The 72,089-nt window shown below is 28.7% G+C and overlaps 2 protein-coding genes across 2 annotated transcripts; both read left to right on the top strand.

The window, feature by feature from the left end:
• Positions 1 to 16,849: 16,849 nt before the first annotated feature.
• ChAT (Choline acetyltransferase) lies at positions 16,850 to 70,884 on the top strand. Its single transcript, XM_088181814.1, has 14 exons — positions 16,850 to 16,892; positions 18,332 to 18,482; positions 19,394 to 19,533; positions 64,716 to 64,804; positions 65,000 to 65,194; positions 65,469 to 65,641; positions 65,716 to 65,908; positions 65,983 to 66,160; positions 66,225 to 66,427; positions 66,828 to 67,051; positions 67,120 to 67,242; positions 67,305 to 67,476; positions 67,817 to 68,020; positions 68,412 to 70,884. The coding sequence occupies exons 1-14, from the start codon at positions 16,850 to 16,852 to the stop codon at positions 68,619 to 68,621; spliced, it is 2,298 nt and encodes a 765-aa protein (XP_088037940.1). The 3' UTR covers positions 68,622 to 70,884.
• VAChT (Vesicular acetylcholine transporter) lies at positions 18,389 to 50,361 on the top strand. Its single transcript, XM_088188989.1, has 3 exons — positions 18,389 to 18,482; positions 19,093 to 19,533; positions 43,793 to 50,361. The coding sequence occupies exon 3, from the start codon at positions 44,043 to 44,045 to the stop codon at positions 45,927 to 45,929; it is 1,887 nt and encodes a 628-aa protein (XP_088045115.1). The 5' UTR covers positions 18,389 to 18,482; positions 19,093 to 19,533; positions 43,793 to 44,042; the 3' UTR covers positions 45,930 to 50,361.
• Positions 70,885 to 72,089: the final 1,205 nt, after the last annotated feature.

Below are 72,089 nucleotides of genomic sequence, written 5' to 3'. Positions count from 1 at the left end.
AATATATGAGATGCGATGTCTATCCATACCTTTTCTTCAGCTTATTTTTCCTTGAAAGATCAGTTGGCTTAGTTTGTATTTCGGACTTGATTAGTTTCAGAACTTTCATTAGAATAGGTTTGGGTTTGAACAGCAAATCGACGTTTCGCAACTGTCAAATTGAGTTTCATAGACATTTTAGAGCAGCATATTAGCGCCTATCAGTTAAATTATATTTATGCTAGTAGAAATACATATCTACTAGTGGAAATATAATTTACAAAAAAATACACATTCACTGTAACATTTATACAGCGGATTTTTATAAATATATTGCTATGATTTTTTCCAGAGACGCGCCCCTCAAAAAGAACGGGCCATGGGAATTTGTCCCCTCTCCTCTTCTCTCGGCAGAGCAAAATTTCAGTTAATGAGCTTCTCTTTTAAATGATGAATTTTATTAGGATTTAGTTTTTCTTAATTTTAATAACATATATTGTAGGTTTTATGAAATAAACCAATTTGCATTCAATGTTTTTTTCCCAATCATTATTATTTTAGGTTTCCAAAACATTTTTGAAATATACATTCTCACTGAAAGAATGAGAGCACATGTATACTTCAGATGAAAGCAATCTTAACATTATCTGCTATTGAGGTTTGTGAAATACATATAGTATTTCACGAAGATTTTTGAAGTTACTATAGATATTTTTCGGGTTTAGTTGATCATAGTTTTCAATGCATTAAAGTCCTAATATTATAAAATATATTATCAATGTATAAAATAAGAGCTTTTTTTTTATATATGTGAATATAAAAAGAGAAATATAGATCTGGATATTTATATTTAAAAAAAAAGAATTATCACATTCGGTTGTAACGAGTCGAATCGTGTTTTCGTCCTGTCAGACCAGTTTTTTCCTTTGCATCGATGTGAAATATTAAATCAGTCTCCCTCTTTATTGCCATTGTCCACGTCGCTTTCGGGTGTCTCCCTGGGGTCACGTGACGGGATTGTGGTCCCGGGGGCTTACGCCCTGCTCTCGCCCCCAAAAGCGTCAAGCCGCAGGGTACACATTCGTCTTAATACAAATCCCTTATGTTACGTATGTAAAGTGAAGGACGAATCTGTTGGGGTGAAAGAAAAAAATATTATATGGAGAATAAGATAAAAATGATAGTAATAGAACTTATGTATAAAGGCCAGAGTTCGTTGGACTGATTCCCAGATTCAACTGTATTTTAAGTTATATTATTACTAGACAGTTACAGTCAGTATAAAATTAGACTTTCATCTCTTGAGAATTGATGTCTGTTTTATAGTCATTAGTCAAACAGAGAAAATCTCACAACTGAATTATATATAATAAAGACAGTTCAATTAAATTATATTTAGAATATTTAGTCGCTATACAATTAAGTTGAAATAATACTTTATAATGCTGTGAATATATTCATGAGAATGTCAATTATTGTCGCATTAACTGACATAAATTTATGTTGCCTTATTAATTTTAATAAAAATGCCACAGTTTCGCCTTTCTGAAATTCCCTTTGATTAAAAGTTCACACGTTTCTTTGAAAAACATTCCATTGAAACGCCAACAATGCCTTTAATAGTGCAGCTTCAGTTTCATCATATGCATGCGAATGTATTATATTATAAATTTTGCTTTGTGAATATGTCGAATAAATAAAAATAAAAATATGATATTTATTTATAATTAGATAGGTTATTATAATTTCATTTTTTGTCTAGAATATCTTTAATATTTCAATTTTTTTATAAAATTAAGACACAGTTAACGATCGCGAGCGTTTTTACCGTTTCATCCCATCCACAACCCCAGCAGGTATGATTCGGAAATACTTGGGGTCTGGAAACACCCCAAGCATGGATTTGGTTGCGACTCACTCCCAACTTAATTCTTCGTGAATAAACATGCAAATTTCGAACACCCCCTCAAAAGGGTCAACAAACGAGGGTGTGAGTTCATGAGTTAAATATTGTATAAAAAAATCTTTTTATATATATTTTCTGGTCTTGAGTATTAAACAGATAAAAATAACTGTGACACATACAGCCAGTTAGAAAAAAACAGTACATTTTTAAATACTCATATGTTATTAATATAAGAAAAAAAAACACACTAAAACATGTGTCCAACTTTTTCTGTACAGTATTAATGCTATTAAAAAAAGAAAAAGATTAGATTAAAGCTCATTTAAGTATATCCATTGATCATGCATTTAAAAAAACATTATTAAAAGATATAAAATAAACGAAGTTAATGAATCTTATTTTATTATTTCTTAGACGCGGTTTTTATCTTCCGTTGTTAGCTAATAGGCGTAAGCCCAATGCGTTACATATGTACTAACTAGATAAGTATTTTAAATTATTATGTTTATTACGCTTTAAAATCAATAGATGCTACTTTGCAGCTCAAGCTGGTTATTAATAGCGCATATTTATAAATAAAAGTCTGTTGTCGTGGCTCGAGCCCACTGCCTCTGAGTTATTAGTCTAGACTTTGCGGATTATGCTATCCCGACCTTATATGGGCAATTAAAATGATGGCAATTTGTATAATATGATGATAATGTTATTACAATACGTGCACTTTCAGTGTGGCCATGTGAAAATTATGTGTTCCAATGTTTTCACTGAAATGACAGCTATTGTATAATTTCACTGGTAACATATATATTATTTTTTGATATTTTTGACTGTAATTTTATTTTTATTATAAATATTTGTTAGTATCTAGTTTTTTTGATATGTCGTAGTACATATTAGAAGTAATACATAATTGTCTTTGACAGTTTTATATTTTAAAGCTTAATTGCTTATATTATAAATTACGCTGCGCTATGAAAAAAATGTGTTGATTTAAAAGTTCGAGATATAATAAGCTATGCAAATTTCATGACGCCAGAGCTCACCGCACGAGAGTTTTTGCTCTAAATATATTTGTTTTTAATTAATTAAAATTAGGACATCTAAATACTGAAAATTCATGATTCAGTTATCGGATATTTACCATTACTTAACCGGGTACCCGGTTCGGTTCCGTGTACTTTTTTACTACTATCATATATTTACACAGATATATAATTTGTATTATATACGTATATTATAAATTAAAATATTTGATTTTTATATTTTGTATTTTGCTTTATTACTATTTAATTAAAAAATGTATAATGCTAGATATAAAATGTATAAATTTAATCGAAATATCATAAGAAAAAAGCTTTATAAATTTTGCTATAATACGTACATTGCTTTATGTATATTAAATTACACAAGCATTCATTAAAACGGTATTTTATCATCGCTATTAATAATAACAATATAATTAAATACCGATTTTTTGTGTACAACCGTCCCCCGAGTATGCCGTGTGTACTTTAATCATATACTTTAATCATACTCCCATTTGTTTGAGGTTGCCTAAGCAAAACGTGTCATAAAACTTACATAGTGAAACAATACTATAAGATTAAATATAGATTTCCTGCCTCTTTTCGATAAACTGCTCTCACTACCTACTTAACCTCTAAATGGTTTTTGCAAAATAAAAATTGTGTTTCTCCATATTTCATTCGGAAAAATGAAATATTATATTGAAATTAAAATAACCGGATAACCGTAAAAAAATGGCGCTTGTAACCAGGTACCTGATTTCAGTTCTATTCGGGTCGGAAGTCTTATATCTTAAAATACTATATTAATTATTGATAACTAGTGGGATGAAGTAATGGATAATATCTTAAGACCTAGATTCAAATCATAAATTATTTCATGATTATGTTTCCGACTGCTCATCATAGATAAATATCGCGACGACTTAATTTTATCATAAATGATTATAATTTATAGTAACACGTTCAAGAGATTCTCCAGTAATTAATATAATATAATGTCAAACATCGATACTTTATGTGTATCTAGAGTCCATATCTGATTAAATTCCGAGGTATTTAAGTTACGTGTACATATCGTTAAAGTTGTTTATGAAGTTTGTTTAGGTCGGTCTTAGCACCGATCGACTCAGCTGGATACCGATCTCGCAGGTTTGAGATGAAACGAGGGGTGAAATCTGCGTAAGCCTCCTGGATTCTCGGCCTGTACGTGTCTTGTTAGCACCCTCAACCCCCACAAACAGGGCGAGGGCTGGTGGGCAAATAAATGCCGCTCGTCGCCAGAATGCAGGAGTGGCCCTGCATACAGTCACCCCCCAAATGCATGTTTTAATATTCATGAGACTTAATTTCGAAATGGATTATGTCATGCTATGCTTCGAGAATGATAACATTTGCTCTGTGTGTGGGCGAGAGAGGTAATAACAGCAAAAACTATCGCGTAGACGTGGTTACGATATTTGGAGCAATTTGTGCATTGTTGATAATTTTAGAGGAAGTGTAGCGTTCTTGGGTTATTATTATATATGCGGTTGTGCAACGATTATTTCTGAAGAGTGAAATTTTGAAAAATTCGATTCGAAGGAGAGAAAGAGAAAGGCACGATAATATTTCCTTATCTTAGTCAGCACTAAATGCGATATTAATGAATCACTGTTACAAATTTAAAAATAGAGAAATGCAGTTAGAAGTGAACGTTTATAAATTTATATATAAACGAAATCATGATTATTTTTATACTATATTTGACCATAATTGTGGCGCACCTTTTCGAATGTTGCATTTTTGTATACAAGTGCATAATCTTAGTAAATTATTTATAGAATATACTTTCAACATGTATTTTGCTGTAATTTATACAAGCAGATTTGTTGCTTTTCTATTTACTTATTTTCCATTCTGGAGAAAGTTTAGTTGCATGTTTTGTCTTTTTATTAGCTGATATTTGCATTATATATTATTAATTTATTTTGTATATCCTGTTCGTATTTCAATTAGTCGAATAACCGCGATTTAAGTGAAGATCAAAGAGCGCATATATATGTGTATTGGAATCCCAATTATTGAACACCTAAAGGAAGTTAAAGCCACCTACAGGATTATTGCACAAACAAAAATTGCGCACACGAAAATTCTGAACTTATAGATGATTGTTTGACTGTCCAACATATTTTACTTTTTATTCCAACTGCTTTATATATTTCTTTATTTTTACTTAAAAATTGTGTAAAATTAAGAAATGTATGTGACCAATGTAAATTACTAATAAAATTATAAAATAATTTTAAAACATGATATTTTTAAATTATAATCATATTGACATCTGTAATATAAACATACATTATTTTTTATATCTCGAGAATTTTTGAGAAATCTTATTATTATTGCAGATACAATATTAAATATTATTCTTAAAATAACCCTTAAAAAATACATACCTTTAAAAATAGAAGCAACCATACTCGTTCTATTTTTGTTAGAAAAAATTCGGTTTAATCGATAACAAGGCTTCAAATAGTCACTAAATTATTTGTTCTCCTGCCCGTCAATTGTTCGTGGTGTTCTTGCACTACTCTCTGAATTGATAAATTTGAGAATTGAAGTCGAGAATCCTCATTTCTCGAGAATTTTCCAGAAATTTTGATCAATTAAAAAATGTATGTGTTACAGTATTACATTTTTTTCTAAAAATAACACTTAAAAACATATATGCCATTTAACAGTAGAATCAAACATACTCGTTCTTTTTTGTTAAAAAATTTTTAGGCGTGGAAAAATTTCTTTCGTTTTCTGTTGATGTTGGTTTAATTGACAACAATGCTTCAAATAGGCACTGTCAATTATTTGTTCTCTTGCCCGTCATATAAAATATTTTGAATTCTTTCTCCATTAATCTGTAAGATGTTGGTTTTCCTACACTACTTTTTGTAAGGCTGAAAGAAATTTATTTCTCTAATTGTTGCGCCAATGATCAATTTTCGTCTTAAGAATTCGTCGAACCATTAAATAATTTGTCATGAATTTTTTCCCCAATTTTACATATTTCTGCTTTTAAAGAATGACTAAAGAAGTGCTTTTTTTGACTTGTGAAAGATTCTGTATTTTGTCTGGTTTCTTTGATTATATAATTTCTGTTTAATTGACCGTTGAAATTTCGAGCTTAGCTCAGAATTTATATTTTCCAATTGTTTTTACAAAAAATTTAAGGCCTCTCGGCTGTCAATAATAATTGTGAGGCAGTTGTTAATAACAGCTGCTTCTTTATAAAAACAATATAAAAAAACCTTTTTGGTTTATCCATAAAGAAAAATAGCAGTAAATAGATTTGCATACTGCCGATTCCAATGCGTTCTTTTCGGAGCAAGTTCTTAGATCACCAAAGTAAAATAAAGCCGCCTGCCATGCTGGTTAGAATAATAGAAATTCGCAAAAAAAATTTTTGTCATTTAAATACTTTCAATCTTCCGGTAAAGTATTAATATTTTCAAACATCTGGCACGAACACCTTTGGAATGGTTTCTTATGTGTGTCTGAGTGTCTTATTTTATTACTTAAGAAAAAATAAGGCGAGTTCAAGTGACTTTTTTTGACTGGTGAAAAATTCTGGATTTTGCAAAGATGTAATTAATGACATCAATGTCTGGTTTCTTCGATGATATAATTTTTATTTAAATTTCCGATGAAATTAAGGCAAATTTCCGATGAATATTTTAACCAAAATATTAAGGCACCTTTAACTGTCAATAATAATCGTGAAACAGTTGTAAATAACAGCTGCTACTTTACAAAAATAATACAAAAAAAAAATTTTTGGATAATCGAAAATTAAAAATTGCCCTAAATCATTTTGCATTCTGCGTAATTTCTTCTTATCGGAGCGCGTTCTTAGATTATCAAAGCAAAGAGAAAATTTTTGATTCAACATTTTCTCGAGAAATTCTCGAAACACTAATCATAAACTATAAAGTAAGACTAGAATAGACTCGGTAGCATTGAAGTTAGATACTTGGAATCCAATTTTATGTAACGTTATTGATAATTATAAATAACAGTGAAAGTATTATTCTATAAAATTTAATAGGTACAGCAGATTCCAACAAGATAACGCTTCTTGCTATTATTTGCAATAAAATCAAATCTTGGGATTGCCATAGACTGCTTATATTTAAATCAATTATAGTATTGGTAGCATATTTTAATAAATAAGTTTTTTAACACATTTTAAGTTGAGCTGATGCGAGCGAAAAATATTATGTTAAAAAACATTCTCGTATTAGTATTAATAAATAACATATTATAATGGGTTTTTGATTATAATAAACTTATTTGTATTACTTCATTATAAATGTGATTTATTAAAAAAATAACCATATTTATTTTTTACGTTTCATAGTTTTCGTCTCTTTCGGCTCTAAATATTTTTAAAATACAATAAATTAAAAGGAGGAGCGAAAACATTCGTCACTGTATACTGTATGAATTCCAAATGAAGCGAAAGCAAGAGTTTTTTACGAAATGCTTGGTGATGGTATTGTGAATGCAAAAAATCAAAAGTTATTCTAAAAATTTCGTGCTGTTAATTTTAATCTATAAGGCGAATAACGTACTGGATTTTGATAAATCAAAAGATTAGTGAATCAAATTGTCGATTAAAAAATAGTGTAGGAATTATATAGATAAGCGATTTGATAGTATTTGCACATTAAAAAAGGAGAAAAAAAATACGCAGGAGTAAGAGTCGGATGATTATCTTATGAACATCTTTATTGAATCGGTACAAATAGTATTTTTCTTGATCGGTTTCTAAGTGGGGTTTAAGTATGGGTGCTATATAAATATATATTGACATTATCAAACAAGTTTTATTATACATAATGGATGATACTCAATTTATATATTTTTTGATCGCTTTAACATATCACATTACAAAAAAATATAATTAAAAAGCATTGTTCTATAATAATTAAAATTAACAAAATAAAAAATAAAAATAGGTGAGGTTTGAATGGATATGAACGAAACGTCAACATTTAAATTATGTTCTTGAAGCTATTTAGTATTAATCCATTTCTAAAAAAATATTAATAAAATTATTAAAGATTGTTTTTCATTATATCCTTGAGTCAGCTTCAATGGATGTGTATCCAATATAGGTGTTATATTTGAAAATATATAACGAAAATAAATTTAAAGAGAAAGCTTTTGAATGTGATTAAAATATAAAAAAAGTCTCGCTAAGCTTTGCTGTACGTTTTAAACTAGGGTGTATTTCCCTTCGCGCTGTCAGTCGCAGCTTTGTGTCCCGCGGGGAAAGCTCTTCTCTTGCAACGCAACGTCAAATGCCACAAAGAATCAAATGGAAAATCTAAATAAATCGATTGCTACCTACTTAAAAAACCCCAGATGTAAACAACTTATTTTTGAAATGTATTAAATGAGAGATTATTATTTTTAAGTTGTTTGTTCATGAATATTTGTATTTATCTACTGGACATATAATAATAGTTAGATATTCGTTTATAAATACATATCGGTTATAGGTTAACGTATAAATTAGTTGCTATAACAATTTTTATTACAATATATTTCATGGGTGGCATAAAACGTATTTTCATTAACAATAATACATATTTCATGAACGGTTTATATGATTGAAAAAATAAATAAACAGTGAACATATTGAATTCAAGCATTTTTTTAACAATATATTAAAGCAGTAGTCCTTATGTATTTTTTACTCTCAGAAAATAATTACCACATACAATTGTACTAATATATTTTTTCAAGCATAAATCACATAAAAATCCATTTAATTATATATAACAATAGATCTTAATCAACATAGTTTTAAAACTAATACAGTGGAACTTCAGATTGCAAGTAGTTAGGTTAACTAGTATTTTGCAATACAAGTAAATTTTGATTTGATAAACGAGCAATGTCTTGCAAAACGAGCAGTATATATTCCGTCACTTTTCAAAGATAATTTGTCACTTAAAAGTCTCGTAAGTTATGGATAATGATCCTGCTCATCTACCAGACCTTGATGACAAATAAGTTCTAAAACTATAATTAGTTTTAGAACTTTCATTAGGTTAGGTTTGAGTTTGAATAGCAAATGGACGTTTCGCAACTGTCAAATTATTCCGATATGATTTTATTGAAATGAGATATTTAAAAAAATATTTTCGGGATTAATTCAAGAATGTTTTTTTTTATATTTTCTTTTAGTAATAAGCACATGAAACTAAATGTATTATTTATTTATTTTACTGCATTAAATCTAGTTGTCAAATTACCGATAATACAATTTATAAAAATTTGATCTAAAAATTCAGATCGAATATTTCCTTTCATGTCTAATATTTTTTAAAAAAATTATAATTTTTAACATGAAAGATTGAAAGAGGTGCTTTTTAAATCTCGCTTTCACAATGAAACATGCACTGAATAAAGTAGATTCATCTCCTTTTAAAAGGGCTTTAAAAGTTGCATATGAAGAAAAGATAAAGTACTATTAAAACAACCTATCTACGAACGAAAATATTATACTCTCCTGAACGTAAAAATGAAGTATAGAGAAGATTAAACTCTGAATACGGTTTAAAAATCGCACTGGCAAGCTAAAGTATGTTTGATGTTTAATTATTATTAAATTGCATATTTTTTCTCCCTTGTTGATTTAATATAAATAAATTTAGGGATAGTGTTTAATACGCAAAAAAAAATTGTGATAGTTATATAATTATAACATCGATCGATAATCACAGTTATGGGTTTCCTATATATACATAATCTCACGGATGAATATCGTAATGACTGAGATAGCTCGTACATATAAGGCAGATTTTTTTAATAATGAGTTTAATTCAGTTCATTGAATATCACGTACATATGTATGTATGTATGTTAAAAAAAATGGTAATTGCTTTTAAATATTATTTAATCACTGTAAATTTGTTAAATTAAATGAAAACTTGTTTTCATACATTTTTTGTATATTTTTTCATACTTTATTAATTTAAAAAGTAAAAAAATATGTACTGCTTTCGTTCATTTGTAAGTTGTTATCTCTTGCCTTTTTTTTATATTTTCCGAATTAATTTCCACCCGAAAGTTTTCGTGAACGCATTTTCTTTAAAAGTCCAATTTATTTATTTTTTGCTCAAGGCTTGCTTAAAATGAATTATTCCCACGTCATAAAGTTCGATTTTTTTCTTAACGTGTCGCCGGCTTTCCATCTATGACCCCTAGGGTCCGTGGCGTAAATCCACTTAGAGATGCAAAGTAATAAAATCCTCTACAAAGTCTCGCGAAACCTCTCTCAACTGTCTGATTTGCATTTTTTCAACTGTGAAAAATTACTACGGTAACCCGCCTTATTATAATGTTAATAACAATACGCAAATTACCATAAATACTAAATTTAGAAGTTTAATTATGTATATAAAGTTTATACAAGCTTTGTATTAGAGAAAAAAAAGATAAAAGTTTTAATTATGTACCCAAATAAAGGGTGGGTGATCCACAAAAGGATAAGTACTTTGGCACGCAAGTTGAATATTTATGAACATCGATTTGATTAACTTAATTTGTCTGAGTATGCATGCAGTGACGCGTTAAGGCATATTTTAAATTTAACGTTTTTATATCAAATTATTCTTCAATTTAATATTGTTAAAATACATAGAAAGCAAATTTTATATTTACAGCACGGCTTTAATTTTATTAATAATTAATTTTAATTAATGTGAAAATGACATTAAATTTTGATCAATCAATTCATATTGATCCATTTACATTATATGATGTATGAAAATTAATTGGGATTAAATTATTAATGTTGTGCTGAAATGGTTTCATGGTATACAATTTATGAGAGGTATATTTATAGTTATAATTATTATAAAATATTATTTTAATCAGATAGATACTTTACACAGCTAAAATATTAAAGCAGAAATAAGTAATAAGCTTTGATAGGGTTGATATAGAAATTTACTTTTGAAAACCCGGTTTTAGAATTTTTGTATTTTTAGAAACCGGTTAAAACCATGGTTTAATATTTGTATATGTTTTAAATTTATATTTATTTAAATACAAATATAAAACAAAATAATCTAAAACTTATAGAAAAATAAACAAAATAAATAAATTTTTAAAATATAGAAATAAATTAAAATTTTTAAAATATAAAAATAAAATAAATTAAAAAAAATAAACAAAATAAATAAATAAAATTTATTTTAAATACAAAATTACCTGAAACAGATAATACTTTCTCATTAACTACTGAACTTGGGCTTTAAAGTATTTAAATGTTAGTCTTCATTGTCTTCAGATTATATTTATTATTTCTATAGATTCATCAAGAAACATATTGATTGAATTTTTTATGGCTTGTTGAGTTTCTCTGATATATTCACATCGGAATCTATTTTATATATACAAGAATTTATTCATTAAAATGCTTTGTCAATTCTGCAAATATAATAAAAAAGTTGACTCACTTTTCCCAATGCGAATTTTGGATATTGAGCGTACGACTTAAATAAAGTCTCATGAAGTCTTAGTCAATAAATACTTTAGTACCCAAAGCGATTTCAAATTATAATATGTTTCAGTTAACATGTTTAATAAACACGAGGTTTTAAGACTGTTTCCTTATGTTTACCAAAAAATACTTTTTATTATTAAAAAAATAATAATATCACCCATTTTCAACAGATGCACTTACCGTAAAAATTCTGGTGGTTGTTTACATAAAAAAGTATTTCTAAGAATAAACCTGTTAATTTGTTAATTATTTTTGATCCTACTTGTTTTATATTTTTTGTATGTTGTAATTATGCAATGTATTATTTTTTGTTTACCGTGACACATTTATTTAATCTGTCAGGGAAATTTAATTTTAATAAATAAAAGTCTGAAACAGGTCTTAGCGATCTTAGAGAACGTGAGATAATTTTTTCCTAAAATTTTTTTTTAGGTAAATTATAAATATTCGACAAAAAAATAAAATAATACATTTAGAACATTTACTCGAAAAGTACGTTTTTTTATATTATAATACTACTAACATTTAACAATAGAAATAATGATTTATAATACAAAATTCAATCTTTGAATATCGATTATACCACAAATGTCCGTAACCCGTAATTAAGCGTACGCCACAGCTTCCAATTTTTACACGTTAATATTTGCGCGTGCTAGAGCCGATTCATAAGAAGTCGTATACGTCACACGAAAATACGATTGTGTGTTGTTTTTGTTTCTACCTGCGCTGCAATAACGGTTATTATCGGGAATTTTCAGCGTATCGGCATACTTTAGCGAGTTTAGCAGAGATTGCGTATGATATATTATTTAAGAAATGCAATTAAAAACATTTCAAAAATTATTAAAATATTTTTACATACATTTAAAAAATAAAAAATCTAAGTAAAAAAAATATGAGGTCGAAAACTTTGTGTAAAATAAAACAAAGAAACACTTGTGTTAGTTCAGCGTCCGTGCGTTTTGGATAAAAAGCCTTTCATGTTGTAAGTGTTAGACTTACAAGTATAATAATAATAGTTTCTGTTAAATAAACGTCTTCTACCTGAGCCAGAGTAGGGTTAAATTTAAAAGTTAAATTTGAAAGTTGCTATGTTTGGTGTGTGTGATTAAGTTAATTTTCTAGCTCGAAATTCACCCGTCCAACGGTTTCCCCATGACAGACCGCTTGCTCTCTCGCAAGAACCCCATGACTCCAATGGATGACGTAGTCTGTTATTTCCCACGGGGGCGATGGCGCTCGACTCCCCTTACTCCCATAGAACTACGATTCCGCCCTCGGCTTTCTATTATTCCATTCAGCCAACTCGCATCAATAACACATTTCGCATAATGCGACACGCGAACGTAGCATAATTTTTAATTAACAAAACGTAACTGTGACCTTCGTTGTTAGGTATGTGACGTACCTAAATACCTAACCTTGATTTTGAGTTGAAAACTTATAAGAGAAGATAGCAAAAATATTACCAAAAATACTTTTAATAACGTAAAAATGAAAAAAATATCAAAATCATGCAGATTGCTCTTAACAAATCACGCTGTTTCAATTACTCATTATTGACACAGAAACAGCAATGATTCTTTCATTTTTTTGTAATATGCAGATAATTAAACATTTTCAAGAGAGTTGCAGTCTTAAAAGAAAAGGGCTTTTTATAAGCGATTGCCATTCAGTGTCGAGAAATATAACACAATTTCATTTCCAAGCTTCTCGAAGCTAGCCGAATAATCCTACCATTTCTACGAATATGTGTAAGACAGGCTTTCCTTTACTAAGGATCTTAACGTGACTTTCGGATGCACTGGAAATTCAGCCTGCATATTGCAATGTTCTCGGTTTTATCTTGAGAATTTTTGTAATTATTATATCTTATGTTTTTGAACATCGTGATGGATTAGGTAAACCTGTCAGATGTAGACGGTTTAATTTTAATAAATAAATAAAAACAGAAATAAAAAACATCTAGTTATAAACCTGTCATGTGAGTTTTCTTACTAGCATTTACTTCTTTATAGATTATTCAATATAATTGGTTCATTGAGGACTTGAAATACTGTAGCATGCTTAGTCACTGAGCTCAGAATCAATATTTTTCATTACGGCGGTTTACGGTTATTAAGCTTTCGTTCAAAGCGAAAGTCTTCGACGTCGATTTATAATTGTCCTTTAGTAAATTATTCTATCTGTCTATTTTTTACAATTATGCGGAGAATGCCAAATTGAAATAATTGGTACACAAAAAAATTAACGAAAGAAACATAATTATAGAACGATGCTTAATGTTCGTATCTAACACAACTAACCCACATAAATATTAAAATTGAATTTTAAATTATGTAAAAGCGACTTTCAGTAATTGTTCTCTTACATTCTAATTACATTTTAAATTAACGCGTTTCATTTAATATACATCATTTTATGAGTTATCATAAAAAACATAAAAATAGCAAATATAAATTAACTGCCGATTTTTTTTGTTAATATATATAATAAATGCTTATTAAATATCAAGAGGTCACTAGCAAAATAAATGTGGACATTTCAATAGAGCGAAAATAATGAACATATTTTTCGGCTACTTCAACCATAATGGTTCACCTTTCTCGGGAAGTGCTAAAATTTTCCACAATTTAATTTGCTAGCAGATATTTTTAGAATTCTTCTTATGAGTACATATATATTTTTAAATTTCTTAGTAATCAACTAGACAAACATTATAAAGAAATATAAATATAGGTGTATGAAGGCAGATCGGTTATTAGAGTGTGAAAAATAATTGAGTAATGACAGATCGCCTGTCCCTATCTAGCAATAACATGCCACTCAGTTTTATTCATGTTTCTCTGGTCTTGTTGTTATGTGATACTGAGACACATAATTTAAACGAGTAGCGCTAGTTTTTTGCGGAAGCACCGAATAGCCAATACACACACATTGCGTTGCGCTCAAACATGTGCTTGCGAATCAAAGCTCTACTGTTGCGTCACAATTTTACTATTAATAATTAATTATTAAAAAAAAAATTTTCTTTAATTATATATATGCATATAAAGATTAAACATATTATTATTAAATCTATCTAAAAATCAATTATAAAAAAATGACTTTTTTCTTGATGAACATTTAATAACAATGAACCATTATTATTTTATTGTTAATTATGCTACCAAAAATTTACCTATTGACTTTGAATTGAAATCATGCAAAAAACAGGCTCTTCATAAATAATCAATATTTTAATTTTAAAGAACAAAGATGTAAATAAACAGTTTTGCTTATCACGCAGATTAGATCTTAATTATTATATGTAACTATTAAATACATACATTGTATATAATAACCGTTGAAAATTCAATACACGAAGGTCAAACGTATATAAGTCAAAATCGAGCTATATTAGCCTTATTTTCTTACATAAATAAAAACGCTTTCTAATACATTAAGATTAAGTGAAATACAAACAATTTCATAGTAAATATCAATAAAAAATATTTTTATTTACCAAAATTTAATACGAGACATATCCAGTAATTCCCTTGGGTATAAATATATATGAAAAGAAACGTTCAAAATAGATAAAAGTAATAATAAGCGAAGAAAGCGTTATTGTAGAAATATGTTTGTGGTTGTTTTGTATCACTTTGCTCAATCATATTATATTTATAGCGTATATATGAGTTTCACCTTAAATTTATGGCCTGGAAGCACATTATTACATATTAAGTAATATTGTAAGGCTATAACATATTGGGCTTATAGCAATTTGAGAAATATAAGCCCAATATGTTATAACGTATAAATTATTCATAGGTACATATGTAGTTTTTTATTTGTAAGAATATATATACATGATGAGGTTTTAATTAAAGTGTCTTTAGCAATACTTACTAGATATATTTATTAAAAAAATAATGATGTAGAAATATGCAATTTTTAATTTAGGTATGTAAGAAATAATAACACCCATATAATAAAATATTTTTTTTGATTAAAATTTTGATGTTCGGTATGTTTGATAATTATTTTCTATATATATTTATTCGAACATGTTCAAAACACTTTTCAACTGAGGATGGGAGATGATTTTTTATAAGCTCTCATTTGCCTCTATAAATTTAGGTTACAATAAAGAAAGAATGGCTTAATCTATACATTTATTATTATTTAACAAAAATATTTTTAAATTCATTAGCAGGATGTGGTCAATTCCGGATATGTTTTTTTGAGATATAAGTAGAATAATTGTATCAAAATTCTTATGGACACTGATACTTTTATGAATACTTTTCACTGATATTAGGACATGTTAAGTGAAATTCAGACATTTGTGGTGATGGTATTTGGTTACCTCTTAAAGAACACAAACAGATTGTGTTTGTTTTTGTTAAGAGTTTATCGGTTTTCCATTTATTTTGTATACATATGTACACGTGGAAGCATCTGCATCAAATATTTTAATTCTATTTGAGATTGATGTAAAAATATAGAAACCAAAAACACAAATTTTTGAGAGAATTTAATGCCAGAAAAGTATATAAATTTATCTTTATATATAAAATATTAAAATACCACGTGATTCTATCGCAGTAGTATTTTCTATTCTCTTATTGCTGATTTTTAAGGGTAAATCTATGCTAAATTTTAGTTTAAAAAGTAGATTGTTTAGAAAAAATAGAATACACCTCTGACACCTCTAAGCGCGAAATTCGTATTTTTTCCAAATTATATATATATATATATATTTTTAGTGCTGAATTATTTTTTATAAATCAATTATAGAGTAAAAAAAAATTAAAGATTTAATCTTGAAGGTGAATATATGCAGCATAGAATGAATATTAAAATATAAATAAATCGTAATTAAATCCTTAAATTATTTTTTTACTTTATAATTTACTTTTTATGCATATTAATTCGGCACTTAAAGGGTTAAATCATTAAAAAAATGATAATTTAAACTTAGATCTTTCAGAATCAGGCACCACTATATCGTGCCGGTGCTAAAACATTACATAGCTATTTTAATTATGGCTTTTATTGAGCCATTAAAATTTCAACGTATTAGAATTCAATCAATTTCATTGTAATTAGCGCATTTTTAAATTGCCATTACATTTTTTTTCATAGTATTCCATCTTGTTAATTGAATAAAAAATCTGCATAACTTATTTTGTACATGTTTATGTAATAAAACAATTATTACCTGGAGGCATTAATGTTATTTTTTATTGTTTTTAGCACAGTTATCAATGACCATAACTGTTTAGTTTTAAAAGGGGCGGGGGAGTTTGTTTTTATATAAAAAATAATAATTATAATTATAAAATCTTATTTACTACTTTTGGAATCACAGGGGTAGATCGATTTACATTTATTATGCACATATTCATGGTCTTGGATTTGAGGGTTTTAGGATCAAGTAAATTAAAATTAATCACTTTAGGTTATTCAAAATTGCTAAAAAAAATTGTAAAACTTGCCTTTCAATGCTTACATGAAAACTAAAATTTTGCCAAAATATGAACTAATAATAGTAACCAAAAAATTGATTATAAATACTAAATTTAAATTTAGAAATCAGCTACAAAATAATGGGATTTGATCTGCCGATGATTTACATATCCCTCGAGTATTTTCTTAAAAGTTTTGGACAAATTCTGTAAATTATATTACATTTAAAATCTTTAATGATTTACCAAAATCAGGTAGGAATAATTGCTATAAAATATTTTTTTATAATGAATTCATGCAACTTTAATCAAATAAAATTAAGTCAATAAATAATACACATAACATATCGCCATACAATTGTTATTTTTGGCTTTTCATTTTTTTTATATGCTATTTTAAAATTTAATTATAAATTTTTCAAGTATACTTATTATATTTTATAAATGTATACGTATTAAATTTATATTGTTAATGTATCAAGTTGTAACCGCAGAATGTGTTATGTGTTAAAAAAAAAAAAAAAAAAATTGAGCTTCATTGACATTTTAAAGCAGCATATAATTTCACTAGTTAAATTATATTTACACACATATATCTACTGGTGAAAATGTATTTGTGCTTCACTAGTGGAAATTTACTAAATGAATATATTACTCCATATGGAGAAGTTGAAATCATAGAATTTTACTAGCACCTGCCAGATAAATTATATTTTCACTGGTAAATACATATATTAACCGGTGAAAATGTATTTTGATATGATTTTATTGAAACGATATATTTAAAAAAATATTTTCTTTGAGTGCCCGTGAATTTCTGGTATAGATTTAGGGACGTTATTTCAGATTTTTTTCTAATACTTCAATTGCATTAGTAATCATAGTATTCAATTAAATTACATCCACTTTGTCCCCTCCAAATGATCCAGGTGCGGATTTTTTTATTACAACGCGTTTAATAGATACTTTTTATATACTTGCAAGAATATTTAAAATAATCTATATTATAACTTTTCCGGGAATTTTGCGAAGGAACATTAAATTCGTTAAATTATGTATATGTACATATATTTAAGCACTCGAATGACTTAACATAGCGTATAGTTATAGTCATTTTGCAGGTTAAATTTTGATCAATACTGGTGCGCTACGTTGTGTAATGACGTCACTCTGGAAAATATCCGATAAAATAATGAAAGCCTCGTTAGAAGGAGTTTTTATTGCATTTCACCCGATGCATTCGCTCGGTGTAGCTTCATTGTTGCGTGGCAGATAAATCATGCGATCGCGAGGGGTCTCCGAGGCCTTAAACTTTTCGAATAGCATTAATAAAGAGGCCTGCCATTGGCGTACGGGGCCGTGACGTAACGAGCGACCGGGTCCAATTGGGGCGCGCTCTGGGGCGCAGGCGCCTTCGACGCCCGTGAACGGCGTCGGCGGCGAGAGGCGCCAGTTCACTCCGGAGGAGCAGGTGGCTTTCGCCTCCCGACGTGGGAAGCTTCGGCGACAGGAAACGGAAGTGACCTGGTCGCCGCGCCCTCATCCGACCGCCGCACAACGTAAGTCGCACATTTTCTAAAAAAATAATTAAAAAAATCATTAAAAATATCGATCCGCACTCAAAACCGCATCAAAATCGCTCCTTCCTCTAAAAAACTACGCGGAATCAAAGTTCACATGGAAAACTAACTGTCAAGTTTGAATTGAATTATAATAATAATAATAATAAATATTGATTTAAATTTAAAAACGCATCAAACTGTAAAGTTTGAAATGTAATAATAATAATAAATGTACATATTAATAAAATAAAAGTGATTAAACAAATGCAGTGACCTACATTTAAATTTGCGTATATTTGGCAATTCAAATTATTTAATTTTTTATTTAAATAATAAATTTAGCTCTAGTTTTTATTTATTTATTTCATTCATGAACGTAATAATATTAATAATTTTAATAATAATAATGAATCGCACACCTGAGCGTTACATAACACTAGCGTTACATAAGTGGGTGAAGTGCGAGAGCGAGAGAGGCTTATACTCATAGATCGATTTTTGTATTACATTTGCGCGTTAGAGCGAGAAGCGCGATACAGTGGCGGCGAATTAATTTTTATTTATTTACAATTCAATAAAATTAATCAGAATTATTATTGATTTGCAGATCTATTGCGGAATGGATATCAATTAATAACAACACTCAAATATTAAATCACTATACATATCATTTAATAATAAAATTAAAATTGAAATCGAGTGTGATATTGGAAAAAAATATATTTTTAAAATCGGTCGGATTAATTAAAATTTATATGAAAAAAAATATGTAAAATTATTATTATTATTATAAAATTTTATCGCGTCGAATGTGAATATCGTTTCGGAGGGGAGAGGCTTATATAAATAAAAATAAAATTTGATTGGAATATTAAAAATAAAATAGTAAGAAAAAGAGTGCGTTAAAGAGATCCGAAGCTGGAGGGGGCGCAGGGCTCAGGGCTGGGGAGGCTGCAGGGAGCCCTTTTGGGGGCTTCCCCTCAAAGGCTTGCCGCGGGGGTCCGGGGGCTAGCGACGCGCCTGGGGTCAGCACTACCCACAGACACAGGTGAGAAAATCCAATTTGTATTATATAAAGCTCTACGACTTACTTGTGCTTTTCAACGAAATTTTCCGATAAACGTTTTTATTGAAGGCACGTTTCAACGCAAATCGCCAAATATCACGAATAGCGATTATGGTGAAAAATTGCTCCCAAAAATTGAGCGTTTTATAAAACGGAAAAATTATAATCCTAAATTTATTTATTAAGCAACCACAGTTAAATATATTAATTCATAAAATAATTACATTTAAAATAGCAAGTCCATTTTTGATAGTTGCAACAAACTCTTTGAATGACATGGAAATTATTTTAGGCCAAAGAAAGTAGTGCTTCAAAACTACTAGTGTTTTTTTATTTGCATCTGTTAGTTTTTAAAATCTGTTTTTTATACATTTGTATAATTAAGGCTTTCAATTTTATTAGACATCAATTATTAGGATTAAAAAATAATGGATAAACATATTTTTTTTTTAAATAAATGTACGTTTTTATACATTTTATTTCATTCTACTTGATATGATGTGATTTAAATTAAATAAATTTATATAAACACACCTGATTCTCTTTTTTATACTACCGTATAAAAAACCGTTACAGTGGTTATAAAAATATGGTGATAGGTTCCATTAATTAAAATCACCTCACAATTTAAAAATATTTGCTATATTTAACCTTTTAATTATTTAAAAAAATATTTTTTGAGTTCTTTAGAGTAATCAGTATAAAAAATATATGGTCCGTTTTTACGGACCATGGAAAAAACCGTACAGAAAATCGGGCGAACTTATTAAATTACCGCAAACCAGATTTTCTGACCCCTGCTTTATTTTTTAATATAATTGGGCGCTTAATTTAATAAAAAAATGGAGCTTATCTAATACTACTAATCTGGATATATTTTTTGCTTGTCAGATAAATATAATATAAATAAAATCCTATCTTGGCCGTGTAACTAGGTTTTTTAAATTTTTTTATAACTAATGATTTTATTTTAATTTTTAATTAAATTGTCGCCGCCGCATAGCGAATAAAATATTCAATTTTATGTTTAAGAGTCTCAGACTAGTAAATCTGATGTTGCGGGTTCGAGCCCCGGCAGCAACACTCGTATTTTTATTTATAAAAAAAGCACTATTATTAAAAAAACAGCCATAGATACATAATAATATTAATAATAGGTATTCATTATGTCTGATTGACTTACTCAGTTGGTGCAGATTTGCCCGTTGTAACAAATTGGGCTTACGCCTGTCAGGTCACAACGGAAGATATAATAAAAATGTTTTTTAGCTGCGCGGTGAATTTTTAAAATATTTATCTATAATAAATAATTTTCTTTAAAAATTTTATATAAAAAATACAATGTTGTATTGTTTTGCTGGTATGTATTTTTAATTTAATTTAATTTGTAAATGCTTTTGATGTATACATACATATATAATGCGCAGGTTAAAATCATTTATATTATTACAAACCGTATATGCTTAACTACTTGAAAAATCGATGTAATTTCATCCTAAATTTAGCCTGCCGGATTCGGCTCGCGAGCCTTTATTTTCGCAGGCTTGATCAAGCATGCGAAAACGTTACACGAAAAAATATGTGTAGTCGATTTTTGAATGCATGTTATTTTAATAAGCCATTTTCTAATTTATTATAGTTTCGATTTACTTATATTTATAAACAGTAAATCAATTTTACCTTAAAACTTTTAACTGCATTATAAAATTTGCCATAATACTACTTATGTTTTTTAAAATTTTGATTAAAAATATCGATGGTCTGATTTAATTGTTTTTGTGAAAAATGTATTTTTATACTAATACAATTAAAACATCATATCTTCTAAATAGCAAGTATTATGCAAATGTGTTTAAATAAAATTTTCCAATTCATTGTAACTGAAAGTAGCACTGCTATACTGTAAATGTAAATGTCCGATTAAGAAGTGTTTCTTTAGAAAGAATATGATATATAAAATTACCAAATTAATATAGTGGATCTTATTATTACTCATTTCAATGAATTATAGTAATATACAGTTTTTTGTATGTTGCTGTTTATTTATAACCCTACTTAGTCATATATTCATCGAACCATGTTACACAACAATACAACAACATATATAAAAAAAGTTTTATACCACTGACATTCATTTGCTTTTACGACGAACAACGATTATAGTTGTTTAGATTTCGAAAGGTTAAATATATATATTTAGTTTGCAATCGAAATTCTACGTTTAAATGCAAATTTTTGGTTTGGTATAATCCTATTTTAAATAGAATACATATATTTTGGCACAAAATATATGTTTAATTATGCATATTCAGGGAATAAATAGCAAAAAAAAGAAAATATTAAACTCTTCTTGTTTTATTAAAAATATTTATCCATTAAAAATATAAAAAAGTCAATTAATTTGTAATACCCTAAAGAGCATAACTCAAGTGTCATTTTCTATATCCAATTATTATTAAGCATCAAACGAATATGGACCATAAAATAATTTATAAAAATATAAGTAGCATTATTGTATATTTAATAATATCTAAAACTATAGTGACTCACCTAGTCATAATAGTAAAATAAAAATATATTGATTCCGAAAAAATACGAATCAATTGAACGATGCCATTTGTGTAAGCAGCAGACAAAAACAAACCGAACAAGGCAAATTGTTATGTCAAACACAAGACCCTTAAAACAAATACCAACCCCCTCGAATGTTTGTATATCATTTAAACGAATCATTCGGAGACTTGCAAATGGCGACGGCCTTTCAGCAAACACATATTATTGTCCATAAATATCCCCAATAATACACATTAGATAATAAAATCTTTATGCTTATTTTAATGTAATGCTAAAATAATTACGATAATTATGTTACGATTATAATAAATACGTTTAACGTGTAAATATTTTAGTCCGGACGTATTTTTTTAGGCCCTGTGTGTAGGCTGCTTAATCAGGGGGGGTTTACGTAGTCTCTCGATGAATAAAATAAAAAGGGTTGTAAGTAAATTGGATAATCCAACTACACGTCCGGGACCGTGAAACGTTCATACTAACTCAATTACTTAGCCCATTTTTAATTAACGCCTTTTAGCTCTGCTGGGTGGCAGAGTAAAACCCTTACAAAATATTGAGAATATTATAATATAATTAAAAAAAATATTATAGCAGAATATGCTTTTTTTGCGAATATTTTACGTGCTTCAAGTTTTGAAATGATTATATTGAATTAATTACTTAAAAACATAATGAAATCATAAATTTTCAACCCACATTGCATTATATATTATAATTAAATATATAAGTTTAATACAGTTTTAGTGCTATACTTCATTTCAATTACTTTATCGTCTCAAAATATAGCCGACAAGAGCAAATACCAAGTATTTATAATATATACAGATTTCAATAGTATTGTCGAGTCTCGTCTAGACCAACAGATCCTAAAACAAAAAGTTTCCTTGTCACAGCCTCTCCAAAATGAACAGGACAGAAGCTTTCCCCTTGACTTAAATATAATAAACATATTTTAGAACTTCGCTTTAAAGGGCTTGCCGCAATTGCGGCTCTCAGATCGATATTTAATAGATAGAGCACTTCCTACTAGAAATCAAAATTCGGGCTTAGAGTACCACTACTAATATTATGTATTCTAAATAAAGCTATAAAAATAATGTTTAATACACATTTTTGACGCCTTTAAATATCAACAATCCAAGAACACTATAATTATCATACCAGAAATTACTATAAAAATATTTTGCATTACTACATTAAGCCCGATAATTTCATGTATCAGTGACTACGATAAAAACAACCCTTAATATAAATATCAGCACAAAATGACAAAGCACACATTGCTTTAGAGAGATCCAGTGTTTAAGTTAAATGTACGCAAGTTTTTACTCAATTTATTGTTTTTTTTTCTATATTTTTCTTTCACTTAGTATTTTTTTAATTATAACAACTAACGTTTTATTTTATATTATTATTTTTTAATAAATTATAACAAATAGCAATTTATAAACATGAAAATAGTTATATAATAAATATAATTGGTATGTTTGTGAATTTATTTATACTATTGAAATAAACATTATATATATATATATATATATATATATATATATATATATATATATATATATATAGTTATATATATATATATAGTTATATATATATATATATATATATATATATATATATATATATATATATATATATATATATTAATATATATATATTTTTTTTTTTTTTTTTTTTTTAAAAAAAAAAAAGTTATATATATATATATATATATATATATATATATATATATATATATATATATATATATATATATATATATATATATATATATATATATATATATATATATATATATATATATATATATATATATTATATATTATATATTATATATATATAAAAAATATTTTAACGTTTTATTCAATGTATATGTGATTAAGCGATATTTAATGATGCATTATTTATACATTTCCTAATTACTTAGGATCTTGAAAATAATACATTTAAAGGTTTCTGAGTGAACACTGAATTTTTGGTCGTTTCTCTTGTACATATATAACAGAATTTTGGGACAATAATAAAAGTTATAAGTAATATTTTAGTGTGGTTTTTATGGGTTTGTAAAATATATATAGTATAAAAAACTTATAATAAATTTGCCATTGGGCAATAATTTGACACATTTTAATCCAAGTTAGATTATACAAATAGCTACTCGTCACACGTAGCCATAAAACTATACAACAATAGAATTTATAAAACATTATAGACTTTCTAAAACAGCAGTCGGCCATTTTGTTAGATAAATCTAGGATTTTTTTGTGGTGATTTTTAATTTTTTTTTGGATTAAAACATCATAAACTTATAAATAGTCAAATTGTCACATTCGGATGACTGATTTATATTTTTTTCTCATCGCGATCAATATTTTTAATAACATATTTATGGAATATTCTTTTCTTAAGACACTTTTACACTAGCAATTTATAACAAAAAATAAAGTTAAGTATCGTATGGGTTAAAGCTTAGCATAATAAAACATACAAATTTTCAATATATTCTTTAAGGAATTTATAGCAAAACATCCCAAATTTTGGCACTGCATGTCAAATTAAACCATAGATTTTTATTTTAAGAAAATAGTAGTTTTTGAAGCAAATAACTCAACTGATATTTGTATCGCTTGATTTTCTTTGCCAAAAATAGCAGTTTAAAGTAAAATAACCAAAAACTTGTTTTTTCTTTAAAATAAGTTTACTACTGTTTTTTTGTTGTTTTTTTTTTAAAGTCATATTTATTATATATACATAATTATTACATAAAATATCAGTTTAAAGTAAAATATCCAAAAACTAATGTTTTTTTAAATGATGTATACTATTATATTTTTTGATTGTTTCAAGTCATATTATTATAATATAACTATTTATTTTGTCACGATTTTTTAATTAAACCTTTACTTTTTCTAGCTTAAAAAATCATAATCTTGGATTGCTAATTAATATTTTTTTCTCATTGCAACCTATATTTTTGATAATATTTTTTAATAAATGTTGAAGGCGTTAGTAAAAAAGGCGCTAGCAATTTATAAATAAGAAATGAAAATTTTTTTTTTGATTTAAAAATCCTAATCTTGAATTGCTAATTGATATTTTTTTTTCAATGCAACCAATGTTTTTGTTACATTATTTAAATATATTTTTTAATAAATTTGAAAGGCATTAGTAAAAAAGGAACGCCTACACTAGCAATTTATGAATACATAAATTGCTAGTTTTTCTAGCTTAAAAAATCATAGTTACTTCTTCTAGCTTAAAAAATCATAATCTTAGATAGCTAATAGTATTTTTTTCTAATTGAAACATATATTTTTAATTCTATTTTAAAAAATTTTTTTTTAATAAATTTAAAAGACGTAAGTTAAAAAGACACTTTTACACTAGTAATTTATGAATAAAAAAATAAAAAATACGGTTTTCAAATAACTTTACTTTTTCTAGATTAAAAAAATCATATCTCAAATAAAAATTAAGTAGTTTTAATTATAAAAATGTAATTATTTTTTTACGTATATGGTAAAGCAAACATGTTGAAAATTACGGTACTTAAAAACCAGGCTTCATAAGATAATTGACAGATTTTTTATTAAACGTGTATTATTAATAAATTTAATACTTTAAAGCGTAATTAATGATTTGACTAAAAAAAGTAAATTTAAATATTTATTTATCGCATGTAATTATTTGTGATTTTTTTATATGATTCATCAGCTATTCCAGTACATGATTAAAATAATAAGCTGTTTAAAAACCTCTGGTGTAATATTTGTTCCGGAAAAATAGTATTATTGGCATAAAAATTTGTATGAATTATCGTATATATGTTTGCTTATTCTATAATTAAATTTAAGAAAGAGAAAGGAAAACGCTAAATTGTGAAAATTGATAGACACGTGTATCGAATACCAGTAAACAGTTACCCACCTACGTTCTAATGATCTGAACACTGTTTTCCGGTGTTATCTCGTCGTTAATTCGTAACACATTCGTCCCACGCCCACACGCCAAATCTATATGGATTAGGATTATTGTTCTGTATTACTAAACCGTAAATTCATTTAGTGCGAAAATTGACACATATATCGGAAAATAATTACGGAATAGTTTTGGTTAGAGAGGGAGAGAGAGCTTTTCCCACTTGGATAGGCTGTACGACAGGTGCGGAGCCTAGAGCTTTTCAAAGCACACGAGCTGTAAAACCGCCAGGTAGGGGGTGGAGGTGGTGGTGGTGGATCGATACACAACCAGACCGAATGTTTATTTTTGGAGCCCAGCGAACTCTGGCGGCAGAGAACGACATGCCAGGGTACAAAAAGCAAATCGATATGTAGTATGTACTCGGCGTAGTTGGAGTACAGAGATCGGCAAAGTCACGATGTGAATCACGCACTACTATGTATTATATATCGTTTTTTGTGAAAGGAATTATTTAGCTTAAGTGCTGTTTACTTTTCTGTTTAAAGCTATACAAATTTTATGCTTCTGAAATCCTGTAGTTCAAATAATACCAATTAATATATTCTATATGACTGCATTGTTGCAGCAAAACAATTGTATATAGTGTAGTCTCAGTGAAACATTGAATAGAAAGTATATTTTTTCGCTAAATAACGAACTCTCGATATTGCGTAAAATTTTAGCTGGAATTTCCAGAAAGTAATTGGCCTATTTCTATTTTTTTTACTACTATACGACTTTGTAGTAAATTAAATTAAATATTTTATATGCATTACAAAAATAAGCTTTTGAAGTAAAATAATTACCACTATTTTTATATAGATATAAAATTTTAGTAATCGGCTTCTATTCTATATTTTCTACATAAAATAACAACGCATAATACTCTCATTTATCGTTTGTCCTTTTTCCATGTAGTCAATATGAATGATTCCACGTGCTTTTTTGAGCCGGATTGTTTTCAGGAACATACTGTTTCAACTGTTCCTATATCTCTGGAGTGTAATATCCATGTTTAATCAACAGTGATATATCAACACATAAACTCATTAGGATTGAAACGGAAAAATAAGCCATTGAATCAACCATACAATTGCGTTTATTCTGTACTGTGAGCAAACGCGGCATCTTGCCAATTTTTCATGCAAAAACTAAACCACTGAGCTATTTGATTTGCCTGTGGCCTTAACAAGTTCATGCACTTTGACTAATCGATCATTTAAGACCATATATAGTCGATCGTTTTTTGCGTAGTCACCTCAAGTAGACACCCCTTACGATATTCATCACTTGTGGACGTATGACCACATTTAAACTCATTCACATAATTGTAAACAGTTTTAAACACTATTGCACATATGCCATGAACTTTATCCAACTTGGATTTGATTTCTTACAGTGTTTTTGGTTATAAATTAAAATGTTTAATCACTATACGAAACTCGTTTTTTCCATTATTCGAAAATAAAAATTTTGTTTGCTTCAATCGACTGTAAAAATCAAAGGATGCGATGGAAATGACTGAAAATTTGACAGTAGTCTACTGACAAATGCTACTTTTTAGCAATAAATTTGTTTTGATACTACTAGTGCCATCTCTTAGATTGTCTTAGGACTTATGGAGCTACCCTCGTACATATCTAAGATTTTTTTAATACTCTCTAAGCATAATAAGAACTTTGTTTCTCTGAGTCTTAATTGAGAACACTATACACTAACACATAGTTCGGAACGCGAATCGGCAATAAATTACGCCCTTTTCTCTATAATCGTCATTATTTTTTTTTTGAGAAGCTGGAATAAACTCACCGCACGTGTAATAAAAAGAGTTAGCACTGTTTTTGCACTTTCGAGGCATTTTTATTAGGCACACATAAAAACAAGTGCACAGTTAAAGAAAGGGTAAAAAATGATAGCGGTAAATGTCAAACTGAAATTTGAATCAAGTGTTGCTATAAAAGTCAGGGCGTGCGGAACGTATGTAACGCACACTCTTATCTCTCACTCACTCTCGTCACTTAAGACGCGAGCAAGCGAAAGGAAATGTATCTCACCGTACGCTCCTGAAATTATATTCTACATTTGCATATAATAATTGGTGAAATATTATATTATTGATTACATGATGAAATTACGCTGAAAAAAATATGATAAATCTATGTTTAATTTTTGTGTTCGCGCTAAAAAGTTAAATTAAAATCCAGAAAAATAAAAAGCTAATTGTAAATCAAAATAAAACACAACAAATAATTTATAATACGTTATTTTATATTAAGCATAAAAAAACTTCTTAACAGATTATCGATTCCATCGTGAAACAACAATGTAATTCTCACGCGGAAAAATATTTTGCAAAACATACTAACCTATTATTCAAGTAACGGTGATTTTTGTATATTTTATCTTTCTGCTTTTGTATTCCTTCGTATTAATTTATTAGTCACATTTTTGTGTTTATTGAATTTAACTTCTTAATAAATAATCGTAAACTTGTAAATGGCTATAACAGCATCTTGTAACTTATTTTTTTATTTATAATAAACTATTCGAAAACAAATTTTACAAATAAATAAATACAGAGTCTGACTTAATTTATTGAAAAATAATTATAACAATAGAGCCTTTAATTACCGAAAGATTCGACTACAACCTTTATTTATACATTTTAGAACCTTATTCCTTCACTTAGACAAGTTTTTAATTCTTAAATTTACAAGACAAGGTATTTAACAAATTTTCTAGATGAGCAATTTCTTTGTAAAATAATTAAGAGCGCAAAACTGTTTAGTATTAAAATATATTATGATTTATACAATAAATTGCTTATAACACATGTATTTAACCGCAATTGAATTAATATATAGAGTTTAAATTTGCTTTTTATTAATATATTTAGCATATATTTTAATAATACATATTTGTTCTTACATATATGTATATAAATACAATAAAATAATCTAATTTTATATCAATGAAAATTGTATTAAAACATCGTCTGTTTTTATACAATATAAATCGAGCAATTCATAAATATTTAGGATTAGATTAACACTTGAAATTAAATGTATTAATAATGTTAATAAATATAGAAAGCTTTTATTTAATATATACAACTTTTATATACTTTCCATTGCTGTTTTAAAATAAAAAAAAAATTAAAAATATATTTTGATAATTTTGTCAAAGCATTAAAATTATATAAAATATTATACAAAATAACAAAAATATTTTATTGTATTATAATACATTAAAATATATTATATGCATGTGTTTTAGTTGGTTTTAGTTGAAAGTGGGTCGACTCGAAAATAAAAAAATCAGTAAATCTCATAGAGCAAGTATAATATTTGTAAAGGTAAAAGAGAAAAAAAGGGTGTTCTATAAATGTTGGATATTTGACCCTTGAGCTCAAATAGGTTAATCCGATTTTTTGATATAATATATTTGTGGTGTTATATATTGCTCGACTCATTTTGTCTTTATAATATAAAAAAATATTTATTTTTTACCCACCCGAATTTGTACAAACTTTTAATCATATTATATTTCACACGAATACAATATGTCATTAATTTATATGATCAGCTGTATATTCAGTTTCTATTTATATATTTTTTCAAGAGTAAAGTAAACTATTCCTTATAATACATTCAGCAAATCTGCTTTTATTACGAACATATATTTATATATATATACATATGTATATAAAAACAAATATTTTCGTAGACAAACGGGACTTCGTGCCGTGCATCCCAGAATAAACTAGGGTGGAAAATACCCCTAAGCCCCGCGGCTGGTTTTCTCATGAAATTTTCACACGCATCCCTTCTCTCGTCTGTAATGTTCCAGCTTTGCAATATAAATTTTTCATATCTTAAATTAAACGCGAGATAGAGAGAAAGAGGAAGGGAAGCTGCGGATAAAATACATGTAGACGGGGCTTTATGAATCGATTAATTTTAAGCTAAATTATTAAGGCAATTGCATCTGAGTAGTGCTTCATCTCAAATTACACTTACACTTATGCTATAGCATATGTATATAAATATATATATATATATATATAGATATAAATTAAATTGTATTTTATTTTTGATAAGATTAACACGTATTTAGTAAAACTATTATTGAGATATGTGTTTAATAAAATAATTGTCAATGTTAACATGTGCAGATAATTTGATATTAAAAAAAATAATAGTTTTAAAATATAAAAGTAAATGAAAAACCTAGTGGTTTATAAAATATCCATCCCGAAACTATAGTGAATGATTGATTTTTATTTCGCTGCTTTTCAATGTAGTGTAGTGATCATTAATATCAATTAAAGTATTTTAAAATTCATAATCGCTTTATTTGTATATTTACATTGTGTATATGCACAGACGCAATTTTCTACCCCCTCAAAAATTCAGAAAAGGAAATCCGCCGTGGAAGCTTCCGGCTATATTGTTACCGCAATGTTGAGGGGGACTAGGCACCTTGAAAAAGAAAATTGGTTTAATTTTGCATAATATATATTTTTTCGTTCACAATTTCACCTTTAAGATATATTATATATTTTCTTACGTTCATCACATATAAGTAATAATTTATTATACGCCATTGTTCCACGTATTCGAAAAGTTATGTTTAGTTTCGATCGCGAGGGTCGAAAACGAGAGGGCGCACGCACATAAATAATTCAGGTGTAAATACTGTGCGTCATAGCTACATCTCCACTAGGGGTTGCTTTTTATGAAAATAAACGGACACAACCATAAAAAAATTAATCACAAAAGCTGAATTGATGCATAATCCGTTTAATTAAAAATTAAAATGGTAGATGAAAAATTAACGGTGTATATTTTCCTTGCGTTTTCCGTTAGTTCTCTTTCTCTTTTCGAGATGTATAAGACAACACCTCTGAAAATTACATTTGCTCGTCCTTTGATGTCTCTTCAGCTGTATCCCTCATTTGGAGAACAAAAATTCGAGGTAGACTTTGATTTATTATTTTTCTTGTGCTACGGCTTTCATTATAATATATTACGTGATGTGGGAGCACATCGCGATTCTATTATGTAGAAAATATTGTTATGATGATTATAGAAGATATAAGATTGAATTTTTTTAAATATAATATTATATAAAATTTTATTTATATATATAATATTATTCAATAACACATTGTATTTTTATTATTTCATATAATATTTTCATCAAATTTAAAAAAAACTTTTACATAAATTTATCAATTAGCTTTATATATGGATTATATACAATTTATTATAAAATTATGCAATGGGCATAATAAAATATTGTATAATGCAAAATGGCATATTTCCATATTTTGAGAAAGCCTTGGACAAGGGTTATTAGTAAAAAATATTCGGATATCTCAGATGATTTAACTCGGTTCTTTGAGCGATCATAGACAGCTTGTAAGTTATATCAGTCTCTGATCCTCAATTTATTTATTAATGACATAAATACAGTAGTAACAAATTAAAGTTTTCTACTGTAAGCATTTGATTTAATATGAACTATTTATTATTTACTAATCTTCATAAAGTATCTAAATCGCTATGTGACTTAGATTATTTACGGAGATAAGTTTCCGTCATTAGTCTGCATTTTAGTGTCATTTTCTCGATATAGTTAAATAGTTTATATCTACGATTTTGTTGGGAACATTTTGGCTAAGCGAACTTCCACTAAAGATCTCAGAATCAGACCAAATGGATGTCTCTCTACACGTAAATGACGCAACATCTGTGATGCTTGCCTTTGCTATAAATAATGCGCTTTACTTTGACGATCCTCTATGACACTTTAGCTTGCAGAATCTGTTCCGTTAACCACTTGATAGCATTGGAAAAAAAAATTATTTGACGCGTAAAGGATGCGCGATTAACAATGCGTCTATTTTGCGTAAAAACCGCTATTTTCATGAACATCGTGATAATGAAGCGATGCAATTGTCTCACCAACATCCTCATCTGTGAATCGCAGAGACGTCTCTATTCATAAATATAAATATGTGCCACTTTGAGAAGTCAAAAGACAACAGTGAATCGTCCAGAGTACATCACGACAATACCAGCTTCTCCACCAGTATTCAGTCTACGGAATACAACTCGACACCATTTCTCTACGGTAGTAAATTATACATAATACAAATAAACTATTACCAATCTATTTTGGCGGCAAAGTTAAGCCCCTTTGGTCTTAAAACCCGAAATAAAAAATATTTTACTTTGTATAAATACTAAATATAATATAAAATGCCATTAATTTATTATTAGGGTCATAATAAATGGCATAATAAAAAAACACGACTTCGTGTGTCATAAAATAGGCTCCGAAAGATCCATCCCCTATCTAAGAACGTTACAGTGTAATAATTTTATTATAAATATGATATGATGGCGTGCAAATATTTTATATTTACGCATCCACATCCCCAAGCGGGAACAGATGTCCTGTGGCAAATGAGCCGGAACGATTGTTAGCACTTTGTGGATCATTGTAATGCTTGTCGGAAGGGTGTCTGTGCATTTTCCCCGTCTACACAAACCATTTATCCCATATTTTATGTCACGATAGGAAAAATTGCCAACTTGGGGCGATCGGAGGCGGGTGGACCATAAAATTCCCTTTGAATAGTTTTGCTACCCTAAAACATATTTTGTGATAATGTTTAAATCTTCGACTTACAGTACATTTGGCAAATGGTGTGAAAATAGTGAACGAATTTAATGGGTTGGTAGCTTTATATTAAAGACTACCATTTCTAATATATTATTTATAAAAATAGAATTGGATCATTCAGAAAGTATAGATTTTTAATACATATTGAACATACCTTTTCTTTAATAGTATTTTTGCATAGAATGTTGTTTAATCTTTCAGTATCCGTTTTATAAATAATCCATAAAATTTATCAATCGTTAAAAGCTTATCAAAATAATCTTTGTATTAAATTTTTAAATTAGTGTGTCAATGATAATTGTCAGTTAAGTACTTTAATTTGTTTTAAATTCACGAAACCATTTTGCTCGTTTTTAATACCATTGGCAGTAGTATCTTCTTCTATACATTAATTTTAAACATTTTGTAAGCACAATTTTATTTCGGCTATACTATTTTATCACGTCACGTGAATCCTAGAGATCATATTTGCTACAAAAAATCAATTGTATATTTTATTTTAAATCTTTCATATTTATTTTCTATCCCGTGTAACTTTGCACATGCAATAACAAAATTTAACTTTATATATAATATTTTTATCTTTATAAATCAAATTTTAACTTAAAAAAACATCAATTATATGACAAGCAATCGTCTGATATAAAAAGGTTTATTTACATTAAAAAAATAATAAATCAAATTTAAGTTGCTTAATTTAATTTTGATGTTAAGCATTCTTTGAAATATCAGGTCTACGAGCACATTACCTTTGTTTGTAGGTGCGATTGGATTTTTTCGCTCACAATGTCCTCAATCCTTCTTAATCCAGCAATTCCAAAGGCGGATCTATCTATATCTTCTCCGCCAACGGTAAAATGCTAATACAAAACCGTCTGCGTAATTTGTTACTCGTGTCGTAACCTCAATACCATCCTGATGGCTTTATCTCCCGGTAGATGGAGGCTAGGGCGAGGGGACTAAACTGCTTGGGGTACTCAAAGAGAGAGAGAAAGGGCCCCCCGATGATGAATCACCCCTGGCCGAAGGGGAGCGCCCTCATTACCTGCAGGCAATTTACTTTTTGCGAAACACACTTCGGGTGCTTTTTTTTATTATCAAAAGCTCCTTTTGCGAAACGCCGGCCGAACTGGCGCATTCGGAGAGTGACTTATTTGACCTTTGTGACACAGCCGTGACCCAAGTAATACAGGCACTGATAAGATCTCTCGCGGCATTTGTAAATATTGTATCGATATTTAACCTCTGGAATTTTTTACGTTATTTTTATATATTTATAAATAAAAATTGTTTTGAAAAATAAGGAAAAATAATTTTTGTACTGAAATCATCTGTTTCAAAGAAAAACGAAAAAAATACAATCCACAAGGTCTTTTTGATAGATTTTAGAGAGCAAACCCCTCGATTTAGGACATGTTTAGAATAAAAATCATCCTCAAAAAAGTCCACAAATTTTCGGCTCTTTTGTTAGATTTTTTATCGTCGAGCTTCGAGCGCTTCAAGCGCTTTCGAACATTATCGGCAAAAGGACCGGAGTCAAAGGGACCGAAGTCGGAGCTGCTCTTTCGAGCGTTGACATACTTCCCCTTTCGCTCTCTCGCGTGCTAAGTGACATAATGATATTGTGTTACGCAAACTGAGATAGAACGAGTAACTCGGTTCAATTTCCGTATGCGCGTAGGCGTTCTATGGTTAACACGCATGTCGAGCGCTGCATCGTGGTCACGTGGTCAAATTATAATACCACATGATTATCGGGGACTTCAACAGACTTTGAATATTTTATGGCACCAAATGAGATTAATTATATTTTTGATAGTATATTCTTCTAACAGATATTTGTTTTCATATGAAATTAAATAATTAAAAAAGAATTAGTGGTACTTGATTTTGTTAAAAAATCGTTTCGAATATCCTTATGCATTTTCCTAGATCGGTTTATATAAATTTCACACCATAACGAATTCTTATTTAGAATCGGTGGTGAAAAATTCTAGGATAGTCACAGATGTGGTGTTCGTATTCTGAAGTATCATTTTTATGCTTAATGACATTTTGCAAAAGTCGACAAAGATTTTGCGTAAATTGAATATTTACGACCGAAAAGTTTTCACTGATATTGTATTGGTGAGTGCCCAAACAAACTTTTATAATTATCAGTAGCGTAATTATAATAATATGACAATTTAAAAATTGCGATTATTTGGCACATTTTTCGATAGAGCGCAAATATGCCGGTTGTACGTGACAGAAGCCGCCGTCCGGACGGCATATGAAATTTGCGACAGTGTGGTCGCTTATTCGAAGTCGTAGATCTCGGCCGACTTAAGTTATAACTTCGGTTCGGACAACTTCCATAGAGTGTATTGCAGGCATAATAATCTTTTGTAAGCTTTTGTGTGGTTATGTAAGGAGTCCAAATTAGAGATCCCGAATTTCTTAAAAATTATTTTGAGAACTTTAGTGGAAGTTTCTCTAGCCAAAACGTTCCTATTAAGATCTTAGGAATAATTTGATGGTGAAGATGATCGAGGAAATGACACAATATGGCACTTTTTGACACTTGACGGAAACCCATATACATAGTCTAAATCACTCTGTAGAGAAAAGGAGTCTGCAACAAATCAAAATGCATCCAAACAATTTAAAAGCATCGAATTCAGAAAAAAATGAATTTGTAACTACCGTATTTGTCATTAATAAATAATATGAAGATCAGAGGGCTCAGGCTGGAACCTTTAAGAACCCCCCAAATATTATTTATTGCTTAATGTGAATATGCTAATCAACCACATACATTTTGGCAACGCAACACATGTAATTATATGTTTTTGATAATAATTTCATACACATCCAGGTGATAATTAAACACAATAACCTGTTTCTTAATTTCAACGTAAATTTTAATATCAGTTGCTCAAATCGCTCAGAATGAATAGATCACTTAAAGAACTTTGCTTGAATCGATCATATTTTTAGCGAAATAGGTCTAAGTTCACGAACAGCTTTTTCTTGACTTTTATTGTTCCTTATTCCTTTTATATAGAATATCAACAAAAAATCCGTTCCAAAAGAAAACTAAACATGAGACATACCTTCCGATAAAATACAGAATTTCTTATATAAATACGTTGGCAGTAATTTTTTTTGATTTTCTGTATAAATTAGCTATCCTAACATGACATTTTTATTCATAAAGTGTACTTCATAATACACTTATGTAGCACTTTGAATTTATTGAGTAGCAATTTGACTGTTTACTTAAAACTAACTGTGTAGCATCAGAACGAAACATTAAATATACATATAGAGTTCCGCTTAAATGCTTTTGCTATACTCATTTTAATATTAAACTAACATCGTTCTCATTGAATAATCAGTTGAGAGTACACACATATACTATAAAATAATCAGATGCTGCTCGAAGAACTATTTTCGTATCTTAATACTAAATTTTGGGTGCTCACAGTTGGCTTTACATGTATTTGTGTTGCGCGAGCACCTGCATGAGAGCAACGACGTGTGTGTGTATTAATAGTTTTGCGTTACAATTTTCTGCATCGGCATTAATCTGTCTATATATACTCTCAATTATTATTTATATTTATATTTTGGATTAAATCCCATATTTCTACAAAACTAGCAGCTGTTTGAACCTTCTTCCTTTCTCTTCCCTCCCACTTCTTCTCTTACTACTCCCATGGGATATTATATTAAAAATACCTAATGTCGACGGAGCGTTTATTTTCAGGTTAGCAATACGATATTTTGCCACTCATAAAAACAAGTAAATATTATAATTTATGTATTTACTTTTGCATCACTGTCGTTAACCTTCATGTAGTATATTACGCTATAATAAATAGATTTTTGACCTTTTAAGGTTAAGTTTAACGCAGGTATTAAGTATAAAACATATATACATTTGTATGTAATTGCAATAAAAATTTTATATTTACACCCATAAATCCCCATTGTTACTAGGACAATATTATCTACGATCTTAATGCGACAAATGCACCCTCAACTTTGTTGAATACGTGTAATTTATATAATCTGAAGGGGTAGATAATGATCGAATTATTTATATGGAATCATATTAATCATGATATTTTTAATTTATAACAGTCCGCACGAAATATATACATATATGTATAATATAATATAATACAATGGCCGCTTCAGAAAGGTAGAAATAAAAGTTCACTGTGACGCAGGAAAAAAAGGATCACTTGACTGCCCCCGGTATACAGCTAGGGGAAGTGTGCCCTATCTGAAAGCGTGTTGTTTCATCAAACGACACCCCCGGGCTCATTTGTCTACTACCCGCTGGAAAACCGCCTGCAAAGACCATACCTGACGTTTGGGAAAACTGGCGTAATATTACCGCCCTTATCTTATGTCAAGACGAGAGGAAAGTCTACCTTTAAAGAGAATAACAAGTTGAGCAATTAAGATAAATGCTGCTCGTAGAAAGTTTATTCGCGCGTAATATTATATTATACTTATATTATGTTTATTTAAAATAATTATTTTTTTAATGTATGTACAATCAAACTAATTTCATAGAGTAGCTTTGTATAATACTTTTCCTGTTTGAAGCTAGCAAACAGCTCATCTACCCTCTTGAAGCTCACTTGTCTCTTTGAACTTTTCACGGCGTTCCCTAAGGAAGTCTTGTGTTCGAGTGCACTAAGGAGCTTTAAAATATAGAAAGTTATATGTTGTATATTATTATATAAATATATGATAATTTTTAAAATTCCATTTCTTATATTTGTACAATAGTTTATTATTTGTCACAAATCTTAATCAAAATCAAATCTATTAAGTTCATTATTGGCGTAGTATTGTTTCTATGTATTATTTATTTATAAGCTGAAAATTCTTAACGAATTATTTATTACATATAAAAACAAATTTATGTGCTATGAACAAATAAATTACATTTATTTTTGGGGTGGGGCATAAAAATGAGCGGTTTGGAATAAATTATTTAAAAAATATATAAATCTTATCGTTTTTTTTTTAATTCATATTTAAGTAAACATTCAGGAAAATCATATTTAAAAAATAATATTATCCAGGTGTGCACCATCGCTTTGCAAAAAATGTTCAAATTTGTGAAAACTCATTTTGCGTCGATGTTGTATTCCATGGCTTCCCAGGAGTCCTGACTTGCCTCCTTCTGACTTTTTTCTCTGGGGATACTTAAAGAGTCAGGTTTACAACAACAAACCAGCTACGACAGTTAAATGGAAAGAGAATATCCGAGAACAAATGGCTGCTATTTAAGCGAGCTTTCACAAATTTAAGGTCCAGATTTGAACAATGTTTGCAACGCGATGGTTCACACCAAGATAAAGTTATTTTTAGGATATTATTTCTCTGAATGTTTACTTTAATATGAATTTAAAAAAAATCGGTAAGATTTATAGATTTTTTTTTTAATAATTTATTTTATGCCGCCCACCTGTATATAAAAATCACTTTTTTTTAAATGCGAGTGAAGAATTTTAATAGTTGATTGTGGCTTAGTGAGGCATAGGAAGTGGAATAAATATGTTTTTTGATAAAAAAATAAATAAATTATCTTTCATATAATATATATATATATATATATATATATATATATATATATATATATATATATATATATATATATATATATATATATATATATATATAATCTGGCCGAAACGTAGGGACCATGATTCCACACGGAATCAAAAAAGTACGCGGAGTAATCCGACTCCTAGAAATATTAACTAAATATTTATCCGCGAAAACGCATTCAACCACATATATATATATATAGAATTTTTTGGTATTTACGTTTTGTCTCTGCTTTTATGTTTTTTTTATTTAGAATGACTTTTTTAATGGCATTTAATGTTTGTATCATTGTTTTTTTTTGGCAATCCGATTGATTCAAAAAGCATATCTTAAATAATTTGGTTAGTTGTTTATTAACATAATAATAATAATTAATAAATAAATAAATCATTTATACATATATCTATTATATACGTCGCAGACGAGTCGAAAGGACTTTGTAAACACTCAGTAATCGGATATTGCTCAGTTTGTTTGCCCTTTCCTCTTTGGATTGCTTCCTCTTGAGAGAAATTGAATCGTTTATTTACAAAGTGAGCTCACAGTAGACGCTTACAATAATATCATGTTGTTTTATTGCTCATTTATTTTGATTATTCGTATTATTGTAAACCTATCATTGTGTAAATAATATAGCGTTATAATAGGGTTACAATCAGTAGATAGGAACGACATTTATTTTATTACATTGTTTAGTACGAGCAAATTTTATAGTATCAGTCTAGCAACTTTTAGAAACTGTACACAATCAGTCAGATTGCCAATATTTGAGAATTCAAGTTCATTTGAGTTCAACTCACGTGACCTTAACCGCTCATGAACGTGGGATAAATAAAACAATGAGCGACTCTTGTTATGTCACGGTTGTGCCACAGTTAGTAGTGAGCGCCTCGAGTGTGAAATAGTTATTTGTAATTTAAATGTAGTAATTTTTAGCTATATTTGATTCAATGCGATGTTTCGTTTTATTAAAAAAAAAAACAATGACGTAAAATATATTAATAATTTTTAATGACAAGGTTTTTATTTCATAATAATTTTGCTTCTATATTAATAATAAATACAAAAGTTTGTATTAATATAATAAATAATATTACACTGCGGTTATTTTATGTCAGATAAATATAGAAAATTCAAAAGGCAAACAACAGAAAACTTAGCACGCAACGCGTGATCTCCCATACTCCCACCAGTAATTCATAAGCCTAATCACTTGATGGCTGGTGATTAGACCCATAAGCGTAGATATCCCTTAATATTTTAAAATACTATGTAGTTGATTATCTCTAAATATAAGCTGTTTGCAACGCCTCTTTTCAGGCAGCTCATTTAAGATTAGATTGCTATTTTAAATTCAATTATAAAATATTTTTTCAATAAACAGGATACGCTTATAGATAAATATACATACGTTCAGCTATACACAGCAACTGCATGTCATGCAATATATTGTAACATAACCCCTTTTGTCTCTTGAGCTCTCATTCACAGGGAATGAAGTGCCTTTGACAGCGTCCGGGGACAAGTGTTTCCTTTGTATTGACTATTTTATTATTGGATTCGTATGCGCCATTGTGTTCAACCCCAAATCGAGGGGTTGCATTTAAAACGTTGTTTTTTTGTTGAGACTCGCTATAATACTCGCCGGTTTTCTTATTCATTTTATTTTGAAAAAGAAAATTGCCTTATTTGTCAGGGACGAAGAACATTTCACAATTTATAATTTCGTTGCGAGGCGTAGTTCAGCCAGGGGCGAAAAGCAGATTGAATTTCCACGGTCACCGTTGTACTAAATAACGTCTTTTCCTAACGAAGATTCTGTATCTAATATAAGATCAGACAAGAGTTTATTCTTGTAAAGTTTATCCAGAAAAATAAATATAATACTACCTTAAGTTTTGAAAGTTTACAAAGGCGATATCGGATTGATAATTAGCAAAGGTTAAAGTTATATTCTGTGAAAGCGGAATCTCGTCTCCTGTTGGCTTTGAAAAGCGTTCTCATGTTCGAAAAAAGTTTTTAAAAAGCTTTTTAAAGTGTGCGTCTCTGGAGCTTTCTTGTTGCTGTCAAGTGTTTACCGGAAAATTATTTTCTTAAGTATGTGTTGAGAGGAAAATGTCGCATATGTATGTACTACGTATGTGTGTACACAAAAAGGTTTATAATGTAGTTCTTTTGAGTGAACTTCGTTGTCATCGTGTGAGGGAGGTTCTAAAATATTTACCTTACCGTCATTTTTATACATCTTCATATTTAACTTGTTTTTTAGATAAAATTTAATGTAATTTAAACTTAAGAACGCTATTTATAAAAATACTCACATTGACTGCATTATTTATATATATTATTATTCGTCTGAAGTATTGTTGTACGCAAACTATTTTAATCCCCCGCCTCCCCCAAGTTCCGTTGCAACCCATGGATAGACGTATTTTAATCGTCAACGTAGTTAATGTGAAATTTAAGACTTGCGCTTATGCTTCCGGGTTGTTGAAGGGCAGAATAAAACATATAATTGTTTTAATAATTCATCTGAATATAACTATTTATTATTTGTATTAATTACTTTAAAAAAATATACGAATTCAATGTGAAATATGCGCTTGAAAAAACTCACGTCTTAATTATCCGGCAGTCGCTAAAAGATCGAGAGAGTACGCGATCTGCGTCGCGTCACTTGGTACTATTCTTGTTCGCCTTCGCTGCCATCACGCTTAATAGTAATAAATGCGTCTATATATAAAACGCGTATATGGTACAAATAAAGCTATAATATTTCTGTTTTAATATTATATATGTTAAATTTTTTCTTATGAATACAAATTCATAATTTTTTTATCTATAAACGCTTAGTAGTTACGTAAATGTTACTTATAGATTGATAAAAAAAATGTTTGCTGAAAGTGGTATTATAATTTGACATTTTTTTTACCGCTAAAAATTCACCAATAATTTTTCGGCTCGTTAGAAATAAGTACATAAAAAAAATGTTTATTATGTTTAGAAATGTTCAATTGTGTGAAAATAAAAATTAGACAAATTTTGTATATGTAGATTAGAACCCCCAATAACACGGTAAATTAGGAACGTGCTATTTGGGTGCGTGTTTTTTTAATTTTAAAAACTAGAATTGCTGTCTATTATCTATTTAACTTTAATTTACAGGAATTTAACATTCAGATTTTTTTTAATTCATTGGAATATTATTTTTACATCAATTAAACATAAATTTTTGTACGAATTAATTTATAATTAAAAACCGCCAGTTTTGCAGTAGAGGAATATTGAAAAATTCCGAATTGGTAAAGAAAAGTTATACCAGAAATAAGTTTTCTCTTGTTAAAAAAATGTAATTTTTTTGTAGTATATTAAATTTATTACCGTTATGGTTTGTTACTTTTTAAAACACGGTTTTATTGAATAAATTTATAAACTCAAAAGTTAATGTTAACTGAAAAAATACTATTTTAACTTAAAATCGCTTTAGGCACAAGCGTATTTGTTGTATTCTGTACAATATTCAAAATTCGTGTTTGGATAAATACGTCAACCCTTTTGCAATATTTTCAGAATCCATAAAACATTTAAAAGACCTGAAGAAATAATTTCAAAGTAAATTCTTAATATTTAAGGCAACCATTAACTCGCGAAGTTCAATAATTAAAACTTGTGTTTGGATAACCTTTACGTTAACCTTTTTGCAATATCTGCAGAATCCATAAAACATTTAATTGAAGTTATTTTTGAATGGAAGGATATTTACATAATGAATATATTTAACCACTTAAATGCCAACAACTCACTTGCTGATTATTTTTTTAAATCAAATTATTTTTGAAAACAAGTTTATGAATTATTAACAATTTTGTTAATTAAAAAATATTATTGTACTAGCTTTATTTATTAGTAAAACAAGTATTTTAGATTTATTTTTAGAAAAAGAAGAGAAATAACAGGTGACTCACTAAAATGTCGCTGGCGCTTAAAGGGTTAAGAAACTATTAACGCGTTAAAAAGAGCTGTTAAATGAATAGATCTTTTGAGGAACTTGAAGAAAACATATCAAATTGAAGACACAAAGTCTAATTTTTCAATATATAAGGCAACTATATTCGCAAAGCTCAATATTTATAAATATTTGCAGAATCTATAAAACATTTAAATGAATATATTCAATAAAGATTTTATTATTGATGACAATGCTATAAAAAAACCAATAAATATATTTATTGAAGAAATCATATCATATTTGAGACACCACCGAAAAAATATTTTTTAAAATTTGAGGAAATAAGTAAAAGTAGTTTTTACTATATGATAAAATCTAATTTAGTAGCTAGTGAAGAATATATTTTATATTTCATATACAGCAGATTTAAGTAATCGTTTATTGATTATTATATTTTATTACCAGCACGAGAGACGAGTGGTATAAGTCTCTGACTATTTACCTAAAAGACCTGGGTTCGAATCCCATACAAAGCTTAGTGTTTTTAAAGTTTCTATTGTGTCTGGGAGATCGAAATTAGTGATTATTATATAATTATAATTCCGACCGATCATCACAGATTAGGTTTACCTTACATTTCCTAATCTCACGGATGAATATCGTGGTGAATAATTAAAATAGAGCCAGGTCGTACATATCTGGTATTGAAACTTCTTTAATAATGTGCAACTATCTTACATGTTTTAAACATAAATAAATTATTTCTAGTTACATAAATATTAAATAGCCTTAAAAATTATGAAATATAAAAAAGTTTTCGTATAAATCCTACGGTGAGATACATTCCCTTTCGCTCGCTCGCGTTTTTAGTGACGAGAGTGATGGAAAGAAGTGGGCCCGCGGAACGCATGTAACGCACGCTTTTATCTCTCACTCATTCTCGTCACTTAACACACGTGCGAGCGAAAGGAAATGTATCTCACCGTACGCGCCTGGTTTAAATAGCAATGCAAATTGTTTTATATATACAAATGTATGTATTATTTATATTTTATTTTCAGATTTATATGCATTTAAATATATTAAATCTAGCATGAAAAATAAAATTCAAATAAAAATAGCGTGATAATAAATTAGTATATTAAAATAATAATATCAAATAAAATTTATTGTAATATTTAACAACACATTGAACTTATTTTATATATGCAAATATATACGTGTATTATATTTAAAAATTAGTGTGTGTTAACAGATTGTCAACGGCGGGACGAGTGCGCGCAGAATATCCTATCCAATCATATTTTTTGTTTACATGATCCCTCTCCTTTAACCTGGCTTAAAAAATCTGACGCACGTTCGTTTAGACGTCATTTTCTTAATATTGTGATGTTTGATGACGAATGGTTTCTAACGATGTTTGTTTCTGTCTGTTGTCAGGTTTCCCAGTCCTGTTGGCGTCCGAAGGGTTGGTGCCGCACTCGTACCCTCCGTTTGCGATCGCTTTTCACACATGAATATCGCAAATATGATCCAGTCAAAGCCGTCTCTCGTGCGAAACGCAACAAGAAGATCGCCACCTGCGAAATAGACATGCGATGGTATGTTCGTAACGATTGCTCCGCAGTGCCTAACTAATTCGGATCGATCGCTATATTTTAATTGAACTGTACCGACGCAATCAAACAAGATGGCCACCAATCCTCTGAAGGCGTGCTGGGAGCGGTTCGACGCCACCACCATACCGCTGATCAACTTGGAAGTGAAAGAAGTGAGGGATGTGGTATGGGAGAAGCTCCAAGAACCAAAATCACAAAGGAGGTTGATTCTGGTTATTGTCTCTGTCGCCCTTCTGCTAGATAACATGTTATACATGGTCATAGTTCCCATTATACCAGATTATTTAAGATATATAGGGGCGTGGGGCGACATGAGCGATATCATAGAATATTTACCTCCGGTGACTATAGGCAACAGGACTGTGATACCCACCACTAGAACAGCTCACAGTCACGACGGACAAGATTCAGCTACGGGTATACTGTTCGCATCTAAAGCCATAGTTCAGTTGCTTATAAATCCGTTTTCTGGGGCTTTGATAGACAGGATCGGGTACGATGTACCTATGATGATTGGTTTGATCATTATGTTCCTTTCGACGGCGGTGTTTGCTTGCGGAAGAAGTTATAGTATGCTGTTCTTCGCTAGAAGTTTACAAGGTGTAGGTTCGGCGTTTGCCGATACATCCGGCATGGCTATGATAGCCGATAGGTTTACAGAGGAAAACGAACGATCGAAAGCTTTGGGTATCGCATTGGCGTTCATCAGTTTTGGTTGTTTAGTAGCTCCTCCGTTCGGCGGAGCGCTTTATCAATTCGCTGGAAAAGAAGTTCCGTTTTTGATATTAGCGTTTGTGTCCTTGATAGATGGATTTATGCTGTTGTTAGTTATGAAGCCGTTTAAAGAACAATTGAAAGACGCTAGAAGGGAGCACACTCCGACAATTCCAATCTGGAGGCTTATGATGGATCCTTATATAGCCGTTTGTGCTGGAGCGTTGATGATGTCGAACGTGGCTCTCGCTTTCTTAGAACCGACTATTTCTCTTTGGATGGAAGATAATATGACGACGGAGAATTGGAAGATTGGCATGATATGGCTACCAGCGTTCTTCCCGCACGTTATTGGCGTAATAATCACGGTAAAGATGGCGAAAAAGTATCCGCAGCATCAATGGCTGATGGCAGCTGGAGGTCTAGCGCTAGAAGGCCTTTGTTGTTTTATCATTCCATTCGCAAGCTCGTACCAAGGTCTAATGATTCCCATTTGCGGAATCTGCTTCGGGATAGCTCTAATCGATACTGCGCTACTACCTACGTTGGGTTACTTAGTAGACGTAAGATACGTATCCGTGTACGGTAGCATATACGCCATAGCTGATATATCATATTCCTTCGCATACGCGATAGGACCAATTATTGCCGGTAACGTGGTAGAAGCGATCGGTTTTACGGCATTGAATTTCGGAATTGCTTTCAGCAATTTGCTATATGCACCAGTTTTGATGTACTTGAGGCACATCTACGATTTCAAGCCGTTCGAAAACGAAGCCAATATTTTGATGGCAGATCCTCCCGATAAAGAATACCAAACGTACAACATGCAGGACCAAAAACCTGTATTAGGTGATTATAAGAATCATTTGGAATACACCAATTTTGAAGGAGGCATCCAAGAGAGTAGTGTCGATTCCACGGAACCGAACGGTCATAAGCCGCACGATAGTTATTTGGAAGCTGCTTGCAATGAAAGTAATCCGCACTTGCAGCAGTATCAAAGTTATCAAAAAATGCCTCAAACGACACAACAGCAATTCAACGTTGTCTATACTAAAGACAGTGGTTTTCAAAATGATTCCGCTGGTCAACAAGGTCCTCCTAAAAGGCAACAAGGACCTTCTCCGCAAGGACAGAGGCAGCTACCGCAACAACCTGGGGGACAAGGAGATAGTAATCCTTTCAGAAATGCGCCACCCCAAACGAAATCTGATAGAAATCCATTCAGACAAGGATTTTAGCTTCGTTGTTCGTTTTTGTTTTAAGTAAATTGTTAAATAGATATATAATCAATTCCAATCAATCGTCATACGTTATACTATTTATGCATTGAACCAACTTAACAAAGTACAGAAAATTAATCCACTTTTTTCCACAAATACGATATAAAATTAATCTGGTAAGCTTTTTCAATGAGGGTGCGTTATTTTAACTTAAATAATACGTATAGAGAGATTTGCATTCCTAAAAATTATAATACCATCAGATTTTAGTATAAACAATTAGGTATTAAATCTAGATGATTTTCTTTAACCACTTAAACGCCACAAAATTACAAATTTTACAAATTATTTTTTTAAAACAAGTTAACAAATTATTTACAATTTATATATTTTTAATTATTAAAGATTATTGTACTTGCTTTATTTATCAGTAAACCAAGTATTTTATATTATTATTTAGAAAGAGATACTAACCCGTGAATAGAAATAACAGGTGACTCAGTAAAAAGTCACTGGCGTTTAAAGGGTTAAATACGCATAAGATTTTTCTGTTCAGTTCAACTTTTGATTATCATTAAAAGCACTAGTGTGTTGATAAACCTAAACGATTAGAAATACCTCAAAAAATAGTATTTAATTTTAGAAATTAAAATGAAAGTGTCCCTCCTTTTTTGACTGACATATGATCTCGAAAAATCTAAGATATAAGCAAATTGTTTAAAGCTACGACCAAGCTATTGTGGATTACTTATTTGTGCTTTAAATATATTGTGAGCGATTGGTTGTCGTATGAAAGCATTCGCTGTAGTAAAAAAATCTGAGTAATATTTCATCATAAACAGTATTATTCATCCCATGCATATTCTACATAGGAAGTATGTGGTTTATTATTGCCGCCGTGTGGTGATATTGTTTCAGTCGTGTGTTTCCGTTTACAGGGGATACAGAGTTTCCCTAATGGGAAACACGACCCTTAACGCATAGAACGAGGGGATGTAACTCGAGCAACGAAACAATCCATTATGGAAAACCGACATAAAATAATTATTGTTAATTGTTACGCTCGGCTGGGTCAAAGTTCTACCGAAAAAGATTACTGTGGGGTGTCAAATTTGTTCAATTAGATCCTTCTGCAGCGAATACTTTCATCTAATTGATTATAGTACATTTATATGAAGCATTGTTAAAAGAATCTCTGTAAACTACATAGTTGATGTTGTGATAGATTAATGAAACGATCGTGTTTTCGATGCTTTTGAAAATATATTATCAATTATATATATATTTATCTAAAATCTTGTTATTTTAACAGTTGTAAGTATTGAGTATAGATGATATTCGTATTATATTATATTTATGTATATATCTATAAGACTCAACTAACACTGATCACATGTGATAAGAAGTTGCAACCAAGGTAACAAACATATCAAGAATCTTTTGATTCGCCCCTAGCTAGTAACATTTAGTGTATTTTTCTCTTAAGATATCTTTAAATTGCACTGTATATATGTGCCTGCATATATTATAACGATTAACAATTATTATCGAGCAATTAATATCGTTGTCATATCATTTACACATGTATATGTGTATGTGTTTATGCAAATGTGGATAAGCAGAAAAATACATATTCTGGTAATTATTATATAAATTCTAAATTTGTACATCATTACCAAATTGATTATGACCAAATACTTTTTAGCTTACTCCATACGCATAAATACATACCAATTAAATAAATATATTTATTATAAATGTATGATAAGCTTTCCAGTTGTATAAATTGAACCAAAGATATTTTTTTTATGTTTAGAATAGAACTTTGAATGTTTCATATTTATATATTTATCAAAAATCTGCATGGAAATATATTAAATAATAATGACTGTATTTACCTATAATATATATATAAAATAATCAAAATTTATACCAAACACATATATTATATTATAACGATATACTTATAGAAATATTATTATTTTGTGTTATTGTATTGTTTTGTAAAAAACATTATATTACTCCATTTTGCTGTAAATTTTTTGGAGTCACGTACCCGATCGTCAATTCATATGTAACATAATCAAACATGATATGTAAAGTATTTAACTAATATATCGAATATATATATATTATTTAGAAAGAGATATTATAAAATCTATACGGAGAGTGTTTCGCGTTTATTTTTAAAATTTATCAAAAGTTTAAAATGAAACACTTGTAAATATAATCCGTATTTATGATTGTAAAATATATATATATGATATATATGAAATTTATATTTATATATTTAATGATTTTGAAAATTGTAAATTATGGATCAAACCAGAAAATTTGCTCAGAATGAAAAATATTGTAAAGATTGATGAATAATCAAATTGTATTGAAAATATTTGATATTAAATTAAATATAACGATTTAAAATATATCTTTTGAACTAAATACTAATTTCTGGTATGATTTACATTAAAAATTTTAATGCATATAAAACTAAATTGACAATTGAGGCGTGTCATTGAAGTAAATCATTGAGTCAATTTTATATCATTTTCAATATTAATATCTAATTAAAAAAATACATATTATTCGTAGTAAAAGATATTTATTATATAAATATATATATTAAAAAAAGCAATAAAGAAGGTTTATAGGAAGGGGGCAGTTTTCAAATAACAAATTATCGATATTTTGCTAAAAAACCTTCTGGCGTTTAATTATTCATATTAATTGCACGTCGCGAATAAAAACATTGTATTTTGGAAATTGTCTCATTTCTTGCTATTTATTATCTCCCACCATTCAATTATTTAATGATTAAGTATATGAATATAATGGGAAGGTATCGGATCTGATCCTCCCGGATTCTAATTTAATTAATATAATCAATTATTATACATAACATATATTTAACCATAACATATATATATCATAGAATTAAATAATATAAGCAATACCGACTATATCGCAAACATATCATTAGTTTATAATCGGGAATTTGCAACGCGTATTTTTACGCGCGTGTATGGTGTTCTTAATATGAATGTATTAAAGAATATTTTTTATCTTCTATGTATATTTATATATCGCATACATATCATGTGAAAATTATCCTTCCGATTTGAGTTGAATAAATATATTATACTAAAAACTATTTTCAGGCACATTAAATTGCTCGTCAATTAATTTAATTGGTAATTATTCAATTTGGCCGTCAATTTCATATGTATTAATTGATATTGTATAGTATCATTTAATTGTAATTCATAAGAGAAATATCCCGGAATTATTAGTGCCATATAAAATCTATGAATATTAAAATGTATTATATTAAAACTTATTATTATTTAACATATTTAAAAAATATATTCTATAATATGAAAAATATATGTGCCCTTAGCACTATATTTTAGAGATTGTGCATATAATAATAGTTGTCGGTCCCTCACTATCACGAGGTACCGCAGCTAATCAAAAAGTGTTTTTTTTTTTATCATTTTAGAGTGATACGTGTATATATTTCAAATATATATTATTGTGTAATAATTAAAAAGCTTGAGCATGTAAAGTTACTGATGAATGAAACATTATATAAAAATGTAAATATTAACATATAGAGTTTCATAAAATTATCTGTAACAAATAATTAATATTTTTTATCGTAAGATTATTGTAAACTCATACTATTATAATTTTTTGCACATCAATATTATAAATTCTTCATACTTGTTTATAATGGTGCTACTTCTATATATTATAAAGAGTTTTTTAGAAAAGTTTGCGCAAAATATAATTGTTAAAATAGTGCAGTTTAGAGATGTTCATATTATGTTTCAAAATTTATACGAAAATGAGCACAAAATTGTTATAATTTTTACGTGTATATAAATTGAATTATGTTTCGATCGTAAACACAAAATGTATATTTTGTAAAATATATATTATTACTAAATAGTACTTCTTTTTGCATAACGCTCTAGTTGAAAGCCTATATAATGTTTTTTACAAATATGTGGTTGTTTAAAAATGCTTAACTTCTGTTCTTAAAGCGTAATTATTACAACAAACAAAATAGCATAATTAATTATGGTAAATGTGTAATAAATAATAATAAAAAAATAATCGAACGTTATATAGAAAACAAAAAAAAACTTGTATTCAATACAAAAAATAATATGTTGAATTGTTAACTAGGTGTGAGTAAGTTAAATTTAAACGTAGTGAAAACTGTACTGTGAATGTTTCGAGTTAAATTAATTAAAATACAAGAGCAGCAAATTATGATTGTCTATTATTTATTTCATTATTATATAATATTATTAATTAATTATAGTTTGTTCCATATTGAATTATGATAATTTATTTTATATTATCGTTATATGTATTTTTATTACGAATTTTTTTGTAGTCGTTACTTATTTAGTTTCAATTCGTGTATTTGAACGAATGTGTATTTCAGACTATGTATGAATATTAATAAAACATTGTTAATCAACACGTTGAATATTTTATTTAAAAAATCAATACCATATATAAAAGGATAGACAAATTAGGGCCATAAAAAAATATATTGCGTCAGAGTCAACGCGTTCTTTAGATTCATAAACTATTATATATGAATATAATATTTTATCTAGGCGACATTCTACGTTGCGTTTTACTTTTACGACTTATTTTGGTGTTTGAAAATATGGGTACGAAAAAATGTTTTGAACTTTAATTGAACTTAAAAAAATATATATAGAAGAGAACTAATACGTACACAGAGATACGTGAATTTATAATAGATGTTAAAAAAAGGTTTCATATACTTCATAAATTTAATTTTTAATAATATGATTACAGCTTTTATAACCTAAAATGTATTGCTACCATAAAAAAATACATGTATACTATTTTGCGTCATTATAGTTATGTTTAAAATCAAGTTGAACTCTTGGAGATTTGACGTTACTGCTCTTTTAAACAAGATCGGATGATTAATGTGAAGCAGCTGCTGCTTTCTCGGGTCGACTTAGTGCGAGTTCAACTGAAATTTTCAAATCAAAAGCCAAGTGGTACTTCTGTGGTTAAATTCTGGATGAGTCATGACTGAAGTGATTAAGTATGGCAGTGTTCTGGTTTATATGCAATTATATCCATAGTTTCTGTTTAATACATATAATATCAGACTCTTCGACGTATGTATTCTACATGTTTGCATTATTATCTATATATAATTATCCTCTAGAATGTGTTAAGTGCAATTGCTTAGGCGCTATTATTGGATACCGTTAATGAATTGCTTAGTAGTTGCATAAGACTCGAGTTTTGTCCCATTGGAAAATGTATGCTTTACTTAGGGCTTCGCTTCACTACAGGGCGCAGACTAAAACTAGGTCCGACCTCCTACCTGGGCTGTCGCGAGTGATTGTGGCAGTCGGGTAAGCTAGCGTGATGGTCTCTAGTATAAAATATCGAGGATGGAGGGGCGATGAATGAGACACGCCTGAAAACAAGATCATCAACAGATCCATTTGCAATTTATGCTAATGTTTAAAAAAAAATGGAACGCTCTCTTATTTTTTTCATAAAATAAAATAATTACATCAACTTGACAAGATAAAGAAAACAGAACAAAATAAAATGTCACTCCCCGAGAGAGACGAATATTTTGGTTTGTGTATTTTAGTTAATTTTTTAATAAGGTATGACTCTTGAAACTCTTGTCTACAACATTGCAAAAACGCCATTCAAAACATGCACAGGAAATACCCAAAAATCGACGTTATATTTCATTAATTGAAATGGTGCGTCTGACGCACCTTACGAGTAATATAGACCCAAGTACTGGTGCGTCTCACGCACCTTACGAGCGGAAAGGGCTAAGAAATAAAATATTTAGAAAAATATATGCGAAATACTAAGTTGATTGAGTATAATTGTCTCATTGATTATATCAATAGAATCATATATATAACTGCAACCATAATATTAGAACATTCTCATTAAATTTTATTTGTACAATAGAAACTTTCTTAAATATTCCTTGCGTATAAATATTATCATTTAGTAATTTCGTTTCAAAGTTATTAAAAAGCACAACTTAAAGTCGAATGTCTATATACTGGTGAAAGTATTTTACATATATACTCACATTCAAACAACGTCCCTTTCAACCCTATTTTCTTCAAGGGATGATTCGAGTGGCACCGGGCTTGTTAAAATGTTATGCTTGTTTGGACACGGTTCGAACCCCCTTTAAAAAATCAAACGGGGGTCGTTTTTTCGCACACATATTCTGTCAAACGTTAGTTGAATTTAAAAATTTTTATTTTAGATAAAAATAAATTTATCTTGAATTTTATACAGTCACGATGCATACGAGTTTTCAAACACGTAAGCCCCCATCCCGGAGAGTTTAAGTAGGTTATTCGTGGCTGTCCCGAGGGAGTCTGTCTAGGTAAAAATCGATGACCCCTCGCAAGCTCGCAAACTGCTGGTGGAATTTTCAAGTTTTACCAAGAAAGAAAGGTGTTACCAAGAAATAATATGTTTCCTTGTATACTATACGTTATATTGTTGTAGGTGTACTGCGAATAAACAGAAAAGCGTTGTTTGAGAGAGTAATGTATTTTGGCAGTTTTAAGTGTACTTTAAATTCGGAAGGCGAAAAGGTGAGAGCAATGGATGTGACTTCAAAATTGCTTAATTTATTTTCACTTTCATTCTTCAGAGCGTATTCTCAGATTTGTTTTCGTTTAATTTGCTACTATTTTTATACATTATTCCATTTAGAATTTTACATATTACCCAATTGTATGTAAATATTATCTTTATATAAAACGTTTATTTAAATAATATAATTAATTTTATAAACATAATATTATATTTATATCAAACCCTGATTTAAAACCATTTTTATTTTTACAATTGTGTTATTAGTTATAACACAATAAAAAATAAGAGTGTAAAATAAAATATTATTGGTTATTAATAAAGAGAAAAGAACTAAAAAACCTTTACAATTTATTGGTAAAAAAAATTTAAAATAAAATAAAAAAAAACAGTGTTAATTGCTAATTTAAGTATCTGAAACCATTGATATGTGGTTTTCAGTCTTTAAAGCAATTTGTGTTTAAATTTTAAGGTTGTTTTTATCGTAGTCTCTCATACATGATATTAGTGGGTTAGTGTGATAACGCAATTTTTTTTTTGGTTTTTAAGAATATATTATTTTTATAGCTTTATCTTGGATGACTTGGTGTTACTTCACACCGGACAGGCATGCAGTAAGAAAAGTCAGATTAATTGCTTGTGTATTAGGACTTCATTTTGTGTGACATGGGTCGTAATTACTGCAAGCCCTTAAAAGCATAGATCTAAAATGTGTATATTAAATTTAAATTTGAAGTCCAGGTGTAAGCCCAGATATTTACCAATATATTTTCATTTTATATTACTGCCTGTTCACTATAGAGTGGCAAAGTTTGTCTTTTTAAAAAAAAAAGTACAATAGGGTAACGCATTATAAAAACCACTACTAGGAGTTGTAATAATATTAGACGGAAAACTGAAGAATTAATATGAAGCAGTGTCAGATTATTAATTGTGTATTATAATATTACTTTAAATCAATCAATATTTTATTAATATTATAACATTTATTATAAATTGTCATAAAAAATAATGGAGCTCTCTTCTTAATTAAAAAAACTATTATTCTTAATGGATAAAAAACTTTGGTTCTAAATGAATAAAAAAAGAGTTCCAAGCTAAATTTTTAAGATACCTACTTGCATATATATAAATTTAATCTATTCCTAATTTTTCCAAAATCTTAGGTTATTGCTGCTGTATTAATTTATCGCGTCGCAACGACATGTATAGCTTGTTAAGAATATATTCTAGCTGCTAGTAAGGATTTTACACAACACGAAAATTTAAGAAGAATCTGGGTGCCACATATGTTTTTACAAAATAATATATAGTATATCAAAAAAATAATATAAGCAATGATCAATGATTGCAAGAAGCTTTAGTTAAGCATACTTGTGTAATTGCACTGGATATTTATTTATGAATGGTCGTTTATTAATTTTCTTAAAATTTAAAACTAAAATGACCACAAAATACATATTTTATTATATTTTATTGTAGCATATTTCGTATCACTTTAATAAATACTAATATTTTTTACTTTGCTATTTGATAAATGAACAGATAAAAAATTATGCGATACACACAGTAAAATTTTATATAATAAATAATGTTGTAGAATTAGTAAAATCTTTGATTTTATAAAATTTTAATTTTACAGGAAAGAAAAAAAACAACAAAGAAACTCTTAATATATTTTAAGCTTCGTTTTAATGTAAATAAAGCTATAAACTTATTGTTTTGCTTAAATTTTCATCAGACTTTGTTTAAGTTTACATCGCAGTATTTTTATTAAAAAAAATGTATACAACATTCAGGTGCTAATTTGTATTAAGCCATTAAAATATGTTTGTATTTTTTTGTCAAAGATTGAAGGTTGAGATATTTTTTAAATATCAAGGCTTTCTTGCAATTTTTCCCAATTTATTTACAGTCTAAATAAACAAATATGCGCACTTTAATTAAGCAAAATTATTAGTGGATCTACAATATTTTTGCTTAACCAAATTTATAAAAATAAATTATTATTCAGCTATCCTAAAAACAATACCCATATAACGATTTTGATATGACGCAACGTCACGAATTATAAAATAGTATGTTGTAAAATCGCATCCGAGCTGGACCGCTCGCTGCATCCCCAGAGATAGTGCTCGTTTCCCGGCCGTTGCCATGGAGACCGGTTAGTGCTCGTTCAGGTAACCCCTCACGCACGCACGCCAATTTTCACATAGCGCCGAAGGCTACGTGTGTCTGTATATGTGTCTAGGGTTGTCAGCTTTTGCAAAAACTTTTCAAGTACATGTTGAAAATCTTATTAAAATCGACAACCAAAGAACATTTCTGTTTAATAATGACATTAATAAAGTTATTTGTAAATCCTTACTTACAGTAATGATAAGTTTATCGTGTGCTTTAGAGCAAATAGTAGGGCGTAAACTCAAACTTGCTATCTCTTTCTTAATTATGAATAATGGTGAAATGGATAGCTCTCGAACTGACTGTGTTAAAGCAAATAGTACCGTTTTTAATTTTACACAAATAATATTAAAAGCCTGAAGGATTTGTAGAAGCATTTATTGAACTACGCTTGCGGTTCTGAGATCCAATGCCTAACATTGAATCTCAGAACCGCAAGCAAAATTGTTTTATCCTTAAAAAAAAATTAATTTTGATTTATTAAAAATTAATAAATATTATAAAATCTTCCTAAAATAAACATATTTTTAATGAAATTCTCTAAGGATTTTTTCTATTAACATAAATATTACCATTATGTAGTTGTATTTACAAAAAGGGTAAAAGTGGGGCCACACACTGTTTACCATAACAATGAAAAATATATCTCGTGACCAAATAATTGGGTTAATAATAGAGGCATGTGCAATAAGCGATGCAATTGGCTCGCAAACATCCGTATCTGTGATCCGACAGAGCTGTCACGAACTAGCATAATAAAGAATGTGACACTTGGACGCAGAAGGGAGATGATACGGAGCAGAGACGAGTCAGAAGACTGCATAGACACAAGATAAATCAGAGAATTGTCCAAAACACATCTCGATAAGCCTCAGTTGCTCCACCGATAATAATACAGCTCGACACGCAAGTGAAGACTCTTCGACTTGCAAAATTCACATTCGTGATACATCTTCCAAGGCATACGGCATCTACATTTCTAGTATGTGGTAATTTATATATGTTTATAAAATAAACTGTTACAAACTGCTCTGGCATATATTTTAATGCAAAGTCACACTTTCGTCCAAAAAAATTACGCAAAAAAAGATACTTTCTTAATTATATAATTAATGGCGAAGCATAAAATTGAATAATTAGCCTTTTAAACATTTTACGATTTTCGCCGCGTTTAAGGGTTAAAGAATAGAGTTCTGAGACAAATACTATTTGTATTTAAAAAGGTATTTTGTAACTTGACAATAGTAATAATAAAAAAATATGACCTTTTTACAGAATTTGGTAACTTGGCACAATTTATACGTGTCTAATAAAAATATCAGAACCTATAAGAGAATCCAATTGTTTTTAACCAACTTTATAGTAAAATACGAAGTTTAGCATAAATATAATAAAACAATACATTCAATATAAATCCAAGACAAATCCGAAACATTTTGGAATTTTTCGGACAATTATTAATGCGGGACAACTTTGCCGAATCCAGGACACCCTACTCTAAATCTGTGAAATATAATGTTATTCAAGGAAAACTAAAGTATATAACGGATGTTCCGACACAGGAATAAATAAAAATATTGGCTGTATTTCTATGGAAATTTATCTATTTTTTTTTTATTATACCTTATCACAAATTCAAGGATATTATTATGAGTTCCAGATATGGCCATCTGGGTCATTATTATAAATTGATTTAAATTCATTTAATTAGGCATTATGTACGCTAAATATAATTGTATAAAGAAATGATTCAATCGATTGAATAAAATAAATACCCTACTAAAAGAAATGATTTTTCATTCTTTATAGATTTATTAATATAACACATTACTGGATAAATCGCTTTTAATTTTATGTGACAATAAAGGTATATATTATATAGTGATAACTTCAAAATAACACATTGATTGATTTTTTGTGTAAATTATCAAGATGTAAAAAATGTTAAAAACCCGCTACGCGAACAGGGGGACAGCTAGACCCCAAATCTATTGTCAATTTACTTATGAATACTCTTTAATGGCACGATCTTCAATGTTCCATTACAAAAATAAAGGCGATATGTTTTTGATTTTAATTTGAAAAACATTCTCGTTGACCTCACGCGACTATGAGTGCAATGAATTGTATCTCAGTGCTCTTAGTAAAAATGCACTAAGTGGTACTGCTCTTTACTCGGATTCTAGACAATAGAGCTATATTCGAGGACGCTACGAATTAACGTATCGTACAGAAAGCGAATCACCAATACATTATTAAAGTGACACACGCTCCGCATAACGAAGCTAAACATACCCGACACATTATCGTTAACTTTGGCAGTATTAACATAATAAAAAAATGAAAATGGGGTCTAACTTCTCCCGGTTCGTATCTTGCATACCTTCATGGTATAAGAGATTTTTATGTGTTTCAATAGCACTTAAATTAATCTATAAATTGTATTCATACAAATATTTATACAGTGTTAGATTTAGATTAGAATTTATAGAATGTTATTGAAAATTTAACTACTTGGTAAACAATTAAAACCTAAATTTGCAGATTTTAGTGATTATATGAACATACATTTGCATTGATTATTGCTACAAATTCAGTATAGCTGTAACTGCTATTATACCACATAATAAATGACAGTTGAATATTATCTTATATATATATTACTGTAATGATTAGATATGCACAGTTAATTAATTAAAAAGTAAAATAATGTATAAATTTTCATGTTTTTAATAGTCATTATTATTTAGTCGGTTTACTGCAGTTGACAGTTGGAAAGGCTATTGTTAAAATTAATTATATCCTGAAGGTAAAATTAATAGACGTTGGTTTGAGTGACTGTTCAATAGCAAATTTAACGAATATATTTTTTTTAAATTATAATATTAATAAAGAAATATGTTTTGTTACGTCTATCTAATTATGCTATTGTAATATAAAACTTGCATATATACAATAATATAACACACGCTTCGGGTTAACACAACTCAAAGAGAAACTAATTAATTTAATTACAAGAAAGTCGAGCTCCCTCTGAGAACTCTGTTTACAAAATACGTAAGGTCCATCAAAGGCTCGCCACTATACTTATTACATAACATAATCATAATGCATATAGATATATGTATAAATATGATATGTACATATACAAAAATCTGTCGTTGACATTTCAAATGCTATATTTTTTATATACATACATAAAAAAAAATTTAATTAAAATTTCTACTTAATTGAAAACACATAAAAAGCTCTAGTTATAATATTAGACACGGCTAGAACACTACTAAAGGGGTGGTTGCTTTGATAGATTGAAAGCCTTGATATAAAATCGATTCATTATTCAAACAAACTTGTTATTCTACTCAATATCTGTGCAAGGCGTATAAAAGCAGATGTACTAAAATTTATTCCAAGGTCTTTTCTTGCACCTGGGTACATCAAAGAATACAAATAAAATTTCAAAGCGTCGAAAATCACAATTTCCTCTTTCGAGTTAGCTCGTCAAGTCCCCTAATTCGCAATAACTGCGACTCTTAAAATTCAATTACGATTGATTTTACATGTGTGCGAATTTATATACAGGATGCGCCTGTCTACACGTTCAGACGAGGCGTTTCGAATCAAATTTAAATCGAATCGAGTGAGAAGAATGCGAGAAATAAATTTCGACAAGCTCGTGAGTTGAACACGTATCTCTTGGGGGACCAGTTTGACTTTGGCTCATTCAGAAATATCGCATACATATATTTGATTTATAATAGTTATTTGTTAAATATGTATACTGTTTGGGACACAGTAGCTTTAATTAAACTTGTGTCTGTTATGAAAAGGTATTCTAAATATATACAATAGTGTTTTAATTAAGTTTCAATGTTTCATTTTCGATTTAGTTTCATAGATTATATTATATATATACATACATATAAATACAAATAATTGTAAACAAATAATGTGCTAACGCTTAATATCCAATATCTTAAAGCGAGATCCCTTTGTTTGGAACGATGGTTAATATAGAAATCACCCGCTGTGTTACAGCCAAATTATATTTCCATATTAAATCTAAGTTGGGGAAACTGTACTAAAGCAGCACAGAGGGTAAGATTCGAGAATTATAGGGAGATCAGAATATTATATGCAGTGCTCTGATAAAAAGAAGCCGTATAAATGTCATGCAGAGGAGATTATTACTTCTACAAGATTTTCAAGAATAATAATAAAGTTTTCTTTGATATAAAACCATATTAAAAATTATAATCTATACCGCAAACTTAACTTTAAATTAATCGAATATTGTATAGTATATCCTAATAAATCATAAAAATTTTATTAAATAAAAAAAATGTATATATGAGTAAATACATTTAAACGAATATTAATATAAACCGGTTTATAGCGTTGATTATTCAACGGGCGTTACACTATTGCTAGATCATAAAAAAATACATACATATATTCAGCATTATATGATAAAATATGTCGGTTTTTTGTGTGGGATTATTTTAATTATGCACAAATATTGGAAGACGTTTAATAACGTCTTTTATAATTAAGTGGTTACAAATATGTTGTAACGCCTCAAACATTCAGCGTTGGGAAGTTTATTTTCTGTAAAATAAATTTCTCGAACGAGAGACGTCAATTCGTCTCCCAGGAGAAAGATTGTATGAGCTTTATGTTTTTTTTATGTCTTTATGGCAAAGCTAAAGTTGAAATAATACTAACGCAAGCTTTTGTGTTACTTTTATCTTAGCTAATATAGCAAAATCTCCCGTCTGGATATAGAAAGGCAACGTTAATGTTTCAAAAGCCACATAACGACCTAGCATAATTTAATTATGATACAAGCGAAAGACAAAGAAAGACGTGTGTAGAGTCAAGACGGGCTCTTTCATTTTATTCGAAAGCAAAAAAACTCGCCAACGTTCAGCTGCTCCCTCGAATAGGGTATTTTTTCAATGGTCGAGGGCTTTTCGCCCCTTTTATGGCGTTTCGGCGCAAAAAGCTCCGACAAACGAGCTTTCAGCCATGAAAATCCAACGTCGATATAATTCTACGCAAGCTTAAAATATCAGACGCTCCTTTTTCAGACGAGCCGCTTTATTTTACGTTACGAAACAATTTTAATTATATTCTAAAATAGGATTACTGAAAAATATTAATTTGCTACAAATGTTGCTTTATGTATCATATAATTTTGGTACATTTAATCGATAAAAAGTATGTGAATGGCGATAGGATATGATGTAAGAGAAATATTCAAAAAGTAAAAATATATAGCCTAAAAAAATATTTAGATTAAGCATAGAAGTAAGCCTAAAAAATATGTAAATTAGGATTATATACCTATTTTTTTCAACAGTCATCATTAATTTTCAGAAACTTGCTGATTTTTCAAATATTTTCTTAGAGCCTTTTGTGGCGATCACACACAGATGCCCACGTTTGAAAGGGTCTTATTCTCAAAACTCAAGTTAATTTTCTTTGATCAAAATGATCATCCATCTACAAGGAAACAATATAATAGCGTTAAGAACAGGACCACACACAAAAACCCTCGTTACGACCAGAAAAAATCAAATAACACGCAAGTGTTCTTTCTGTAGATATTCTCCGTCAAATATCACCGGATCCAAAATATTCCCGTTGCAATGCAATACGACCTTGGATAATGCCCATCAAGCAAATGTCGCCTTCTAAAGGCGTATTCTTTTTTCGCTGTTCTAAGAAACGAGTACATATATTGACTGGATGATCGCTGCATGAATATAATTGGTCAGCAAGCTTTGCCTGGATACATTAGTCACAAATAGCTACTTGCGGACACTCGAAGAGACCAGCAGACGCCCGCCATGGATGCACACATCCCGCCGCCAGCTTCTCCACCACCGCTCGTAGAATATATTGTCGCTGCCATACCAATCAGAACTCAATCGTCCACCGACATTCTTACTCAACCAGCTTCTCCTTCACCGCTCGGACAAAACATCCGTCATTTATCGTCTGTAACATATGTAAATATAATGTAATAAAACTCTCACTGGTTACGAAATCACACCCCTAGGGTTACAAAACTTTTTTATGTTAAAATATTTAATTTGAATGAATATTTTTAAACGTATTACAACCGCTGCATAAAAATGACGGGACATGCCAGATGTTTGAAAAAAGTTTTTAATAGAGGTCATTTTAATAGTAAAACATGTTTACTACTTTAATTGGCAATATATTAGCTTTCGAAATCTAATAAATACATTAATAATCAGATATTTAATTGAAAGAATGTGTGGGTACTTTCCACAGGGGTACGCCATAAAATTTATCTGTCGGCGAACTTAAATCTGTTTTTTTTTTCAATTATTCAAACAGGTTTTTTATCTTTATCTTGTTTAAAAATGAAAAATGTAAAGTAGCAAGGGTTGTTATTGACAATTTTCTTAACGATTGAGGTATAAATACGGGAGCCCAAAATTCTCTGTAATCAATCAAAGTAAATCGATCCTTTCTGGTCCTTCGACTAATCGCGTCATTATACTAAATCATCAATTATCCTATTAAAGTTTGTTTTCTTAAACGTTCACTCAGTAGTCTGTTCATCAATAATAAATATTATGTATTATTATAATACCAAATACCAAAAATGGCATTTTATAGATTTTTTTACCTTAATAATATAATTTCTTAAATAAATAATAATAGGTATGAATTAACCCTTAATGTCTAATTAAAATATTTTATGCAAAATATTTTAATTAGACATTAAAAATTATTAAAAATAAATACTCATAATATTTACTTGATAATTAGTCGTGTTTTTTTGCTGCTCAGTGTTGCCATATAGTGAATTTCCAGTCCAGATCAAAAGCAATAAAATCGTGCCGTCTTAATTTCGAGAAGAAATTTAGAGATTAATAATTAAAATTAAATCGTGCATGGTCACATATTTTGATAGTGAGCTTTTGAGCTTATTGTTATTAATTATTAAAAAATAGAACTTTGATTTATTCAGTATGATATTTCATAACTTACGCATTGGGCTAACGCCTGTCACATTGTAACAGAAGATTCACAAAAAAAAAAATTAAAAATGGATTTTAAAATGCTGACTTTCCATGAATTAATAATATAATTAAAAAATAAAAACCATTTCAAACACTACTAATAAAAACTATTACACTAAAATTGAGATTTACGAATATTTTTTCAATCAAAAATAATGTAATGATTAAAAGAGGTTTTTTTAAAAATCAATTCAGAGAATTATGATTAAAATATATATTGTAATATGAACTAAATTTTTTAAACGTTAAAAAATTCTTAAATATTACACATCAGCATAAAATCGTTATTTTTTTGGAAAAGAAATGGCTCACTAAAACCTAAGGGCTATAATAGACCTCCGACACGCAAAAGGCGCATTACTATCCCAGTCCAGCAATAAAACGAAGGATCATTATGACGTCTGGACGTATTTCTTCAGAACAACGATAATCGTTAAATTGGATAAGTTTTGCGAACTAGCAAAAAAGCTATATTGCAATTTCGACTAGATATATTTTTTAGTAAGCGAAAAGTTTAACAACTTTAAATAACGTTAATGAAAAATAATAATTCAGTGCACGAATGGTTGGATTTTATTTAGCTGTGACATTCCTGCTTTCGATACATTAAATCCATTATTGTCCTTCGAAACCGGAACCAACCGACGGCTATAGTTTCCAGTACATTTTATGGTACGTTTGAGCTCACTCAATCGGAAGATCAAAGTGGTGGAATGTATAACGGTAGTGGTTCGTATTTTTTTAGTCTGGCAATTGATTTATATACCTAATGATATTAATATTGTAAAATATAGAAACGTTATAATAGTAGTAAAACAGATTAATAATGATTATAATAAGCTATTCCAAAATGACTATCGTTTTTTTAAATTACAGTTTCAAAAGTCAGTCATGATTTGGTCGTTGAAACCTAAGTACATTTTTCGGTATATATGTGTTAGTAAATATCTAGACTCATAATCTGATATTTAAAAATAATTGACCCCAAAATATACGAGTTTTTAATAAACAATTTATTCAAAATTGCATTTTATATGAATTTCTAAGAAAAATACTGCCTAAAAACATTTGTGAAGTCGTAGGTGATTCATTAGATATTCATAAATGTCAAAGATGATTTTAAAAAATTCAATCGGAAAAATATGACGTTGGAGACACAAAATCATTAACATAAAAATTAACACTTAAAAGTGTTTTTTTTTTAATATTTAGGAGGAGCAAGGTCTAGACTAAATCGTAGATGCATAAGAACATACATTTTAGCATTAAGGTCTCACGAGATTTTAACCATTTTGAGAGAGAAATTCTAAATAAAGAAATAAAAAATACATATACTTTTTACGCACAACAAGATATTTGTTATATTTAGAGAAATGTTCTGATGCTGCTAAATCTTGACATTATAGTTAATGTCCCACTAACAATTAGCGAATCTCTAGTGATATGATTTTTTACAAAAAAAATGCTGCGAAGTTCTAGGTCATCGTAACTTTGTATAATAATATTATGTAGGTAAGCTATTGGATAATTATTTAAATTACGTTCTAAAAACATATAAAAGATAAAATAATGAAAATTATGTGTTTGAAAACCCGTTACTGGTTGTTTGTGATGGCATCGAACACGTGGAGGCATTGAGAATAAATATATACATATATTTTTATTTCAAGATAATATTTCTTTAACTAAGAAATATTTTTTTAACCTTCATTTGTAAATATTTATAATTCCATTCATAAATGGTTTAACAAATGGCTGGTAACAGAAAATTTTGATAAAATCATTGAAGTTATGTTTACTTTACTTGAATAAGAAAACAAACTAATCTACCACAAATATACTTCCCTGGCTAAAATGTATATCAATATTCTTGATTGACAAAAATCAGTCAAAACTTAACTCTGGATTCTAAAGTTTAGGCTACTGCTTCGACTAGATTTATTATTAAAAAAAATTATACCCCAAAAATATACGGCTATCATACCATATATGCGTTAACACAGTCAGTTCTAGAGCTATCCATTTAATCATTATTCATAATTATGAATAATAATTCAAAAATAAAATTAAAAACTGGATTTTGTATGCTATTTTTACGAAAATAATATTTATTAATATTTAGTATTTTCATTACAAATTTTGGATGAAGTTCGATTTATAACTCTGATCAAATAAAATAAAAAATAAAATAAAAAAACAAAAAAAAGATGAACAGGTAAATTGTGTAATTTTAAAGTCTATTATGTGCTTATCTAAATAATCTCAATAATTCTTGCCGATCTGATCTTTTGCTTTAAATTGCGCCAATTCCCAAAGTCGCATTGCCTTCACACAGTCAATGAATGTGAGATTTCTTGAGAGAAGAATGCCTTTCTCATGAACAATTTTTTGTTGCAATGTCACGAGTAGAATATTCTAATTGATTTTATCTTTGGATAACCAAATTACATATGCTGACAGATGAAAAAACAACAAAAAAGCTCGATTAGAAAACTAATGTTTAAATGAGTTAAGGACATCTGTTGGCGACTTTTATAATTAATTATATAATTTGTCAACAATGATTTCATTTATTAATTTATAATATGAAAAAGACTTTTATAATTATATAGAATTAATCTTTTTTTTTTATAATAACTTTTATTGTATTATACAAATAATTTAATTTTTATTTATTGTATGACATCTATGGAACAAATTTTGTACTATTTATTAATTTAATATTCGACAATAATTATTTTAAAATTGTTTTATAAATAAAAAAACACAAGTAGCAAAGAAGTAAATAAAGTTAAAAAAATTGATTTGGCTATAATTTTTAATAAATTTAATTTTAAAAACTAGTAAATATAAATATATATGTATATATTACATATCTTATATATATTTTTTAATTATATCTTTTAAGGATGGAAGGAGTCCTTATTATCTCTACAAAAGAAATGGCTGAACACCGGAGAAGGATCATTGATAAAGGATAATGATACAATTAACACCGTACGTATTAAATAATATTTTTATATAAAAAGTTCTTTGCTTACATTGAAAACAGAATAAAATATAAATCGTACAACTTATAAATTCAATTTAAAGTACACGAGTTTCTAGCAATATATTCCCAGACGTTCTCTTAAACTTATAAAGTTGTACGTATTTGAACACCTGCCCCATAATAGAAATACATTCATTCAGAACGAACTGCCAAAGTTACCGCTGCCACCTTTGGAACAAACTTTGGGAAGGTATCTCGAAGTTTTGGAGCCGATAGTTATGGCAAGCCAATTGTCAACGGCCAAGAATCTGGTGAGATCGTTTGGCTTGCCAAATGGACCTGGACCAAAGCTTCAAACTTTATTGGAGCAACGGAGAGAAAAATACGACAATTGGGTAAGATTACTTTATATACATAAATAAAAAAGTAAATATAGAAATCTTCATAAAATATTTTATCAAAGTACAATGGCTCAGTTTTATTAAACCGGAACAGCATTCCGGAGTAATACTTTCATTAACTTAATTAGTACTCTCTATTAATATTTCAATGGACTCAATACTAGTGTGTAAAATAAATTCAGGAGAGTTGTTAAAACGGTAAATTATAAAAATGCTGCTATTACTCTCATTGACTTTGAATGTATTACAATGATTTTTAATCTCACAGGCTTATGAATATTGGTTCAACGATATGTACATGAACGTAAGATTACCTTTGCTGGTGAACTCCAATCCTGGTATGGTATTTCCACCGAAGAAGTTTTTAACTATGCACGACGTTGCAAAGTTTGCCGCCAAGCTAGTCGACGGCATCATAGAGCACAAAGAAATGTTGGATAGGTAATCTATATTTAACAATACAAGTTATGTAAATATAGTATGTTGATGCTTATAGCAATTATATTATAAATTAGAGGAGAGCTGCAAGTTGAAAAATGTACGTCTAGGGAAAAAGGACAACCTTTGTGTATGGCTCAGTTCTATAGACTCCTAACATCATGTCGTGAGCCGGGCGTCGGTCAAGATAAATTGCATACCATTCCGCAAGTATCGGTGGAAAACGCTGAAAGTAAAGATGAACACATAATAGTCGCGTGTAGAAATCAAGTGAATATATGTTTTTATATTATTATTTATAATTTATATTAAGAGTAGAGATAATTTTAATTATAATGTTTTAGTTTTACTGTGTTGCTGTGAAAGCCACTGACCGTGGAAGACTCAACGAGCAAGAATTGACCGAGCAAATGGTGGCCGTACTCAGCGAAGCGCCGGGATTACCCTCAATGCCTCCAGTCGGTATCTTAACAGCTGGAAATAGAGATATGTGGGCTAAAGCAAGAGAAATATTATGTGAAGGTGAGTTAATAGAATTGATTTTGGTACGTTGTTTAATATACATATACATTTTTCTGTCTTTCAGATGATTCGAATAGAAGAAACCTTGAACTCATAGCTGGATCTTTATGTATCATCTGCTTGGATGAACCATTGTCTCACGTTTGGACTAGAAACTTGGTTGGTAGTCGTGAGGGTAGAGACGATACTAGTATGTTACATCACGCTTTGCACGGCGGAGGCAGCGGACTCAATACACCAAACCGTTGGTTTGATAAAACCGTACAGGTATATATATGTATATATATATCTAGAGAATAATTAATTTAAGTTTCAAAATACAGTTAGCCAACATCTTATCATATGGTTGTAATGTTAGACAACTGATGGCACTCCACCACGACACCATCGTTAACTGTGACATATTCTACATGCAAATCTATTGCTTAGTTTAATAAGTTATATATTAAATAAAATTTTAATATAACGTCATTGCGAATTAGACATGATCTTTAAAAACTTGGCCTAAAATATATATATTTTTTAGTTTATAGTCTAGCATATAGTATAAGGCGACATCATCAAGAACCTGAAACAGTTGCAACTAAGAAAAAACATTTTTACAACTTTTAAATCATAGTTACAAGCGTCCATGTAATTATGATTTAAAAGAATTATTATTTTTTAGTTGATTATATCAAATGATGGAATGTGCGGACTGTGCTATGAGCATTCTCCAGCTGAAGGTGTAGCTGTCGTTCGTCTCGTAGAAGAAATAATAAAGAAAGCCAGTCAAGATCCTCCTTCACCAAGAGCAACACCTGCCCATCTTCCACCACCTGAAAGATTACAATGGAACGTAACGCTACCGATACAAAAAGTGATAAAGGAAATAAGTCACGCCGTAGACAGGTAATATATCAACATTGCTATAAACTATAGTACAATCATAAAATTGTTAAAATAAATCATTATTTTAGATTGGTCGAAGATCTTGATCTTTATGTCTATCGTTACAAAGCTTACGGCAAAGACTTTATAAAATCATGCCGTTGCAGTCCCGATGTCTTCATTCAGCTTGCGTTACAATTGGCTTATTACAGGTATGTTAATATGTTATATACTATTAATACTTTTCTTGTACTTGATATCTTTATATTAACAGCCAATACGGTCATTTGGTATCTACGTATGAGTCGGCGTCTGTGAGAAGATATTTACAAGGACGGGTTGATAATATAAGATCGGCTAGTGTGGAAGCTCAACGTTGGGCAGAAGCTATGTGTGCAGATAAAGATCCTCTACCTGCTAGAAAAGTATCGTTTAGTATATACTCAGTAAGTGTTATTGATTTGGAAATATTAGGTTTGTGTATGATTTTGTGTTTATTTATAGTATGGGATATTATAGTATGATCTGTGAAATGTTGGACTGATATAATTCAACTGAATTATAATAAACTCTAAAAATTGGTTTTGACTTATACCAGTCCATCATTTCGCAAATCATGCTGTAATATACCATACTACAAATAAACACAAATTCATGATTGTCCGTGTATTAAATGTTATTAAAGCTTTTTTTACCAAAGAGTACAAATTAAAGAGCATCAGCGATAAAACACATTTTATGTTTAACCTATGGACTCACACTCTAAAAATTATTTTTGTTATTTAGGAACAAAAGAAAATGGAACTGTTTGAATTAGCAGTTAAAAAGCAAACTGATACTATGGTGCATAATATACTTGGGCACGGTATTGATAATCATATGCTCGGTCTGAGAGAAACAGCAAGAGAAATATACAATGGTAAATTACCGGATTTGTTCAATGATGATACTTACAAGACCTCCATTTGCTTCAAATTGTCCACAAGTCAGGTGAATGATTGCTTTAATTATATAGATAATAAGTTCATTTGTCATAAAAATATGTATTTTATCTCATATTGTATTGATAAAATTATGCTAATAATACACTGGTACATATTGGATGGTGCCAGAGATTCTTCTTTATTGCAAATATAATTTATACATTCTACAAATGTATAGTTTCATGTTTGCAATACATTTTTTCTTATTATTGTTTTGTATTGATTTTTCAGATGCACTTTCATATGCCATTCATCCTTAAAACATATTTTGTTTCCTTGGTTACGTTTTCCATTTTAATTTGGATCGAAAATTTTAAGTATGCATTAATTGCTATCTCATTATTATAACTGCTTTATTACTGTAAAGTATACAATTTATTTATGTTTATGAATATTAGGTGGCATGTTCAACGGATAGCTTCATGGGTTATGGGCCTGTTGTCCCCGATGGCTACGGTGCAAGTTATAATCCACAGCCAGATGCTATAATATTCTGCTTATCGTCGTTTCACTCCTCAATCGACACTGACACTGGCAAGTTTGCCCAATCATTAGAAGAAGCCCTCAATATGATGCGTTCACTATTCGACTCGAACAAGAAAGAGTAGATTATTTACATTACATTTATTAACGGCTATAGTGACTTTTACTATAGTAAACTATTTATTTATTATACATGTATAAGAAATTCTATATATATACATACATATCAAAACGTTGCTTATGGAATGCTTATATAAAAAAACGATGAAATCGTTCTATGACTGTTGAATACATATCTATATTAGATTTATAAAAAATGAATTGTTACAATCTGCTATAATGTAACTTAAAACGCTCTTTATATTATATATATTTAATATGTTTATTGTACGTTGAGTGTTATAAATATTTATTGCATTAAATGCTATAAAAGTACTCTTTACGAAGATGATCAATTATATGTGTGACGTTTAGAACTAATATCAGATGTAACTCCTAAAAGTTTCAAGTAAAGAAATCTACCTTATATACCTATATTAGATTTAATGATTTAAAAATCATGAAATAGTATTCTAAAATGATAATTATTTAAATATCTGATAATGAAAATACTTTACTGAACTTGCCTTATTTTAACAAAAACAATCGCAATAACAGCCAGTGGCGCAATCTGAATAAATAAACTCTATAAAATAGTAGCAGTTCATGAGACAAAACGATGATTCTTGATTGCTAGCATTTCTTTGTAATGTTCTACTATAAATTAACTTGTGACAAGTCTGTTTTTGAAGTATATCTGAAATTGATTGTAAAATTTGTCTGATTTTAAAAGACAAGTCATATAAATGTTCCATATTTTTGCATTAAATATGGATAAGATTAATGATGATTATAGACGTCGCACGTATTAATATGTATACAATTATTATATAAATGATTTAAAAAATCATTTTTTTCATATAGTGCATGTGAAAGTCTATTAGAACTCTCTATGTAGTACTGTTGTGTATACAAATATTATAGATAAGAATTGTTATTTATGTCTATATATTATATCATTATAAATTTTGAATGAACTATTGATATAATTTTATATATACCAGCAACTTGCAAAGTGAAAAGCCTAAATTGTTAACATTGTTGATATATCTATGCTTTTAAAACAATAATTATATTGTCAAGTTATCATGAGGCACGAAGTGCACATACTTAAAGAGTCTATTACATAAAAAAATCAAGTTAAACTTTATTAACTACTAAAATGGTTCTAATATAATTGTAATGTGTATGACACTTTCACAAATGGCTGCACAGAGTAGGGTTGATTTTAATCTACTTATCACTACATGGAATGTAAAACTCTTTAGATCAATCTGAGAAAAGAGATGCAGGTTGTAATTATGAATCAATCAATGCTTCATATTAGAGAAAGATTTTACAAATATTTCTCTAGATAGCAAAATCTCTCAAGTCAATATTGTATTTAATTGCTATTTTGTATATATTTTATACATATAGTATATGTTTACTCAAAAGGCAATTGAATTAAAATTTAGTATGTAACATTTTGAACCAATATTTATTTTGGATGTAAATGGTTTTGTTACAAATCTTTAACATCAGTCAAAGATTTAGCTAAAATTAAAAAAATCTGATATTTAATGACATGAATGAAATTTTTTGTCAGTAGAGAAAAATGTAAAGCTCAGTTTACGTCAATTAATATATTTATATACTAAATGAATGTATTGAAATTTATGTTTTTATTTCATAAAAAAATGTATTATATACACATATTTTAGAGCCTTGAATCAATATACAAAAATATTACATTATTTGTAATATCATATTATTTAAGATTCAATGTTTTACTATTTTGCCCCACTATAAAGTAAACACCAATTTCATGTATGAATGTATTATTATTTATATATTTAAACATATCATATTATGTCTTTGGTATAAGAAAATATTATCAATTATGTATTAGAGAATAAAAATATACTTAGGGTTATTAATGTGAGATAACTTGTAACGATACATATCAAATGATACATATCAAGAATCAAGAATATCATAACATATCATTAGATTAATAAGAAAAAAAAACAATTTTAATATAAATAAATTAATAATTTTATTATATAATATGTAATATGATAATTATATTCATATTTATTTAATATATATATATTTATATGATATTTGCATGAAATTATTAAATTTTGTAAAATATTAGTTTACAGAAATGGGTCGAATATTTTTTTCGTTATATTGAATGTAAGGAAGGTGATATATTTTTATTTTATTTTTAATTACCATATTACTACAGCAGCAAAATAGCCTCTTACAAGTTTGACAGATTGTTTTTTGTCCATTTTTAAGGATATTGTAATAAACACAATAAAATTTGTTAAAAAATGTTTTATAAAAAAAGTTTGAGGCTCGGCGAAACACATTAAATGTCGCTTGTGAATACATCCGGCACAGGCCAAGTCAATGACGAACTGCATTTGGAGAAGTTTTGTGTAAAGTTGTAGCGTTATTCTTAAATTCGGAGCAAAATATTTCGTTATACTGAGATCAGCCTTTGTTACAATGAAAACATTTTGTATTAAAGTTTTTCGGGGACAAATTGAAGATTCGTTATACTGGGAAATTCGTATTTCGATATTCGTTACAGAGAGATTTCATTGAAAATAAAGTTTTTCTATTAAAATTAAATGGACCCGTTCCGTAAAAAATTATAGTTTTACTCAAATATGTATAATATTGTTTATTAAAGTATTGAATTATAAATTCATACTATATTCGAATATAAGTATATATTCAAATTAAAATATACATATATATATAAATAAAATTTACAAATGAATAGGTATTTAACAATGCTTTATGCTAGCAAAGTTTTTACCAAAGAGTCCAGATACTCAAAGCTTAATTTTTATATGTATATCTATAAACAAGTATACAATGTAGTATTTCAATGTTAACCATATCAAATGTGAGTTATTCAAATATCTATTAGTAACTATTGTAAGGAAATATATGGATTTATATTAGTCTAATAAAAAAATAATCATGATTAAATCTGAACTTAATATTTTACTGTCGTCCATTCATATGATATAAATTATATGTAAAACTATTTAATTTCGAATACTTTTTATTTATTGATATTATATTATATATTATATGTATATCTGGAATATGTTTCAGAAAAGTGATGCAGCAGCATATCAATTATATTATGAATAAATATGTGTTAGTTATAAAGCTTCTAAGTGTGATTATGACTATGTGCATTATAATTAACCGATGACGTGTTTAAGTTTAAAGTAGGAATTATAACGTGTAGTAGCAATATGTGTGATAGATTGAATAGACGATTATACACATTATAAATGTAAAAGTCTGCGTATAATCGATTTTGTAGATATAATGCCACACGGTGTTTTGTGGTGCCCGCACAGTACTTCTTGTCCAAAATCTTAGCGTTTGCTGCGGCAATATAAATAATCTTTCAATGCTTATCACTAAAGATTATAAATGTGTTTTTAATTAAAAATATTGTTGTTGTACCTATGTTTTAG

This window comes from Plectrocnemia conspersa, unplaced genomic scaffold (genome assembly GCF_051122295.1).
Source record: "Plectrocnemia conspersa isolate PC_06_02 unplaced genomic scaffold, ASM5112229v1 ptg000001l, whole genome shotgun sequence".
NCBI classification, from domain to species: Eukaryota; Metazoa; Arthropoda; class Insecta; order Trichoptera; family Polycentropodidae; genus Plectrocnemia; species Plectrocnemia conspersa.
The sequence above is the reverse complement of the archived record's forward strand: the minus strand, read 5'-3'. Positions and strand labels throughout refer to the sequence as shown.

Excerpts from the sequence above, each read along its gene's own strand:
- VAChT (XM_088188989.1), top strand. The coding sequence starts at position 44,043 with ATGGCCACCAATCCTCTGAAGGCGTGCTGGGAGCGGTTCGACGCCACC.
- ChAT (XM_088181814.1), top strand. The coding sequence starts at position 16,850 with ATGCACATATTCATGGTCTTGGATTTGAGGGTTTTAGGATCAA. Across the intron at positions 16,893-18,331 it reads TTTGAGGGTTTTAGGATCAA|GCGCCTTCGACGCCCGTGAA; the intron begins GTAAATTAAAAT and ends TCTGGGGCGCAG. Across the intron at positions 65,195-65,468 it reads GAGAAAAATACGACAATTGG|GCTTATGAATATTGGTTCAA; the intron begins GTAAGATTACTT and ends TTAATCTCACAG.